We start from the raw sequence: 69,685 nt of genomic DNA, 5'->3' as shown, positions 1-69,685 counted from the left end.
TGAGCAGGCCAAGACAGGAACTGTCCTGCACACAGGGCTCTGTTGTGCATTTCCTTCAGATCCATGCAGATCCCATGGATTCACAGGCAGAATCCAACCAAGGGATCCCTGGGGCTGGAAAAGCCCTCCCAGCCCAAGCTGTGCCCATCCCCACCCTGTCCCCAGCTCTGGGTGCCACCCCCAGGTGCCACCTGCAGGGATGGGCACTGCAACCCTCCCTGGGCACTTCCTGAGCCCCCTTTCCATGGGGAAATTCCTGCTGTGCCCACCCTGAGCTGCCCTGGCCCAGCCTGAGGCCGTTCCCTCTGCTCCTGTCCCTGTGCCCTGGAGCAGAGCCCGACCCCCCCGGCTGTGCCCTCCTGGCAGGAGCTGTGCAGAGCCACAAGGGCCCCTGAGCCTCCTTTGCTCCAGGCCCAGCCCCTGCCCAGCTCCTCAGGGATTCTGCAGCCCCTGCCCAGCTCCCTCAGGGATTCTGCAGCCCCTGCCCGGCTCCCTCAGGGATTCTGCAGCCCCTGCCCGGCTCCCTCAGGGATTCTGCAGCCCCTGCCCGGCTCCCTCAGGGATTCTGCAGCCCCTGCCCGGCTCCCTCAGGGATTCTGCAGCCCCTGCCCGGCTCCCTCAGGGATTCTGCAGCCCCTGCCCGGCTCCCTCAGGGATTCTGCAGCCCCTGCCCGGCTCCCTCAGGGATTCTGCAGCCCCTGCCCAGCTCCCTCAGGGATTCTGCAGCCCCTGCCCAGCTCCCTCAGGGATTCTGCAGCCCCTGCCCGGCTCCCTCAGGGATTCTGCAGCCCCTGCCCGGCTCCCTCAGGGATTCTGCAGCCCCTGCCCGGCTCCCTCAGCCCCTCCCGGGGCTCCAACCCCATCCCAGCACCATGCCCTTCCCTGGACATCCTATGAGGATTTTTTTCTCTGTGCTGTTTAGATTGAGACTAATTTGATAAAATTATTTTTTTAAGTTATATTAAATTTAAAATAATTTTTAAAATTATTTTTGGTGACCCAAGCCAGACCTCCACAGAGGCCCATCTGACTGGTCCATGCTCTTGCTGAGGGAGTTGCAGGCTCCCCACACTGCAAAGGTAACACACCCTGGTACCCACAGACTTGCTGTAGAGCAAGTCTCCATTTCCAGAAGGGAAATAAATAACCAACCAATGCTTCCCAGGGTGAAGGAAGCTCTGAAACCTATCTTCCACAAAATAATATCTACTTTAAATTCAAAATAATCCCACCCCTCACCCCCCAGGCCTGACATCCCTGCAGATGGAAGTCTAGCCAAAGTTTTGCTGAGGATTAGATCGATTCCAGCAGCAGCTGTAACACACACATGTCAAATCCCCACTGACCTGGATTTTTCCTCAAAGATTAATCCTTCCACCGTTGTTGGCTTTAACTCCTTGATGGGTGGATCACGTCCTTTGTGAGCTCTACACTTGCAGCCTCCCCTTGTGTGTGAAGTTTTCCCTGTTTGTGCCACACCCAGGGATGGGAATCCCACCCCCTGGTTCCTCAGCATAAGCCTCACACAGGTTTTTTGGGGTTTGGTTCAGGTGCAAACCATAGGTGGGTGCCAATTATGAAGCTAGTTATGGTTCATAGGGAACACCTGGAGCTGTGCCGGAGGGTTTGGGATGGATTTTGGGGCAAGGTTAATGCCCAGAGGCACTGGGATGAACCAGTGGCACTGCCCGGGGAATGGGCACAGCCCAGAGGCTGCCAGAGCTCCAGGAGCCTTTGGACAGCACTGCCAGGGATGCCCAGGTGGGGTTTTGGGGGGTCTGGACAGGGCCAGGGCTGCACTGGGGGATCCTGTGGGTCCCTGCTCAGTCTCTGAGCACAGCACTGGCAGACACAATTGCTGTAAATCCCAGCAGGTGCATTTTACAGCAGGACACCTGCTTAGTTGTACAGCTCTTAGGGCTAATTTGCAGAAAGAGCAATAATTAATTAAAACAGGTGACTAGGTAGGAAAGCAATTTCTCCTTTTTCTCAGATAATGCCCAATATTTAAGGTACAGAAATCCATTGGAGTTTCTGCAATAAACTCCAATAACACACCCGTGCAAGTCATCTGTTAAACTGCAGCAGTAATTTGGGGAGGGCTATTAGTGAGGAATATATTTCAGACCCAATTCCACGAGTTTAATAGCGTGTCACTGCCTCCTCTTGCTCACAAACAAGCTGTTAGAGCAATGCCATCCCCTCTCCCAAGGAATTCATGCCTGTGTAATTAACTAAATCAACTGTAACACAGATGGCATCGCACGATCCAAAAGCACTTGATGGAAACATTTTAAGCATGTTATTAACATCCCTAAATAACTATTTAATGCTACCTCTCCAACCCTCTTCTGCACCAACACACAACACAGCTGGATTTGAGGATAGAAAAGGCAGTATTTAATTGCTACACTCTTACAAAAGATTTTCAGTTCTTGGATTTATTCAATTTATAAATGAGCTTGAAAAATAACAGACTCAACAGTGGCAACAAAACCACTGTGCTTTGGGTTTCAGAATTAAGGTTAATTTCCAGACTGATTCATCATCATTAAATTCAGCTGTGAGGAACTGGGCAGCAGAACAAGTCACTGATGGGAGTAGGAACCTTTCTTTAGGCTGACCCAGACTATCCAAAAATTACATTTCCATTTGACAGTGTGTTTTACTTCTCAGTAGGTGTGTGCCCGGCTCTAAATCAAGATAAAAACTGACATTTCCCAGCAACAGACAAGAATTTGAATGGAAAGCAGATTAATCTTCCAAATGCAAACAGCTGGGAGATGTCCATCAGGCTCTGGTGAAAAGCTGTTCCTGCAGCCTGGAAAACTGAGGATCAGATTATTTCAAACCTGAGTTTTCATTACTAACTACCCTGGTTTAAATGACCTTTTTGTGAGACTTGCTGGGAGTCTCCCCCCTGGTGCCAGCCCGCCTCTGCCCTGTTAGTGACTCGGCTGAGAAACACCACAGTAAACACAGAGCAACAACACCCTACACAAACACAGACAGTGCTTTAGCAGGAGAGCAGGAGCACCCCAGCGTGGCTGGGGGAGCCATTCCCCTTCTCCAGTCCATCCAGTTCCTGTCCAAAGTCCCTCTCCAGCTCTCCTGGAGCCCCTTTAGGCACTGGCTAAATAAACATTTCCAACTCTACAGAAAAGATCCATTATAAAAAGGATTTTATAACAAAAGCAGCCCCTGGAAGATGACTGAATAAAACCCTAGAAGTAAAATGTCCTGCCAGCTGATGAGCCAGAAACCCTGACCAACCTGGCAGAACAAAGCTCCTGTTTCCAGAGGAGGGACTGAGCAACAGGTGGGAAGGAAAAGGCTGCAGGCCCATGAAAAGAACTCAGAGCAGCGGGAAGCACTGGTGTGGCACGAGCCAAAGCCTGTGCCCATGGGGGTATGGAGGCACAGCCCCCAGGCCCCCAGGCATGGAGGTGACCCCGTGCTGCTGCCCTTGGCCAGGGCAGCGCTGCCAGGAGGGCTCTGCACGCACCCCCTGCACAGGCTGAGGACTTTGCAGCTGACATCTGATTGTCCAAAGCTGATTTGATCTGAATTGCTGCACGGACCTTTGGAGTGAGCTTGCCTGGTGTGCAGATAGCTGTGCCCTGCAGCTTCACTGAACGCACCAGTAGGAGGGAGTGAGGCCTCTTTGCAGCCTGGCAGAGCCAGAGCCCGGGGCAAGAAAAGGCTGCTTCACCCTCACTTGAACAGTTCCAGTCCCAGCACCCAGGGCTGAACAAGCTGCCCAGAGCAGCTGGGGCTGCCCCTGCATCCCTGGCAGTGCCCAAGGCCAGGCTGGACACTGGGGCTGGGAGCACCTGGGACAGTGGGAGGTGTCCCTGCCATGGCAGGGCTGGCACTGGGGGGGATTTGGGGTCCCTTCCAACCCAAACCACTCTGGGATTCTCTGATGGATTTCTCTGGGAAAATCTTATTTTCAACACAAGAACTCTATAGTCCTTCTTTTACCAAGACTAACAAAAAAATTAAAAAAAAAATTTAAAAAGGGGGGGAAAGAGGAACTTCAACAGCTGCCTCTGCTTTCACTCTCCATTGGGTCACCAAAATGACTTCCTGGAGTTCACCTCTGAGGCCAAGAGACTCATTCCCAAGCGGCCTCTCCTGGCTGATGCCTCCTCTTGGGGAACCCTCCCCTGCAGGAACGTCCCCCTCAGATGTGCAGATGATCAGGAAAAGCAGCGGTGTGAAATGTGCTGCATCATGGACCGGGGAAGCATTCGCACCAACAGCTCCCGTTCAGGCTGGGGAAGCTGCAGAGCAGCCCTTTCCTGCACTGGGTCAGTGTGGCAGCTGGCTAATCTGGGATTTGGCTTCTGCAGTCTCCAGTCTCTTAGCCTTCTGCATTTACTCCTTCAGGGAAAGTGATCCTCACCGAGGAAGGGCTGTGCCCATCTGGCTCCTGACCCTGCCGGGTCCCGATCGCTGCTCCGGGAGCGCCGCGCCGGGCTCTGCCCCGCCGGGATGCCCGAGGGGATGCTCCCTGTCCCCCCAGCCCTGAGGGGATGCTCCCTGTCCCCTGCCCTGAGGGGATGCTCCCTGTCCCCAGCCCCGAGGGGATGCTGCAGGGGATGCTCCCTGTCCCCTGCCCCGAGGGGATGCCCGAGGGAATGCTCCCTGCTGGATGTGTCCCCCAGCCCGAGGGGATGCTCCCTGTTCCCCCAGCCCGAGGGGATGCTGCAGGGGATGCTCCCTGTCCCCCCAGCACTGAGGAGATGCTCCCTGTCCCCCAGCCCGAGGGGATGCTCCCTGTCCCCCAGCCCGAGGGGATGCCCGAGGGAATGCTCCCTGCTGGATGTGTTCCCCAGCCTGAGGGGATGCTCCCTGTCCCCCAGCCCGAGGGGATGCCCGAGGGAATGCTCCCTGCTGGATGTGTTCCCCAGCCTGAGGGGATGCTCCCTGTCCCCCAGCCCCGAGGGGATGCTCCCTGTCCCCCAGCCCGAGGGGATGCTCCCTGTCCCCCAGCCCGAGGGGATGCTCCCTGCTGGATGTATCCCCCAGCCTGGGGGGGGCACATCCAGCCTGGCTGTTCTCAGGGCACTGAGGCTCTGCAGAGCTCTGGGCACCCAGAGGGGCAGCATTAGGAGCAGCAGTGGCTGTGGCTGCTCTGCTCCGGGGGAGCCTGGGGGATTTTTAATCAAAATGATGCACATTCCTACAGCTCACTACATCCAGGGGAGAAGTCCATGGCCAGCAAGTCCTGCCCAGGCTGCCAGCAGGCAGAGAGGCTGAGAAACGTGGGCTGTGCTGGGGCAGCAGAGTGACCTCAGTGAGTGCTGGCACCCAAAGGTGATGGGGAGGTGAAATCTGGATCTCAGTTCCACAAGGACACTCCAGGGTCAGACACTGCTGTGATTAACCACCCAAGAGCTGTGGAGTCACAGAATATCCGAGCTGGATGTGGCCCACAGGGACCACTGAGCCCACCCCAATGCCCACCCTGGGCACCCTGTGAGCAGAGTGAGCAGTGGGATCGATGTGGGACAAACTGCAGTCATGGTGGGGACCCAGACACAGGAGCTGCTGCTCCGGGGAGGAGATTCCCAATGTGAGCTCAGAGCAGGGGCTGGCACTGCTGGCTGTGCTGGTGACCTGGTAAAGGGCAGGCCATAAAAACCTGCTGATAACAGAGGATTATGTAGGTCAATCAGGAAAGAGGACAAGGCAGGCAAACGGAAAAAAAAATTAAAACAATAACCTCAAACTAGAAAAAATAGGTAACTTAGCAACACAAAATTCAATCTGTGAAAGTACAAGATAATCTACATTTAAAAATACAACAATTTGACATATCCTGCACACAGAGATTTAGGAGGAAAGATCAAGTCATCACTGAGGACATCTGCTGTGCACACAGCAATGTAAATAAGGTATTACAGAGGCAGGAGATGTGAAATCAGAGGAAAAGCATTTTGATGCTGCAGAAAGCTAAATGGTAGGTGCTCATTAATCCACTCAAACTCTCCTAAATGAAACATAATAGGTGTGACCAGGTAATAGAAGAGTGAGGCTCTGTGATTTTTTGGAAGGACATTGAACAGGAAGTTATTAAATGATTGATACTGTGCAGGTGAAAAGGATGTTGCAGTTAGTTTTCCGTACTAATGCAAGAACAAGAAACCACCCTGTGGGCACTGGCAGGAAATGAAATTATTTTTCCGGTGGCAAGATGAATCTTTGACTTGGGATCACACACACCCTGGGAGCAGCTGTCCATGGTTCTGCTGCTCCTGGGGCCAAACCATCCCTGGGCAGGAAAAGGCAGGAGCTGAGTCCCTGGGGCTGGGACCAGAGCAGCCACCACAGGGCAGGGCAGGGCAGGGCAGGGCAGGTCAGCCCAGCCTTTTCAGCCCAGTCCAGTCCAGCCTTTCCAGCCTTTCCAGCCTTTCCAGCCTTTCCAGCCCAGCCCAGCCCAGCCCAGCCCAGCCCAGCCTTTTCAGCCCAGTCCAGTCCAGCCCAGCCTTTCCAGCCCAGCCCAGCCCAGCCCAGCCCAGCCCAGCCCAGCCCAGCCTTTTCAGCCCAGCCCAGCCCAGCCCAGCCCAGCCCAGCCCAGCCCAGCCCAGCCCAGCCCAGCCCAGCCCAGCCTTTTCAGCCCAGTCCAGTCCAGCCCAGCTCAGTCCAGTTCAGCCCAGCCCAGCCCAGCCCAGCCCAGCCCAGTCCAGCCCAGCCTTTCCAGCCCAGTCCAGCCTTTCCAGCCCAACCCTTCGAGTCCAGCCCAGCCCAGCCCAGCCCAGCCCAGCCCAGCCTTTCCAGCCCAGTCCAGTCCAGCCTTTCCAGCCTTTCCAGCCTTTCCAGCCCAGCCCAGCCCATCATCCCTGCAGCAGGCAGGGCAGGCCAGGACTGGCCCTCCCTGGTGCCTGCACTCTGCCTTTGGGGGAGAGCATTGTCCTCCTCATTTCATTGTTCCTGTGTTGAAATCACAGCTCCTTCTTTGCTCCTGCCTGGTGCAAGGTAGAACAGGACAGATGTCCTGGGGAGAGCCCGGCTGGGCCAGGAGAAGAGGGAAGAGCCCAGAGGCTCAGGAGTGGGGCAAGGGGCTGGGGGAGAGGCCCCAGCTGGATTCCTCAGGATGAGAGCAAGCAGCCTCAAGCTGCACCAGGGGAGGTTCAGGTTGGAGATCAGGGAAAATTTGTACACAGAAAGGGTTTTCCAGTCCTGCCAAGGGCAGCGATGGAGTCACCATCCCTGGAAGTGTTCCAAAAATGCAGATGTGGCACTTAGGGACAAGGTTTAGAGGTGAACATGGTGGTGGTGTGGGTCAATGGCTGGATTTGATGATCACCAAGGGTTTTTCAACCTTATAAATTCTGTGACTCTATGATTCCATGATTCTGCTCCATCCCTCAGGGATGTCAGCTCAGGCCACGGTGACCTGCAGTGCTCAGCAGCTGGAGATGGGCTGATCACCCACGGATCAGCAGCACCACAGCTCCTAAAGATGCTGAGCTTTTAAAAACTTCTAAAAGCTTATTAAAAAGTACAAGGAAAACATGTCTAACAACAATAACAACTTCAGATTTGCTTTAAAAACCAAATCTGCAATTGAAATGACCACAGATACACTGGAAATAGCAGCCTGAGAGCATTTTTCTGTCTAGATAATAATATCTTGGCAGCATTTCAACAGAACTAGAATTACTTTCAAGTGTCAGATACCACGTTTCACTGGTACTCAGGAAATGCTCCTGTGTCCCTGTCCCACCTGCAGGTTCTCTGTAAGGGAACCCTCCTGTCTTTCCTTCAGCCATCCCAGCTCGCTCCTCCCTGAATAAATTCCTCTGGATTTGACACCCAGAGGAATGTGTCAATCTGTTCTGTAGGCTCGAGGAGATAAAAAAGCTACAGGAAACAAACACCTGGGTGTTCTGCAGCCCCGGGACCGGGCATCGGCAGCCCCGGGACCGTGCATCTATAGCCCAGGACCGTGCATCTATAGCCCAGGACTGTGCATCTATAGCCCAGGACTGTGCATCTATAGCCCAGGACCGTGCATCTATAGCCCGGGACCGGGCATCGGCAGCCCGGGACAGTGCATCTATAGCCCGGGACCGTGCATCTATAGCCCGGGACCGTGCATCTATAGCCCGGGACCGGGCATCGGCAGCCCCGGGCCCGGACGGAGCTGTGAGCCCGCAGCACGCAGACGCCGGTGCCAGGCAGGGCTGGAGCAGCCCCGGGCCGTGGCTGCTCGGGGCTTTGTCCGGCGAGGAGAGTCCGGAACGGGAGAGCGGCTCCGGCACAGCCTCGGCACCGGCGCTGCTGCGGGAGGAGCTCCGCCTGCCCCGGCACGGCACGGCACGGCACGGCACGGCACGGCACGGCACGGCAGAGCTGCCCGTGGCACCGGGCACGGCTCTCCGGCCGCTCCGGGAGCTGTCAGCCCGGGACAGGGCTCGGTCCTGCCCGGGACGCGCATCCCGAGCCGCTGGCAGCGCCCGCAGCAGCTCCGTGCCCCGGCCGGGCTGCCCGGGATGTGCGCGAGATGTCCCCGGGATGTGCTCGGGATGTGCCCGGGCTGTCCCCGGGATGTGCCCGGGCTGTCCCCGGGATGTGCCCGGGATGTGCCCGGGATGTGTCCGGGCTGTCCCCGGGATGTGTCCGGGATGTGCCCGGGATGTCCCCGGGCTGTCCCCGGGATGTGCCCGGGCTGTCCCCGGGATGTGCCCGGGCTGTCCCCAGGATGTGCCCGGGATGTGCCCGGGATGTGCCCGGGCTGTCCCCGGGCTGTCCCCGGGATGTGTCCGGGCTGTCCTCGGGATGTGTCCGGGCTGTCCCCGGGATGTGCCCGGGCTGTCCCCGGGCTGTGCCTCGGCACAGCCGTGCCACCCCCACCCTGCGGGCCACCAGGGCCGCCGCACGTTCCCACGGACGCGTTCAACTTACGGAGCCCTTTAATGAGATTTAAAACATCATTTCAGGCCAGAAAAGCACCGGGCGGGATCCCGGAGCCCTCCGCTCACCTCAGCCCAACTCCAGCGGCGGCGGCTCCCGGCTTGTCACGGCTCCAGCTCCGAGGGGCTGTGACTCAGCAAAGGAGCAGCTTTTTATTTTTCAGATGGAACTTACCAAACCGTGCCAGTATTATGGGGAGGATCTGCTTCCTGGATCCACCGCTCTGCCAGCCTCTCCCGAGGTATTTCCACAGAACCCTCCCCATCTGGCCACGTTACGACAACAGGAAACGGTTTCTTGGGGGAAAAAAATCAAATGCAAAGCCTGCCTGGGAACCGGGGCCGAGCGAGCAGGAGAGACTGCCAGGCTCCACCTGCGGCGGAGGGAAAAGCAAAGGTGGCGCCCGTGTCACTGCCAGCCGGGAGCGGGGCTGCTGCGAGCCGGACAGACAGACAGACAGACAGACAGCCCGCAGCTGCGGGTGCCCGCGCCGGGCAGGAACGGGAATGGGAACGGGGATGGGAATGGGAACGGGAACGGGGATGGGAATGGGAATGGGAATGGGGATGGGGATGGGAACGGGGATGGGAACGGGAACGGGAACTGGAATGGGAACGGGGATGGGAATGGGAATGGGAATGGGGATGGGGATGGGGATGGGAACGGGAATGGGAACGGGAACGGGAACTGGAATGGGAACGGGGATGGGGATGGGAATGGGAATGGGAATGGGAATGGGAACGGGAATGGGACGGGAATGGGAATGGGGAATGGGAATGGGGAATGGGGATGGGAATGGGAATGGGGATGGGAATGGGGACGGGAATGGGAATGGGAATGGGAATGGGAATGGGAACGGGGATGGGAACGGGAACGGGAACTGGAATGGGAACGGGAATGGGAACGGGGATGGGGATGGGAATGGGAATGGGAATGGGAACGGGAATGGGATGGGAATGGGAACAGGAATGGGAACGGGAACGGGAATGGGAATGGGGATGGGAACAGGAACGGGAATGGGAGCCCCTGCCCAGGGAGCCCTGCCCCAGGAGCCCAGGGGCATTTGGCAGGGATGCCAAGTGTCCCACGAGTGAGGCTGGCTCGGGAGGATCCCTCTGGCCCTTCCACAGGCTGCAGGATCCCCCTGGATGAGACCAGGCAGGGCAAGAGCTCCTCACCCCAAGCACAGCCCTGAGCCACGGGCCAGAGCCACCACATCCCCGGGCTCTGCACTGCCCACAGAGGGGGGGACAGCCCAGGGGGTCCCTGAGCGGGGTCTCAGGGGAGCTGGGAAGGGCTGGGATCGCCGTCTGCCCCAGGCTGAGCCTGGGCACAACCCATCTGGGTGCCCTGTGTGTGCCTCTGGCCCAGCCTGAGCCCCAGCAGCCCAGCAGCAGCAGCTGGCCCAGCCCATGAACCCCCAGCCCCTGCCAGGGCAGCCCAGCTCTGGCCCCACCCCACACCTGGGCAGGTGTCTGCAGAAGGGCCACAGGAGGCCCAGCAGCCCGGGCCGGACACACGGACACTGTCCTGTCCCTGCTCAGCCCTGCCCTGCCCCTGGCATTTGTGCCCAGAGAAATGCTCAGCCTGCTCCTGTGGAGAGGGAGAGCTGCAAGCTGCTTCCAGAATGATCCAATTCCAACCAGAACTGCTCCAGAGTCCAGCCTGTGACAAATTAGCAAACACGCCCTTTAATTACAGAAAGCTTTTCCCTTCGATTTTTAATTAGAAGCAGGAATGCAGATGCCATTCACATAAAAGGACAGTCTTGTTTTCCTTCCTGTACTGGCACCACCAAACCCCAAACACATCCTGCAAATTTCCATGCATTTAACAAAGTCCTCGAGATTACAAAGCTTCTAACCACCAGGGTTTGAGATACAGGGGGTGCTCCAGCAGCAGCCAAGAGTTGGTGGAGATGACATACAGAAGACATACATGTAGAAGAGATACACAGAGAATTCTGACATCTCTGCAGACATAAATCTGTTCAAACCACTAAAATATTAGTGACCATCAGGTACAGTTTTCAGGTGTGAACCAATGAACAGCATCTTCTTTCAAAAGAGAAATACAAGGTGCAGATGAGAGTTTCAGAATGGATTCAATGAGTGAATGAGTAAGAAAGCAGAAGAATGAAATTTTCATGTCATGCAGGAGACATGAGGTGAACACTTCAATAAAAAAATAATAAAACCAGAAAAGAAAAAATCAATATTAGCCTGAAGCACAAGAGAATCCCAATTTAAAAGAGCCTGCAAAGCCCCAGGAGAGCAGGGCTGGCTGTGCTGCTCACAGCAGCTCTGTGCGCTGGCCTGGCTTCAAAGGGAAGGGGGCACCAGCCCCCCAGGCCAGAACCAGCACACTGCCCCTAATTGCACACCTGTAATTACTGCCCCAGACACAGCAGCCCCGGGGAGGGGAGACAGACCCCAGGAAAGGCTGCAGCCTCTCCATCTCAAACTCAGCCATTTCTTGCAGCAGCCTGACCCTTGTGTTTGTTATATCCTTAAAATCCCAGGTTGGTTTGGGTTGAAAAGGAACTCAAAGCTCCTCTCACTCCACCCCACCATGGCAGGGACACCTTCCACCATCCCAGGCAGAATGTCCAACCTGCCTTTGGACACTTCCAACCCACGCCATGGGCTGGGAACGCTCCAGCAGAGCAGGAAACAAACTGGAGGGGATGGAAGTGAACGGCCCTGTTTGGAGATGATCAGAGGATTTCAGTGCCCCGTTTCCCTGCCCTGCTCCCCTTTAGTGCAGGATATAAACCAGAGGGGATGGAAGTGAACTGCCCTGTTTGGAGATGATCAGAGGATTTCAGTGCCCCGTTTCCCTGCCCTGCTCCCCTTTAGTGCAGGATATAAACCAGAGGGGATGGAAGTGAACTGCCCTGTTTGGAGATGATCAGAGGATTTCAGTGCCCCGTTTCCCTGCCCTGCTCCCCTTTAGTGCAGGATATAAACCAGAGGGGATGGAAGTGAACTGCCCTGTTTGGAGATGATCAGGGGCTTTCAGTGCCCAGAGTCTGCCCTGCCCCGTTCCCCTTTAGTGCAGGATATAAACCAGAGGGGATGGAAGTGAACGGCCCTGTTTGGAGATGAACAGAGGATTTCAGTGCCCAGAGTCTGCCCTGCCCCGTTCCCCTTTAGTGCAGGATATAAACCAGAGGGGATGGAAGTGAACGGCCCTGTTTGGAGGTGAACAGAGGATTTCAGTGCCCAGAGTCTGCCCCGTTCCCCTTTAGTGCAGGATATAAACCAGAGGGGATGGAAGTGAACTGCCCTGTTTGGAGATGATCAGAGTATTTCAGTGCCCAGAGTCTGCCCCGTTCCCCTTTAGTGCAGGATATAAACCAGAGGGGATGGAAGTGAAATGCCCAGTTTGGAGGTGATCAGGGGCTTTCAGTGCCCCGTTTCCCTGCCCTGTGCAGGCAAGGCCTGTCCCCAGCAGCCCCAGTGGGATCCCAGGGCCCTGCTTGGGCCCTCTCCTCACTGCATCACTGAAAACACGACTTTCTTTGCTGTCAAACGGGCTGGTGCCAAGCAGATTTTGAAAACAGCCCATGCTCAGGAGCAGCTTCCCCAGGCATGGCTGGAGCCGCTGCCGTTGCCATGGAGGCCAAACCTGCTGCTCTTCTGTCTTTTCCCTTCCTGTGAAAAAAGGGCAAAAGCTGCTGCAGAGCAGTGACTGAGCTTTCCAGGGAGCCCCACAGGCTGCAGGCACAAGGCACTGTCTGCCACACAGCATCACAGAATCCTTTAGCCTGGAAAAGCCCTCCCGGCCCATGGAGGCCCAGCTGTGCCCACCTTGTCCCCATGCCAGAGCTCTGAGTGCCACCTCCAGGTGACACCTCCAGGGATGGGGACCCCACCACCCCACGCAGCTGCTGGGGCAAACTTTGCTGCCTGGAGCATTTTTTGGTGATGGATTTATTTCTCAATCCTTTTAGTCAAAACATTAAGATGAGAAATTGAGATGCTGTCAAAAATGAAACTGAAATGCTTTAGAATGGCATTTGAATTTTTAGAAGCACTTATGTTTAATTAAAATCAAAAATTTTAAAGTCCTGTTTTGCAACTGGAGCCCCTCTGGAGCCAGGCTGGGACACCTGGGGGGCTCACCTGGACAGGAGCAGCTCCAGGGAGAGCTCAGAGCCCCTGGCAGGGCCTGAGGGGGCTCCAGGAGAGCTGCAGAGGGACTGGGGACAAGGATGGAGGGACAGGAGCCAGGGAATGGCTGCCAGTGCCAGAGGGCAGGGCTGGATGGGAGATTGGGAATTGGGAATTGTTCCCTGGCAGGGTGGGCAGCCCTGGCACAGGTGCCCAGAGCAGCTGGGGCTGCCCCTGGATCCCTGGCAGTGCCCAAGGCCAGGCTGGGCACTGGGGCTGGGAGCCCCTGGGACAGTGGGAGGTGTCCCTGCCATGGCAGGGCTGGCACTGGGGGGGATTTGAGGTCAACTTTGAGGAAAGCTCCTTATTCAGCCAGCAAGGAGGATGGGGTTTTTCTGCTGTTGCCAAAGAGAAGGGAGCTATAAATGTTGTTCTTTCTCCTTTATCATCTCTGATGACTTAGCATCAAATGCTAAAAATAATTTTTATGCTTCATCTTCAAAGTCGATATGTTGCAGTTTTTTTTTTTAAAAAAACCAAAACAAACCCTATATCCCAGCGAGAATATTACCAATATTTCAGGATCCAAATGAGACTTTCTGAAGAAGTGCTGCAGGGCTGCCAAATGTGGCATTTCACACAGAGCTTCCCTCTCTGAGCGCCCTCCCAGCCCTCTGCTCACGAGGAGACAGAGCTGGGACAGTGACACGTTTCTGAGGGCAGGCTGGCTTCCAGAGCTCACTGCACTGAGGCAGGGCCGCGAGGCACGGGCCTGGGGGCTGCAGAGCAAATCACACAGGGCTCTGGTCCCCAGGGGGAAGCTTGGCCCAGCCAGCTCCCCACTCCACATTTCTGACGCTCAGTGCACTTTATTGTCAGCAGTGGGCAGGACACAAGGCACACCCAGCACGGGGCTTGAGCAGGGGAACACAACAGCAGTGAAATGACAACTGGTCTAACAAATGACTCCCACCAGGCTGCACGGCCGATGGCCTCGATTTAGATGTAACAAAACTGATCTGGGTGATAAAGAACATGAAAAAACATCTCCGAAAATGTTACTCTACGTGAGCCAAGCCAGCTTGGAATTCAGGACTCCAGGGGAAGTGGAAGGCCCTGAGTTGGCACGCATGTTACTTTAAATAGATGAGTGTCATTAATATGAAATAAGCAGCCATGGAATGAAGTTCCTGAAGCCACAAGTACAGCACCCCTCAGGGAGAGCACCCTGGTCACAGCCAGGGCTCATCAGGGACTGAAGCACGCAGAGCCTCTGAGTGCTGATGTACAGCAGCACCTCCAAACTCCATCCCAAAGCTGCAGCTGTGGTTTTAACAAGCCCTTGGGTCCCAGACTGGGGATGTGTCACTGTCATATTTTCTGAAAAATCCCTTTGCCAGGATTTCTTCTCCTGGGAAGCTTCAGCTTCTCCATGCTTTGCTCCTCTAGAATGTGATTGGCAGAATTGCTTATCCAGCATGTGAATTGTTTTTAATTAATGAGCAATCACAGCCAGCTGTGTTGGGTTCTCTGAGTCTGTCACGAGTTTTTATTATCATTCTTATTTAGCCTTCTGATGTCTCCTTTCTCTTCCTTTAGCATAGTTTTAGTATGTAATTTAATATAATATAAATATAATTAATATAATATAATATAATATAATATAATATAATATAATATAATATAATTATTAATTTAGTTGTTGATATGATTATTAATATAATATAATATAATATCAACCTTCTGAGAACTTGGAGTCAATTCTCATCTCTCACCTTGTCCTGGAGACGCTCACAACAGCACCACAAAAATTAATAACCACAGGGATGTGTGAGTACATCCCTGCCTGTGCAGACATCCCTGCCTGGAGCTACGTCTGCTCACTGCCACTCCCTGATACCCTGTGCAGACTGAGGGAAACACAAGCAGGAGAGGAAATATTCCTGCCTGGGTAGTGCTCTTCAGTCTCAAGTCAGTTGTTGACTGGCTTATTTTTAAACAACAGCAACGATATTTTCAGCAGAGCATTTATTTCCCGTTGGTCTCCCAGGTTTATGCAGAACACTGAGTTAACCAACAGCTTGTTCCCCCCATGGAACTGTTACTGCTCCTAGAGTAAACCACCCATCCCACCCCGCCCAACCTCCCAAAACACCAAAAACAGCTTTGAGGGGAAAGACCATGTTTGTACTTGTCTGCTCCTGCTCTTGATGCTAACGCTGACACCAGCCTTAGTGACTCTCCCCACCCCTGTGCCCCTGCTTTTCCTGCCTCAGCATCCATTCCCACCTCTTTTTCCTGCAGCACAACTCTAGGAAGGCTTTAAGCATTCCTGGCTTTGCATTCCTCTTCATATCCATGATATGTCCTATTTGCTGCATCCCTTGCTTCTCCACTATGTTTTGTTACACAATTTGTGGTTGTAAAACCTTATCAGGCCAAAGCCATGTCAGTCCTAGGACACACACTGATATTTTAGTAAGAGGGGAATTTAAAAAAAAAAATCCTGACCAAAGAAAGCAAAAAACTGGCCTTTGTTGAGGAAGTGCTGCCTGGCAGAGCTCCCTCAGGCTGGAAGCAGGTCAGGCTGCTGGGCCTGCTGGGTGACTGACTGGTAACAAGGGGCACCCAGCAAGCAGCAGCTCCTTTAGCTCCTGCTACACCTGAGTGTGTCCTAGGGGAATAAAACCTGATGGGATTCCCTTCCACTGCCCAGGGAGGGGGTGCGGGCTGGGCCAGCTGAGCTGGAACCACCAACAGGGACAGCCCAGCCAGGAACACGAGCTGGGGGCATAGCAAAGCCACTTTCCGCAGCTTAAAGTGACTTTTAAAGAGCCCCTGTGGGCACATGACCTTGTCAAGGTCAGTGGCCACGGCAGCAGTGCAATAGCTCCAGCCCCAGGAGCTCTGCTGCATTTGAGGACAGCCAGGGCTCCACACCCTGCTCTGGCTGTGTGTTTGAGGACACCCATTTATCCCCCAGACGTTCTCCCAAGCCCTTCCCAGCTGCCTGTCCTCAGGCAGTGCCTCTGCTCCACAGACGAAATCCATTGAACCCTCATCTGGATTCCACACCAGCAGTGAATAACAAATCCTGGTCACGTGTGCCTGGAAGGAGCTGCGGGGCTGCACAGCAGTGAGGGGATTCTCTAAAATCTGCCACCATGTCATTCCCCCTTAGAGCCACTTCTACAGAGTTCTGTTCAACTCTGAGACCTTTGGGGGTTTGTTTGGGCACAGCACGTTTGGCTGTGGTTGCAGAGGAAAATCAGGAATTTGCTTTGCAGGTGAAGTGACTGCTAGAAATGGATTAGCATTTTGGCACTACAGCAGCCAGCACTCAGTGCTCTGGGAGAAGGAAGCTCTCTTCTCCTCTGCATGCAGGTACCTGCTCCTGGCCCCCTGTGGGCAAATAAAGACAGCATCCCATGAGTGATTTCCTTTGGATTGCTGAAATATTGGCTAGTATTTGTCTGCTTTTCCCATAAAATATACTCATACAAGTGTTCTTATGTGTCTTAAAATTGTTCAGTGCTGTTAGAGTCTCGCTCCCAGAGCAGTGGATGGGTTCAAATCCTACATCCCAGTCAACCAAGATGTGTAAAATTTTTAGGACTTGCTTTTGAAATTATTTTTCCATTTAAGCCAAGCCGCTGTTCCTGATCATACATGAAGAGCTGCAGCACAGAAGGCGACAAGCTGAGAACACATGTTTTAGGGGAAAATGTTAAAGATCATTATTTAAAGGCCTTCACTTGTTAACATGCATTTGCTGATGCTACTTTGAATTCAAGCCATCTGCAATAAAAAGTAATATTTTAGAGATGCATTTTAAGGAAAAAAAAGCAAAGTTTTACTCGTCATGTAAACTGACAGTGCATTGGGAAACTTGGTGAAACTTCACCACGTGGGAGGTGTTGACAACTGAGCATATACCAAGGGAGGGATTTACAGGCACACAGTTCCACAAATACACCCCAGACTGGTATTTGTCAAGACAACCATGAGCCTTCAGCACATTCTTTAAAGCCTTACTCAAGTGGGGTGTTATTTTCCCCATCAGGGCCCTGGTGACAAATGCGCTTTCCTGTGGCCTCGCACTGGTCCCACTGGCCTCTTAATCACCACTGCAAACACCGAAATTCCTACCAGTCTGGCATTTGGAGGTGAAGAACAAGGGGTTATAGGTCAGGAAGCTGCCAAGGGCCAACATAAACCAGGCAGAAATTCCACTGCAAAGTAAAGTAATCTGCCCTGAGAAACTTTCAGTTTTGAGCATGTATTAAGCGCCCAGAGAGCCCTTACACAGAGAGAGGAGCCCAGGTGCAGAGGGGTGGCAGGTTAAGGATGCTGCATGTCTTTCTTGCCAGGAAATTATTATTTTGTACTACACACATTTCTCTGGCTGTATCACAATGTGTGAAATTACAGGCAAAAGTCAACGGGACTCCAATGTGTTTTCTAATCTCTGTCTCCATTTTTAGCAGTGTCAGTAGAGGCACCCCATGAAATGAAAGGAAAGGGAATCTGGATGAGATAAATCACATTTAAAATGACTGAGAGAGGAGGCAGCTGGGAAGAAAAATAAAACAACTTTCTTTTTTTAGGTTAAATAGCACAGAATAGAATCAAAAGCCCAGACTGCTTTGGGTTGTGAGGGCCCTTAAAGCACATCCCAGTCCACCTCTACCATGGACAGGGACACCAATGTCCCACTGTGTCAGGTGCCCCAGGGCCCAACCAGCCTGGCCTCCGGCACTGCCAGGGATGGGGAGCCTGCTCTGCTATGGACAGGAGTGCCATGGGAAGCAGTTTGGGCACTGCCAGGGATGGGGAGCCTGCTCTGCTATGGACAGGAGTGCCATGGGAAGCAGGGATGGGGAGCCTGCTCTGCTATGGACAGAAGTGCCATGGGAAGCAGTTTGGGCACTGCCAGGGATGGAGAGCCTGCTCTCCTATGGGAAGGATTGCCATGGGAAGCAGTTTGGGCACTGCCAGGGATGGGGAGCCTGCTCTCCTATGGACAGGAGTGCCATGGGAAGCAGTTTGGGCACTGCCAGGGATGGAGAGCCTGCTCTCCTATGGACAGGAGTGCCATGGAAGCAGGATGGGGAGCCTGCTCTGCTATGGGAAGGATTGCCATGGGAAGCAGTTTGGGCACTGCCAGGGATGGGGAGCCTGCTCTGCTATGGACAGGAGTGCCATGGAAGCAGGATGGGGAGCCTGCTCTCCTCTGAGCACAGGAGTGCCATGGAAGCAGTTCTGAAAGATGCCGTGCACAGAGTCCAGCTAACAGGAAATGCCCGAATCAGCTCCTGGGCGAGCACAGACTCAGATTATTTGTCACAGCGATTCACCAGGGCATGCATTACCCCAAACACCAACACCTACAGCTGCAGAGGAGGCTCAGCAGCAATCTCTGAGCCTGGCATTTCAACTGCATCACACGGACAGAGACTCCATAAAATGCTGAGGAGCAGACGGAGCAGGAAGGTGCAGCTGGGCCCCAGTGCCAGGCAGAGCCATCCCCTCCTGGCACCCGAGAGCACAGCTTTGCACATCAGAGCCATGGTTATCACAGCTTTGCACATCAGAGCCATGTATCACCCCCCCGGAGGGAGAACGGGAAATAACCTCAGACACAATGCCCAACAGCACACCTGAAAATGGAGCCCGCAAAGCCTTCAGGCAGCAGATGGGTCATGTGCAGCACATCTATCTATTTATCTGTCTGTCTGTCTATCACACTTTATGTCCGTATTTATAGATACATTACACAGGTAAGCACTGATTAATAAGCACAGGCAGGCACTAATTAAGGAGCATAGTTAGGCACTCATTAGCGAGCACAGGTAGATGCTAATTAAGGAGCACAGGCAGGCAGGAACCTCAGTCCCTCATGCTGCACACCGAGGGAGTCTCTGCCTGCAGTGCACTCCAGATAAAACCTGTAGGCTGCTCGAGCAGACATATTTAAAGAGATTTTTACGATTCACACTGCAAAAGGCTAAAAAAAAAAAAAAATCCATCCCTGCTGCAGATGCTTCTATTTTCCCTCTCTGTCCTCTAAACAGTGGGATCAGATGAAGAGTGATGCATCGATTGGTCCAGAGAAGCACCGAGAGGACAGAGAAGGAAAATAAAACAAAAAATGCTAAAAATCCCCCAAGTGTAGAGTAAAATGTGCTCACCAGGTACCCCGAGCGCGGACGCGAGCAGTCGGAGGAGCTAAGGACAGGTTTCCCCGGCAGGCTGCGGGATGCGCTCAGTGCCGGCAGGCTCAGCCATTGCGGAGTCACTGCAGCTCCGGCAGCACGTCAGCAGCGCTGCTGCTCCAGAGCCCTCCCATCCCGGGATCAGCTCCAGAGCCCTCCCATCCCTGCCTGTCGGGATCAGCTCCAGAGCCCTCCCATCCCTGCCTGTCGGGATCAGCTCCAGAGCCCTCCCATCCCGGGATCAGCTCCAGAGCCCTCCCATCCCGGGATCAGCTCCAGAGCCCTCCCATCCCTGCCTTCCCAGATCAGCTCCAGAGCCCTCCCATCCCTGCCTGTCGGGATCAGCTCCAGAGCCCTCCCATCCCGGGATCAGCTCCAGAGCCCTCCCATCCCGAGATCAGCTCCAGAGCCCTCCCATCCCTGCCTGCCGGGATCAGCTCCAGAGCCCTCCCATCCCGGGATCAGCTCTAGAGCCCTCCCATCCCGGGATCAGCTCCAGAGCCCTCCCATCCCTGCCTGTCGGGATCAGCTCCAGAGCCCTCCCATCCCGAGATCAGCTCCAGAGCCCTCCCATCCCTGCCTGTCGGGATCAGCTCCAGAGCCCTCCCATCCCGGGATCAGCTCCAGAGCCCTCCCATCCCGAGATCAGCTCCAGAGCCCTCCCATCCCTGCCTGTCGGGATCAGCTCCAGAGCCCTCCCATCCCGGGATCAGCTCCAGAGCCCTCCATCCCTGCCTTCCCAGATCAGCTCCAGAGCCCTCCCATCCCGGGATCAGCTCCAGAGCCCTCCCATCCCGAGATCAGCACCGCTCCTGCTCCAGAGCCCTCCGTTCCCTCCGCTCTCCCCATTCCGTGGCTGTCCCTTCCCGGCCAGCCGAGGTTGCTGTCCCAAACGTGCTCGGGCCCCGCTCTCTGGCCAGGATCGGCATTCCCAGCTCCAGGAGGAAGCCAAAGCTCTGCATCCAGCACAGCTGGAGCCCTCACGGAGCTGCTCCTCCTGCCTTGCTGAAAAGGGCAGGGGGGGATTGAAGGATATTTGGATTTAAAAACAGCTGCCAGGCTTTGCACTTGCTCCTAGCAATAGAGGTGGGATCAAGTTATAGGATCATGGAATCATGGGCTCTTCTGGGTTGGAAGGGACCTTAAATCCCATCTCATTCCACCACATCCCATGGCAGGGACACCTCCCACTGTCCCAGGTGCTCCCAGCCCCAGTGTCCAGCCTGGCCTTGGGCACTGCCAGGGATGCAGGGGCAGCCCCAGCTGCTCTGGGCACCTGTGCCAGGGCTGCCCACCCTGCCAGGGAACAATTCCCAATTCCCAATCTCCCATCCAGCCCTGCCCTCTGGCACTGGGAGCCATTCCCTGGCTCCTGTCCCTCCATCCTTGTCCCCAGTCCCTCTGCAGCTCTCCTGGAGCCCCTTCAGGCCCTGCCAGGGGCTCTGAGCTCTCCCTGGAGCTGCTCCTGTCCAGGTGAGCCCCCCAGGTGTCCCAGCCTGGCTGCAGAGCAGAGGACTCTGGACTCACTCCCGGAGGTCCATTTTCCGTGGAAGCCCGCGCCCGTGGGAGTGCAGGGCAGGCACTGGGTCTGTATCTCTTACAGGAGTGGCATTCCTGGGTGCCAGCGTGCTCTGCAGGGACCTGGCAGTGCTGGAGAGTGGAAAAGGCAGGCGTTGTTGTAAGGTTTGATTTGAGGACTAAAACACATGGATATAAAGCAGGTCTGGAACCCCCAGGGCACTGCATGCCAGTGCTCCTCACACCTGAGGAAATATCCATTGTCAATACTCACTCACTGAAAATCCCCCTTTCCATCAGGAACTGATCACAAGTAGGCATAAAGGAAATGCATTTGGGTACAAGATACACACCGCCAAGTTCTCTACAAGCAAATAGGATATAGGGCATATTTGTTTGAGTTTGTGTTTTCCTGACATGAGAAATAGTGAAGACTGGGAACTGCTCCCAGCGTATGTCCATGAACTGCTGACAGGAATGACAGAGTGATCTGAGTGCAGGGCTGGGAAGCAGAAACCTATCTTGGAACACAGTTTGAGTTTTAGAAAGAGGGTCTGGGGTTTTTTTCCCCTTAAACAGCAGCTGTGTAGCTGGAACTTTGCATAGAAAATCTTCATTTTCCCTCCATTGAAAGCTCACAACTGCACAGGACAACAAACACATGACTGCTAACCAGATTCCTCAAGTGTGTTCCTATTTTTGTGGATCCCAAACACGCTGTGTTCCCCCTGCCCGGTGGTTTCAATTATCCTTTGCCAAAGGGACATGTAGTGGCACTTGGAGACAACAGGACTGGCTGTGCCTCTGGGAGCTGTGACAACAACGGCTCAGGGACAAATGAAACTGGCTTCTATTTTTAGAGCTGAATTGCAACACTTTGTGGGAGTTTGTAAGCAAAACAAGTCACGTCGCAGGCAGTGGTGTAAGTGACCTACACAAGAGCCCAGCAGTGGTTTGCATCACTCAAAGAATGGGGGTTTGTTTTTCAGCTGGCAAGTGCTCAGGAGAAGCATTCCTCTGGCAGCTTCCATGGGCTGAGCTGCACACAAATGGGAATGGGCTTTAAAAACCTGAAGTTAGTAAGTAAAGAAGAGCTGAAGGCATTTTCATGCTCTGCTTTTCTGATTCACACTAGAAGTGGTCAGAATTTCTTCCATTGTGAGACTGAAAAGCAAACCAGCAGCACTCTGGGTTTGGTTTGAGCCCTGGTTTGTGCCAGCACGGGGTCTGAGCCCCCTGTGACACCGAGCTCAGGGCAGGAAGGATCAATGCCCCTGTGCAGCCACGACAGAACAGCACCAAGTGTGTGGGGATTGCTGAGCAGTGTGACAATGGCCCAGGATGGCACAGAGCGTGTGGGGATTGCTGAGCAGTGTGACAATGGCCCAGGATGGCACAGAGCATTTGGGGATTGCTGAGGAGTGTGACAATGGCCCAGGATGGCACAGAGCGTGTGGGGATTGCTGAGCAGTGTGACAATGGCCTAGGACACAGCACAGAGCGTGTGGGGATTGCTGAGCAGTGTGACAATGGCCCAGGACACAGCACAGAGCGTGTGGGGATTGCTGAGCAGTGTGACAATGGCCTAGGACACAGCACAGAGCATTTGGGGATTGCTGAGCAGTGTGACAATGGCCCAGGATGGCACAAAGCGTGTGGGGATTGCTGAGCAGTGTGACAATGGCCCAGGATGGCACAGAGTGTGTGGGGATGCTGAGCAGTGTGACAATGGCCCAGGATGGCACAGAGCATGTGGGGATTGCTGAGGAGTGTGACAATGGCCTAGGACACAGCACAGAGCGTGTGGGGATTGCTGAGGAGTGTGACAGACATGGCCCAGGATGGCACAGCCCTGCCACGGCAGCAGCCACACCACACACAGGCTTTTATTAACTCTCCAAATGGAATAAAATCAGAGAATCAGCAAATGTCACAAGGGTTTGGGCTGCAGGGGACCTCAAGGCTCATCGTGTTCCAGCCGTGGTGGGCAGGGACACCTTGCACTGTCCCGCATCAGCAGCCTGGGTGAGCAGCAGCAGTGCAGAGAGGACACAAGAGCAGCTGGGTGGTTAATGATGAACCTGGTTCCAAGAAATGCTCAGCATGAAACACACACATGGCTGGATTTCCAGAGGCAGCCAGGGCGGTTAATGGCCAACCCTCGGTGGGATGCAGATGGGGAGTGCTCAGATTTCAGTGGGGTTTGATTGAGCCTGTGTCTGCACAGGAGAGCAACAGTCACAGAATCACTGAATCATTTGGGCTGGAAAATCCCTCCCAGCCCAGGGAGTCCCAGCTGTGCCCATCCCCACCCTGTCCCCAGCTCTGAGTGCCACCCCCAGGTGCCACCTGCAGGGATGGGCACCGCAACCCTCCCTGGGCAGTTCCTGAGCCCCCTTTCCATGGGGAAATTCCTGCTGTGCCCACCCTGAGCTGCCCTGGCCCAGCCTGAGGCCGTTCCCTCTGCTCCTGTCCCTGTGCCCTGGAGCAGAGCCCGACCCCCCGGCTGTGCCCTCCTGGCAGGAGCTGTGAGCCCACTTTCCCAAATCAGTCCTGAAATTTCCACTCTCTCACACTGTACCGCTAGGAAGTGGGTGGATTACTTTGATTTCTGTTAGTAAGAAACCAAAGACACGTCAGCAAACATTATCCATTTCTAAACCAATGCAAGTTTATCACGGGTTTGGGATTACAAACAACTGTGCGATGTGAAATACCTGTCCCTCCCAGCTGGGCTGAGCCTCATGTCAGGCCCAGCCCAGAGGCTGAAAACCAAACACAAAGTTGAAGCTGCCTGAGCAGCAAGTGTGACTCCGTATCCAAATCATTGCCTTTGTTATTCTGTGGAGGAGACAGTCACTGTTTCTGGCTTAAAGGGAATTAATCAATATATGATTGAGTCTGTGACATGCAAGTAAATAAGATTAGAGCGAGTCCCAGCTGTGCAGAGGATCGCAGTGCAACAAATCAATAACCTTTCAAAGACTTCATCCAACAAAAGGAAAATTCACAATTTTTCCTGATGACAGCACACTGCGTCTCTGCCAATTACCCCAAATTTTCTGCCATCAAATTATACATGAAAATAAAAGCATTCACCCAATGACTGATGAAAGAGCAGCTGTGGCTCCCCCTGGATCCCTGGCAGTGCCCAAGGCCAGGTTGGACATTGGGGCTTGGAGCACTCTGGGATGATGGAAGGTGTCCCTGCCATGGCAGGGGTGGCACTGGGTGGGAATTACGGTCCCTCCAACCCAAACCCTCCTGGGGTTCTGTGATTCCATGATCCCCACATCCCTCCTGAGGCAGACAGCCCTTGCTGTGTGACTGCAGTGCTGAGCCCCTGTTCCTCACAGCCGAGGCAGTGCTGGCTGCAGGAGAGGAGCAGATCCCGGAGGCAGAACCTCCTCCCCGAGGAGCAGCTGCTGTACCGGGTGCCCCGTGCCCGAGGCTGCCGTGCCCGGTGCCCGGTGCTGCCGGCAGCAGGGAGCAGCTGCTGTACCCGGTGCCCCGTGCCCGAGGCTGCCGTGCCCGGTGCCCGGTGCTGCCGGCAGCAGGGAGCAGCTGCTGTACCCGGTGCCCCGTGCCCGAGGCTGGCGTGCCCGGTGCCCGGTGCTGCCGGCAGCAGGGAGCAGCAGAGCTCTGCGGAGGAGCGGGAGCGGCAGCGAGCGCAGACACCGGGAACCCGCCCCTCGTTCCCAGCTTCAACCCGGCCTTTGCTCCTGCCACGGACGGCTCTTCCCTACTGGAACGGAACCGTCTCCATTGCCGCTCTTTATCCACCAGTTACACAGAGTGCCGTGCCCACACCCGCAACACCCGGCCTTGTCCTTCTGGGAAGGTTATAAAGCAGTAACTCACAGACAATTACTGATGTATTTCACTTGGGCTTTGTGACTCGGCTGCAGAAAGGCACGGGTGAAAACAATTCCAGACAAGGCAAAAAAGCCTGCATGCTTTAATTAATACTTTGGCTAAATAAAATCAGGTTTTATGCGTCTGTCTTTACAAAGTCCCAGCAGTAAATCAGTATCTGCTTTCAAACAACAACACGAGTTAAGTAGTTCCCGCTGTCGAGGGCCCTGATGGCATCGTGTCAATTAAAGACCAAAACGAGATTTATTTACTATCTATTTATTTATTTATTTGTTATTATTTATTAATTTTCTTGGGGCTGTTTTGTGCAGGGCTAAGAGTCGGACTGGATGACGCTTGTGGGTCCCTTCCAACTATTCTGTGATTATTACCTATTTTAGGGCCATGTATCATTCGCTGTCGGCGCTGGCTTAGCGGCCGCAAGCTGTGACTTTGCAAGCGGACGTGTCTGCTTTGAAACCCCCTCCGTGTATCCCTTGAAACCCCCTCCGTGAATCCTTTGAAATCCCCTCCGTGAATCCTTTGAAACGTCTCCGTGTATCTTTTGAAACCCGCCCGTGTCCGCGTTCCCCGTGTGACTCTGAAGCGCCGTGCGGGAGGCCCGCGGGCCGGCGGGCCGTGCGGAGCGCTCAGCGGGCAGAGAGCGGGAGTCATGAGGGATGATGATGTTCTGAAGGATGATGATGTTCTGAGGGATGATGTCCTGCGGGATGATGATGTCCCACGGGAACCGGTCCCGTTTCCCCGCCCGGCCCTCTCCCTCCCCTCCATCATGGCGGCCCGGGGGGCGCTGAGGGAGGGCGCGCCCCCCCTGCCACGCCCCGTCCCGCCCCGCCGCGCTGGCCAATGGGCGGGCGGCGTGGCGCTGACGTCAGCGGGGCGGTCGCCGTGCGCTGGGGCGGGCGGCGCGCGGTCAGTGCGTGCCCGGCCGCCCGCCAGCCATGTCGCGACAGAGCCCTCAGGAGGAGAACCTGCAGGGTAAGGCCGCGGGCAGCGGCGCGGAGGGCTGGCAGCGCACTGCCCGGGCGCGGAGGGCTGGCAGCGCACTGCCCGGGCGCGGAGGGCTGGGGGCGGACCCGCGCGGGACCCTTCTGTGTCGCGATATTGGGTGATTGCGGTGGCCGATGTGCGCGCCGCAGTGCGTGTCCATCGCCCCGCGTCCCGGGGAGGAGGCCCGGTGCGTGTGCCTGTGAGCAGGGCTGGGGTCAGTCGCGGGGATCGGGTGCTGGATAGCCCGGATTGGCCGGGGAAGGGAAAATCCCCCACACAGTGCGGCTGGCACGGGGGTTGTAGCGATTTAGGGGCCGTCCTCATCGCTCTGTGGAATTCTGCTTCTTAATTCCCAGCGTTGAAAGCTGTATCTTAAGAAAATTACGCTTCCCAGCGCTGATGCCGTGCTTTGCGGTGCTGGTCTGTGCTCGCACATGTGTCCTGGGCTGGGATATCGTGACAGACCCCTCTGTCCCGAGGCCATCCCCGGGACTCGTCTGGCCGGGCTGTTTCGCCTCTCCTGGGCTTCGGTCTGTTTGTGTTTCCAGCTTCATAAAAACACAGCTGCTTTTATCTTTAAATGGTGATATCACAGCCTGTTCCGTGTGCTCCAGCACAGCCCTTCTCTGAGGAGTGTCCGAAAGGAGAAGGAAAGAAAGGGAAAATTGTAAACCCCATCTTCTGTCCCCTTGCTGCTGCAATCCCCATCCTCTCCCTGCTTTATCCTGTATTCCAGTAAGAGTTCAGCAGATAAAGTCTTAATTTGATCTCTAGTGGTTGTGATCGTTCTTTGGTAACAGCTTGAGCTTCCCTAGATTTCGGGGGAAAGGGTAGGGAAGGGTTTGTCTGGCTCTGAACATGCTCCCTGCCACATGCCAGGCACTGTCACGTGGAGGGGAAAATTCCCAAACAAACCCAAACAACAACAAACCAGCTGTGAAGGTAAAGGGGTTTGGAAGAAAAGCATCTCTTCCAAACTCGGCGGCCAGGAATGTTTGTATCCAGCAGGTTTTGTGGTACTTTGGCTGTCCTGATGGAGGTCTGGCTATTTGGGGTGGAGGTACTCGTGTTGTTGATGCACATGAGGCAGTTTGGCTTTGTGCTGTTCCATTTGGCTTTGGAGCCCTCAGTCTCCTCCCAGCCAGGGTATCTGGGCTATCTTTGCTGGTCTGACATTCGTGCTTCATGCTAAAGCCCTGCACTGGCTTCTCCCCACCTGGTTCCTGTGCTGCTGGATGGCTGGGAAGGGACCCTGCAGCTCCAGCTGCTCCTGCTGTGCCTTTGTTCCCTGAGCAGCCCGAGCACCACTGGCCCTGTCTCTCCTTTCCCTGCTGATTCCCTGGACATCCTTGCCCAGAATCCAGGGAATTCCTGCTGCTCTCCTGCTCCTGTCCTCGCTGCTCTGCTCCCTGGGCACTGCTGGGGCTGGGCCACATCTGTTCCACGGTGGGGTTCCTCTGGCATTCGTGTACCTCGGGTATTTTCTGTTCCCTGAGCTCATTCCTGGGGGCCTGGAGGGACAGGACAGCCCAGTGCCAGAGGGCAGGGCTGGATGGGAGATTGGGAATTGGGAATTGTTCCCTGGCAGGGTGGGCAGCCCTGGCACAGGTGCCCAGAGCAGCTGGGGCTGCCCCTGGATCCCTGGCAGTGCCCAAGGCCAGGCTGGACACTGGGGCTGGGAGCACCTGAGACAGTGGGAGGTGTCCCTGCCATGGCAGGGTGGCACTGGGGGGGATTTGGGGTCCCTCCCAGCCAAGGCATTCCAGGATTCCATAGGGAGGGCAGAGCTCCGGGCCTGCAGTGAGCTGTCCCTGCCCAGGAGGGAGCTGTTATTCCCTCCCTTAGGAAAACAGAGCCCATGTGACCGTGTTAAATATACTGCTAGCAGCAAACCCATGACAGCCCTTGCCACACACCCGCAGTTGCTTAACAGCAGCACCTACAAATGGCACTGAAAAAAGGCTGCACTGAACAGTCCCTGGGCTCTGGAGCCCAAAGTCATTTCAACAAACCAACAACTGAACTTTGGCAGCAAAAGTCCTTGAGGCTATTTTGACTGCCACCTATGTTGAACAATAAAAAGTGAACGTACCCTACAAGATCTGTATGTGCAGAGAGAAACACAATGTACTCCTGAGCAGCTGCTTCCCAGGCCTGTGAGCCCTCCCAGCTCAGCTGCCTGCCCTTTGCATTCCGTGCTGTTTATGGGCCGGGCGGCAGGGCTGGCCTGCGTCCCTGCAGGGGCACTGGCAGCCTCAGGCGGCGGGCTCAGCTCTGCTCTCTGCCGCCAGGGTCCTGGGTGGAGCTGCACTTCAGCAATGGCAGTGGCAGCGGCAGCTCCGCGTCCACGGGCAGCCAGGAGCAGGTGCCAGCCTCGCTGTCCATCCACAACGGGGACATGGAGAAGATCCTGCTGGACGCCCAGCACGAGTCGGGCAGGAGCAGCTCCAGGGAGAGCTCCCACTGTGACAGGTGAGCAGGGGCTCTGCCAAGGGCTCCCAGGGATGTCCCAGAGGCACAGACACAAATGCTGCATGGGTGTGTTAGCATGCATGTGCCTGTTCCTATGAACACGCGTGTGCATGTGTGCCTGGAAACCAGAGCAGGTGTCCAGGGCCTCACACAACAGCCCAGCCCCAGGCCAGGTGCTCAGGCAGTGCCATTAATGCATGTGCTGCATTTTGATGGGCTGTGAGCTCTCCAGCCCAAACTGTGTTTGGGAAAGCCCAAACTCCAGGACTCAACCTCCACAGCAGGGCCTGGCCTGGCTGGTGGGGATTCAAGGCAAACCCTGCTGCCACTCCTCGTGTGCTGCCTGTTGTTCTGTGCCAGTGCCAGGGCTCCCCAGCAGCGTGGGCAGAGGCTGGGGGGCAGAGCAGTGGCTGGGGTGGCTGGGCTGTGGCAGCACTGCCCCATGCAGCCCCTGGGGCATGGTGGGGCACTCCTGGGCAGCGTGCCCAGCTCCCAGGTGTCACAGAACACTCACCTCCTCCTTTCCTGGTGCTTCTGTCCTGGTGCAGCCCTCCTCGCTCCCAGACCCCCCAGGACAGCCACAGAGCTCTGGAGATAGAGAGCCACAGCAGTGGGGAGAAGAACAGCTTCCAGGTAAGATCCTCACCGTGCAGGGGGACAGGGGAGCTCTGAGCTTTGGGCAGGAACAGCAGAAGCTGCTGAAGCAGAGCTTGCACAACTCACAGCAGCCCTGGCAGATCCAGCCTGGCTGTGTTTGCTCCTGCACATGGGGATGTTTTGCTTGGGTCTTTCCAATCTGTGACTGAGGTTTTTCAGAAGGATTTGCCCTCTACCTTTGGCTGCTGATGGGGTGCATTTCCTACATCCCCACCAATGCTGAAATGCACCTCCACTAATTCAGTAGGAATTTTAAAAGATATTTTGACAACATCAAGAATTTCTAGAATCACTTAAATATGGCAGCCAAAAATACACAATTTCCAAGCCCTGCCATAGCTTTGATTCCAGGTATTTTAACAATTAATACCAAACCTGAATATCTACTGCTTTGGTAAACTCCCTGTTCATTTTGATTTCACTTTGTAGGTTTGTTTACCTGCAAGGAAAATGAATAAACACATTTGCAACAAGAGTGGGGGAAATAATGTGCATTGACCATATTTAATCAATACAGGGCTTATTGCAGGATGACAGGCTGAAATCTGAAGTCTCCAGTGTAATAAATTAGCTTTTAATATTAAAAAAATGACTCACAAAGCATTTTGAGGAAGGAAGTATTTCAAGGAAGTGAATTTTTCTGCGTCATTTCTACAACTCCTGCCAGACTCCAAGGATTCAGCTTTAGGTTAGCTAAATGTGGTACTGCAAGTTAATTATTACTGGAAATTATTATTTTATATTGTCAGAAACACCCTTCAGCTGTTTAAAGATCATTATTTAGACTTTGAGAACAAATAACCCCAAGTCAGAAAGCCATCAGAATTCCAGCTGCCTGGACAGTTTTATTTCCATGCTGTGTGTGTTTGCATCCAGAGCTGTTGGAATTCTGGGAGCAGGATCTATTTTTATCCCAAGGCCTGGGCTGTGTGGAATGGAGCCGAGCTGAGCCAGGAGCTCTGCCCTGACTCAGCATTTGTGCTGTAACTGCACCAGAGCTGGGGCTGGGGGGCTTGTTCTGGGAGCACACACCTGGCCAGGCTCACCTGCCTCCCAGGAGGGCCAGGGACTGGAACGGGTCCCTGCCAGGAGCTGGGCCAGGACTGCCAGTGACACCTGCCAGCTCTGAGCCTGGCCAGCAGTCCCTGTGCCAGTGCCCATCAGGGCTGGGAGCTGGGGTAGGGCAGGGATCCCTGTGCCAGTGCCCATCAGGGCTGGGATAGGGCAGGGATCCCTGTGCCAGTGCCCATCAGGGCTGGGAGCTGGGATAGGGCAGGGATCCCTGTGCCAGTGCCCATCAGGGCTGGGATAGGGCAGGGATCCCTGTGCCAGTGCCCATCAGGGCTGGGAGCTGGGATAGGGCAGGGATCCCTGTGCCAGTGCCCATCAGGGCTGGGGTAGGGCAGGGATCCCTGTGCCAGTGCCCATCAGGGCTGGGATAGGGCAGGGATCCCTGTGCCAGTGCCCATCAGGGCTGGGGTAGGGCAGGGATCCCTGTGCCAGTGGCCATCAGGGCTGGGAGCTGGGATAGGGCAGGGATCCCTGTGCCAGTGCCCATCAGGGCTGGGGTAGGGCAGGGATCCCTGTGCCAGTGCCCATCAGGGCTGGGGTAGGGCAGGGATCCCTGTGCCAGTGGCCATCAGGGCTGGGAGCTGGGATAGGGCAGGGATCCCTGTGCCAGTGCCCATCAGGGCTGGGATAGGGCAGGGATCCCTGTGCCAGTGCCCATCAGGGCTGGGAGCTGGGGTAGGGCAGGGATCCCTGTGCCAGTGCCCATCAGGGCTGGGATAGGGCAGGGATCCCTGTGCCAGTGCCCATCAGGGCTGGGATAGGGCAGGGATCCCTGTGCCAGTGCCCATCAGGGCTGGGATAGGGCAGGGATCCCTGTGCCAGTGCCCATCAGGGCTGGGATAGGGCAGGGATCCCTGTGCCAGTGCCCATCAGGGCTGGGATAGGGCAGGGATCCCTGTGCCAGTGCCCATCAGGGCTGGGAGCTGGGATAGGGCAGGGATCCCTGTGCCAGTGCCCATCAGGGCTGGGAGCTGGGATAGGGCAGGGATCCCTGTGCCAGTGCCCATCAGGGCTGGGAGCTGGGATAGGGCAGGGATCCCTGTGCCAGTGCCCATCAGGGCTGGGATAGGGCAGGGATCCCTGTGCCAGTGCCCATCAGGGCTGGGAGCTGGGATAGGGCAGGGATCCCTGTGCCAGTGCCCATCAGGGCTGGGAGCTGGGGATATTTTGGGACTGTGCATAAGGATGAAATGCTTGGCTCTGGGATTTCACTGCCAGGGCAGTCTTGTCTTGGGCACATATGGGATATTGGATATGGGATATGGTCTTTGGCATTCTCACCCCACTGTGAGTGAGGATGGCTCTCCCTGCTCCCGCTGTTGATCTGGGATGTGAACACTCCCTGGAAGGGGCTGGGAGGGCGGGTGTCAGTGCTGGGCACTGGTGCTGGCTGCAGGCAGGGCTCCGGCAGCCCCCAGCTGCCCTGCTCGGTGTCAGTGCTGGGCACTGGTGCTGGCTGCAGGCAGGGCTCCGGCAGACCCCAGCTGCCCTGCTCGGTGCCAGGGCAGGCCTGGCAGTGGTGCTGGCTGCAGGCAGGGCTCTGGCAGCCCCCAGCTGCCCTGCTCAGTGCTGGTGGCTCTCGGTTGCAGTCCGAGGAGGATTTCCTGGAGAGGAGGAGGGAGGTGGAGCGGCTGCTGAGGAAGAACGCGGATTGGATCTGGGACTGGTCCAGCCGGCCCGAGAACATCCCGCCCAAGTGAGTGCTGCCACAGCTGCTGGGAGAGCTCCTGCAGCTTCTCCTCCTCCTGCCTGAGCGCACAGCTCACCTTCCTTCCCCAAATGCAGGGAATTCCTCTTCAAGCACCCCCGGCGCACAGCCACGCTCAGCATGAGGAACACCAGTGTCATGAAGAAAGGGGGGATATTCTCTGCAGAATTCCTGAAGGTTTTCCTCCCATCCCTGCTGCTCTCTCACCTGCTGGCCATTGGACTAGGGTAAGGTTCAATTGAAAAAAAAAAAAAAGAGATTTTTTTACCTGCTTTCTTTGAGGCCTGATTCTGATTCCCAATTCCCTCTTTGTCCAAGATGGTTATTCAGGAAGTGCTTCCTGCCCGTGGTATTGCTGTATGGTTGAAGTTTTCTGATTTTCTCCATTTGGGAATTTCTCAGAACAATTAAGGGGCAGGGAAATGAGGAATTCTGTACACTGAAACTGTAGTCACACAACACTTGGCTCCACTGGAGATGAGACTCTTAATCTCACAACTAGGACATCAGCAAAGCAAAAATCTAATATTGAATAGATTTTAAAGTTCCACTGACATAGATTTAAAAATATTTAATATTATTTTAAATTACTCAGTAGATATTTAATGGGGGATGTTTCCTTTCCACATCAGCGTGGGGCAGGTGCTGGGCCCTGGAGCTGGGGAGGGGCACCAGACCAGGGGCAGTCACTGGGGCTGGGCTCCGGAGCAGTTCTGTTCCTGCTGCCTGGTTACAGCTGCCAGGGAGGGCATTCCCAGCACTGCACCACAGCCGGGCTGCCCGTGTGCTCTGACCCCGCTGCAGGATTTACATCGGGAGGCGCCTGACCACCACGGCTTCCAGCAGCACCTTTTAGAGGCACCGGGGGTGGAGCCGAGCAGCCGCAGCTGGAGCGCAGGAGGTGCAGAGGAGGGGAGCTGGTCGTGGCCGTCGTGTGTGTGTCCTGTCCGTGTCCTGTTTTAGTTTAGTCTAAAAATGGGAAGGGAGACGCTGGAGCTCCCGTGTCACATAGAGCCTTCTGGATCAATCCCCGCTGGATAACCCCACGAGCACGTGCAGATGCTGTAATGTCCCTTAGTGCTTTGTAGTGAAGTACCTGAGCATTAGAGCAGCTCCGTGTTTGAATCAGTCCCAGCTTTCAGCAGCCCTTGTGCTGGGCCGTGTCCATGCCGCCCCTCCTGTGCCTGCGGTGGGAATGTTGTCCCTGCTCCTGCAGCCCCCACAGGCAGGGAGAGCCCAGACTGGAGTGGCCTTACAGATGATCCGGAATTCCCAGGGGCTCTCACTGCCCCGGGCAGCCTTTCCTCGGGTAGGTGTGGCTTAGTTCACTTCGGTGGGAGGTGTAAGGTGTTGAGACACAGTGGGAGGAGATGAGCATGTGGGTAAAATCCATCAGTTTGTCCATGTTCAGAGGTAGAATTTGGATTTAGTGCCTACTAAAAGCTGCTTTTGCCAGGACATTCATTTAACCCCAGCAGTTACTCCAGGCTCTCTGCTGTACTTACCGCAGGCTGTCGCTTACAGGCTTTTCCTGTCCCACATCAATGTGCACCTGACCCCAGCCCTGGGCACATGAACCACAGGGTGGCTTCTCCTTGGTTTTTACTGATGCAATGCCTTTCCCTTCCGTGATTTTACCTTATTTAATGAGAAAATGAATGTTTGCCAAAATACCATGTTTTATATATTTAAATAAAAAGGTTCCTGGTGAACTCAGTTGCCTCATTCCTTTTCCTGCAGGGGCTGATGAGGCTCTTGGCCTCTGCCTGCCCCTATCCCACTGGTCACTTGCTGACATGGAATGCAGGTGTTTCCATGGAAACAGCATCAAGCAAACCTCAGCAGGCCCTGGGTAACCTGCACTCACTGCACACACAGGGTGTGATGCTCCTGAGGAGCTGCAAACCATGGAATTGTTGAGGCTGGAAAAGCCCTGTGAGCCCATGGAGTCCCACCATTCCCAGCTCTGTCCATGTCCTCAGGTGCCACAGCCACAGGGCTGTGAGATCCCCCCAGGGATGGGCACTGCAGCCCTTCCCAGGAAGGAATTTTTCCTACCCCAAGAGCAAAGGTGGGATCAGAACCCTTGAATGCTCCGGTGCCGCTTCCATTGCCGGTGTGACTGGGAGCAGCAGATCCCTGCTGAGCACACGCCTGGGCTCTGGCTGGAGAGCGGAGGGGGTTAAACCCCGGGGTCCCCTTTTCACTGCCATTGTCCCCCAGCTCCTTCCCCCCAGAGGTGACACCCTGGGCAGTGCTGGCTGCTCGGGCACAGTGAGGTACTGCAATGTTCGTGCTCACCCGCTCCTCACTGCTGGGACGTCAATCCCAGTTTCATGGCACGACAGCACCAGGGGCTGAGCCCACGGCCTTGGCCTGCAGGGGCTGGGTGAAGCTCCCTCTGCTGCTTCCCCGTGGGCCTGCCCAAAGCCCTGGGGCAGGAGCAGTCCCAGAAGGGTTGGGGTTGGGAGGGAGCTGAAAGCCCACCCAGCACTGCCCCATCCAGTCCCACCCCTTGCCATGATGGTAAAACCTTGCACTAGACCGGGGTGCTCCACTAGGCAGCAGTTTTACCAAACTTGACACTAAAATCTGGTTTTAGATAAAAGGATAAAAATTCCATGAGAATAGTCAGAAGCTAATTGTAAGTGGTACGAGCAAACAGGGCTGTAGAAAAGGAGACTCCACCACATCCTTTTTATGGAAATTCCACTTGTATTTGCTGAAAAAGCAGATCCACAACCAGCAGCCCTGGCTACTCCAACCAATCCCAACTGGAAACACCCACCCTGGGCTGGCCCATCCAGCCAATTCCCTCCCACACAGAAGGAAACGTTGCAAAACACAGGGAGCACGGCCAGGTAAACATTTAAAATTTATTAAACTTTTTGGTCAAAAGAACTGAACAATTATGTACAACCCCACGGATCGGCTCGAGCAGGCGTTGGGAACGCGGCTGGATCAACGCTTCAGCGACCCCCCAGTTCCACATCTCCAGAGTTCCAAAGTGTCACAACCAACTACAGGACAGGACTGGCTGGACCGAGCCTTTCCCGGGAGAACCTCAGGCTTTGTCCTTCCCACCTTCCTGGGACCCAGCGGCTCGGGGGCGGTGCCGGGAGGGGCGGGACGGCCACGGTTTGCTCTTGGGACTGGAACAAGCCCTTGTTCCAGGGAAAACGGAGTGTAACCACACTTGGGGCTGGCTGGGGGAAAGCTTGGGGCTCTGGGAAGGAGTTCCCAGGCTGCAGGCACCTGGCAGAGCGCAGCCTCTGGCTGCTGGGGGCTGCTGGACACGGCCCCGGGCTCATCCGGGGGAGGGGGATGTCATTTAGGCCTCTTTGGAAGAAAAAAAGAACAAAGAAAGAAACAGTACCTAAGGCTTAAAACAAGTGAGCAAGAGAGCTCCAGCAGCTGCTGTCCCGCCAGCTGGGGCTCACCCTGGGCAGCCCAGCCCGGCCCTGCTGCAGCACAGCCCGGAGTGGCTCTGGAACTGCAGTGGGAAATGCAAGATTTTACGCCAAATACTTAAAATAAACTGTTCCCTTTGTGACAAATACTAAAAAGGTTAAAAACCATTAACGCACGTCAGGTCTGTCTCTGGCTGAGGGTGAGATGCACCAGGAAGCTGCACGTTTATCCTCAGAGCAGAGAAGGTGTCGATGTTTTGGTTCCCTCCGTGCAAGGCCGACACTTGGTTAAGGCTGTGGATGTTTCTAGGACCCTTTCCATCTCCTACTTGGCACACACAGAGCCTCTGACAACAAATCCAGTGCAACTCCAACTCTATGACAATGCCATGGAAACTCTAAATTCAGAATCTGAAATACTACACAAAAAAGTTTGTATTAGTCTGCCAAAAACTCGGTGTTTTGGGGCAAACCCTGTCAGAGGTGCCACCAGAACTGTTCTGCACCAGCTCAGGACATGCAATACAAAAAGAAGACTGAATACATCCCTCCAGCTCTAAGAACATGTTTGATAGGCTGTTATTTATTAAGTGGTTTCCACCAGAAGGTGTGGTTATAGGTACAGTTGGTGAGTAAATAGCCATGGACACCTGCCTAGACCCCAGCTCAAGCCCTGCCACTGTGCTCTGAGGTCAGGCCCCGGCCCGGGCCCGAGGAGGAATGGACAGGCATCAAGCACGAGAAATGTTCTGAAAGGCCCAAATATTACAGCAGAGAGCGAGAGAGAGAAATTACACTTTTATGACAACCTTTTCTTCTCAGGTGTTAAATTTTTTGGTCTATAAACTGGAAAGGAAGGCTCAGACATCAATAAATACATTTGTTTTGAGTGTTGGCCTCATTGAGCACTGTCCACCAATTCTGCCTCGGAGGGTCCTCCCCGAAAGGCGCGTGGATGCTCCCACCCCACCGAAGGCAGAAGCACGCCAGGAACTCAAAGCCAGGCCAGATGCTCTCCGATAGCTCAAGGGAAGTAAGTGCATCAATGTTCCTCACTGATAGGACAACAAGGCCTTCTGTTACAGATAAACAACTGAGCTGAACTATGTGAGACGAGACTCTGTCCGCGGGCAGCCATCCTTAGTTAACCTTTTCCTGGAATAAATACAAGTTATTGGTGGCAGCTACAGCGATGATGTTCTCCGTGGGGTGCCATGCTGTGTGCAGAATCTTCTTGTTGAAGTCCAGACTGTCAACGGTAATTTCGTCCTTCTTCCTCTTGCCAGTGGTGCACACTTTGCGCGGCTTTAGGATGGCACGAGGCTTGCTGCTCTCCCGGGAGGCCTCCAGGGTGGTGTCCCGGAGCGTGCTCCGCTCAAACGTCCGGAAGAAGTTGTTGTAAGATCCAGTCATGATTGTACTGGTTCAAGGAAAAGGAAGGCACATCTTGTAAGAAATAAAATCCACCCCCTCCTCTCAGTCCTACACGTGACTGTCAGGCCATGCTCATCACCAGGCCATGGCATTCCATTGCTCTCCTCTCCACTGGACATCTGCTCCGTTCCTCTGGGGCTTGGGCACTGCTTCCAGTGCACCACTTCACTTTCAGCACGTGCTCCCTGCTGTCCCCTCCTGCCATTGGCACTCAGCTGCAGTGACACTTTTTTTCAGCTGCACGTGAGCAAAGCAGGTTTTCCTGGTGCTCCTCTATCCCTTTGTCCCTTGTCAACAGAAGTCAGGTCTGGATTGGAAGGGACCCCAAATGCCACCCAGTGCCACCCCTGCCATGGCAGGGACACCTCCCACTGTCCCAGGTGCTCCCAGCCCCAGTGTCCAACCTGCCAGGGATGCAGGGGCAGCCCCAGCTGCTCTGGGCACCTGTGCCAGGGCTGCCCACCCTGCCAGGGAACAATTCCCAATTCCCAATCTCCCATCCAGCCCTGCCCTCTGGCAGGGGGAGCCATTCCCTGTGTCCCAGCACTCCAGGCCCCTGTAAATACTCTCCAGTTTCTTGGCTCCTTCAGGTAGTGTGAGGCCACCCTGGAGCTTCTCCTCTCCAGGTGAACAGCCTTTCAGGAAGAGCCTGAATAGCCTCTCCCTGCCCTTCCTGCCAGCAGAGCTGCTCCATCCTCTGATCATTTAGTGCCTCCTCTGGATTCTCTCCAGCAGCTGCAGGTCCCTCGTGTGCTGGTGCCTCTGCTGGGCTCAGCTGGGCACAGGGCAGGAACAGCCCTGGCAATGCTGTTGGTGTGCCCTGCCCACTGCAGGGCTTTGTGCCCTCCCCCTGGTGACCAGGAGCCGTTGGCAGCCCTGGCCCTGGCCAGGCCGAGCCCCTCGCCCCTCACCTGTCGGAGCCGTTCCAGCAGCACTCGAACTTGTCGAAGATGCAGTCGTTCTCGTAGAGGGAGCACAGCTTGCTGCGCAGGTACTCGTGCACCTGGGGAAGGGACACGCGTTGGACACGGGCACGGGGACGGGAGGGACAGCTCGGCACGCGGGGTGCTCTACCTGGTAGGTCTCCACGGGCCTGTTCTCCATGTTGAGGTCCCACACCTTGACAGACAGGTAGTCTCTTGTCATCATGTATCGCCCGCTGTGGCTGAATTTCACATCAGATATCGAGGATATTATTTCTGAAAAAAATGATCTGCTGCTAGGATCTTCAGGTTCCTCAAAAACTGCAGAGAGAACACACAGTTCCACGTGAAACCAACGCCGGCTCTTACACGGCCTCCATGTTTTCAGTACTGGAGAATTTTAAATCGGTGACTAGTTTCTTTATGAAGAAAGTTGCTGTTAGACACTTCTCAGAAATAATCTCTTTTTTAGCTTTTTAGCACTGTTGTGCTCTAGGTCACCAGAGTGCCAGATGTCCATCTCCAACATTCAATCAGAGCACAGCACCAGCAAACCACAACTCACAGGTCTTGGGGACCAACCAGAGCAGCAAACTGCAGTGGGTACTGTAACCATCACACCTGATCTACACATCAGCCACAACAGCAGCAGGTGGGAACAGCAGGGACCCCAACACCAGGAGACCACTGGACCATGTACTTTTCCTTAGCTCTGAACCACAGCTGTACTAAACAAACCCTGAAATGTGAGCAGCTACATTTGCAACACAGTTTGTGTGACTTTAGGGAGCAGATCAACACATGTGCTGTTTAAATCCACAAGTCAACCTCTGAAATCAGAGATTCCTGACCCAGGCTAGCCAGATCTCACTCATTTTTGAAAGACCCCTTGTTGCAGGATGTGATTCAGTCACAAGCAGTTAAAAATGAAGTGCTTTTAAGTGATTTAATGCAACACTGAACCAGATCAGTGGGGTGGCCTTGCATTAGTCACTTCCCATTGCACAAGTATTTCCTTCTAGCGCCAGGAAAGCCCTCTCTGCACTGCAGGAAGCTGGCCTGAAGTGTCTGTGTGGCAGGCACCCCCAGGGCTGGGCAATGCTAGAGCTCAGCTCTGCCAGCAGGGAACAGGAACACGTGGCTGCGTGCAAGGCCCAGGCAGGATCCCCATGGCTCCCACAGCAAAGCTTTCTTTCCTCCCCTGCTCGTGCTTTGGTGGCTCAGCAGCCAGGGGAGCAGCCACCCTGCATCCCTGGAAACTTCCAGGACATATTCCTAGGGATTCAGCCTATCCTATCCTACCCTAGCAGCTGCACTGGTCACAGGGGACAGGGATTCTGGCAGCAGCAGCCCAGTTTGCAATGCACAGAGGTGCAAGAGCTGCCCTGAACTGGCATGGGGAGAGCAGATACCTCGAGGCAGCCAGCCTGAGTGTGGCCAGCAGACAGGCCTCACTGTGCCCAAAGCACTCGTCCCCATCAGTTTATGAGGCACAAACGGGCAAACAGCAGCCAGGTAGGTGGTGCCTCACGCTACACCTGTGCCCAGGGGTGGCTACAACAAGGCAACTGGGACTGCCCAGCACTGCCCAGCACTGCTGCCCTGGAGCTCCCCAGGGAGGTCGGGTACCCCGTGGCTGGAGAAGAGGAAGGTGGGAGGGAGGGAAGGAAGGGAGGGAAGGCGGGCGGGCAGGAAGGAAAGAAGGGAGGAAGGAGAGCGGGCAGGCAGGAAGGAAGGAAGGCAGGCAGGCAGGAAGGCAGGCAGGCAGGCAGGAAGGCAGGCAGGAAGGCGGGCAGGCAGGAAGGCAGGCAGGAAGGCAGGCAGGAAGGAAGGCAGGAAGGCAGGCAGGCAGGAAGGCAGGCAGGAAGGAAGGCAGGAAGGCAGGCGGGCAGGAAGGCGGGCAGGAAGGCGGGCAGGAAGGCAGGCAGGCAGGAAGGCAGGAAGGAAGGCAGGAAGGAAGGCAGGAAGGCAGGCAGGCGGGCAGGAAGGCAGGCAGGCAGGCAGGCAGGCAGGAAGGCAGGCAGGAAGGAAGGCAGGCGGGCAGGAAGGCAGGAAGGCAGGCGGGCAGGAAGGCAGGAAGGCAGGCGGGCAGGAAGGCGGGCAGGAAGGCAGGAAGGAAGGCAGGAAGGAAGGCAGGAAGGAAGGCAGGAACGCAGGCAGGCGGGCAGGAAGGCAGGCAGGCAGGCAGGCAGGCAGGAAGGCAGGCAGGAAGGCAGGCAGGAAGGAAGGAAGGCAGGCAGGAAGGAAGGCAGGCGGGCAGGAAGGCAGGCGGGCAGGAAGGCAGGAAGGCAGGCGGGCAGGAAGGCGGGCAGGAAGGCAGGCAGGCAGGCAGGAAGGCAGGAAGGCAGGCAGGCAGGCAGGAAGGCAGGAAGGAAGGCAGGCAGGCAGGCAGGCAGGCAGGCAGGCAGGAAGGCAGGCAGGAAGGCAGGAAGGCAGGCAGGCAGGCAGGAAGGCAGGAAGGCAGGAAGGCAGGCAGGCAGGCAGGAAGGCAGGAAGGAAGGCAGGCAGGCAGGCAGGCAGGCAGGAAGGCAGGAAGGCAGGCAGGAAGGCAGGCAGGCAGGAAGGCAGGAAGGCAGGAAGGCAGGAAGGCAGGAAGGCAGGCAGGCAGGCAGGCAGGCAGGCAGGCAGGCAGGAAGGCAGGCGGGCAGGAAGGCAGGCAGGCAGGCAGGAAGGCAGGAAGGCAGGAAGGCAGGAAGGCAGGCAGGCAGGCAGGCAGGAAGGCAGGCGGGCAGGAAGGAAGGAAGGCAGGCGGGCAGGAAGGCAGGAAGGAAGGCAGGCAGGAAGGAGGGCAGGAAGGCAGGCAGGAAGGCAGGCAGGCAGGAGGGCGGGCACTCACACTTGGAGTGCTGGTCGCACAGCGCCGAGGAGCGCATGTCGCACAGGCGGATGGTGCCCTTGCTGCTGCTGTACACGAACACGTTGCAGTGGTGCGGGTGGAACTCGGCCGCCGTGATCACCTCCGTCAGCTCCTCCATGTTGGCTGGCTTGATGTCCACGATGTCTGCCACAGCTGGTCAAGGCCTGCAACGCTTCACACCGAGCCCCTCCCTCCGGCAGCTCATCAGTGACGGAGCTTAACAACCTTTCCACCCTGGGTAAGGTACAAGAGTGGGGGACAGCCTGCAGAACTCTGGATTTGACAGGTCACAGTCATCCCAGAATGCTCTGGGTTGGGAGGGACCAGATTGCTCCCAGCCCCAGTGTCCAGCCTGGCCTCGGGCACTGCCAGGGATGCAGGGGCAGCCCCAGCTGCTCTGGGCACCTGTGCCAGGGCTGCCCACCCTGCCAGGGAACAATTCCTGCCCAACATCCCATCTAACCCTGCCTCTGGGGAGCCAATCCCCTTTGGTCTGTCATTACATGCTCTTTTAAAAAGTGCTTCTCCAGCTTTCTTATCTCAAATCCACAGATGCTGGGCAGTTTCAGACTCCTGGAATGAAAGAATATCTCACAAGAATCAAAGTCCAGCAAGCCTCCCTAAACCTCCTTCTTAATGCTTCCTATTCCACAGCAAATAAGCCTCATCTCTTTACCTAAAGCATTGGAAAATCTGACCTAAAACTTTAGAAACTGACCTGTACTCCTGCAACTTTTATTTTACTGCAGGTTTGTCAATGTAAAGCACTCTGTTAGTTTTAGTTGCATAGGTTTGCAGAAAGATCTGAAAATTACTTCTGCAGTTAATGGTATCATTTGACATGAAACAATATTGAGATTTGGTTTCAAGAGAAGTGTCACTTGGTTAAGAGACCACAAGCTTTGAAAGAAGTATCCACAGTAACAAAGGATCTTCTGTTCATATCCAACAACTCTTATTTAAGCTGACTGAACTCCACAAGTTAGGGATGCTCCCACAATTCCTGAATTTCTCCTTAGAAATCAAACCCTCTCTGATGTTTCTACTGACAGTTTTCCACTGGAGGCATGCTTGCCCTCAGCAAAGACTGAGCATCCCGAAGCCTGCTTTCACTGCATTACACCTCCAGACTTCAGAAATTCTCTTTTAAGCCCTGGCTTCAAACACCCACTCTAATTAGTACCAGTGAAGTGATTCTCTTAAATACAGGCAGCTGAGCTGCACCTGCTGTGCAGAGGGCACCGAAGGATACTGAAGCTCCTGTTGGTGACCTCCAGGTGCCAGAGGTTGATGCGCAGGTCGTCGGCAGACAGGTACGTGGCGTAGTCGCTGTTGACAGAGATGGAGTTGATGTGGTAGGTGTGGGCATTGGCGAAGGTCCTGCGTGGGCTGGCCTCCACCATCAGGTCCATGGGCTTCAGCGTTGGCACCTGAGCGGGCACAGAGCACAGGGGCTGGGCACAGAGTGACTGCTGACCCCCACAGAGTGACTGCTGACCCCTACACATTACCCAGCACAGAGTCACTGCTGACCCCCACAGAGTGACTGCTGACCCCCACTCATCACCCAGCACAGAGTGACTGCTGACCCCCACAGAGTGACTGCTGACCCCCACACATCACCCAGCACAGAGTGACTGCTGACCCCCACTCATCACCCAGCACAGAGTGACTGCTGACCCCTACACATCACCCAGCACAGAGTGACTGCTGACCCCCACTCATCACCCAGCACAGAGTGACTGCTGACCCCCACACATCACCCAGCACAGGGTCACTATCCTAGGAAAGACCCTCTGGATTGTGTCCATTCCCCCAGCACTGCTGAGGCCACCACCATCCCCTGTCCCCAAGTGCCACAGAGAGCTGTGAAACCTCTCCAGGTATGGGGACTCTACCCCTCTGGCCTGGCCCATGAATCCAGCCTGTCCAGTTTCCCCTGCAGAGCTTCCTGCCCTCCAGCAGATGCACATCCCACTCATCAATGTTCCATCCTCTTGTCAACTCAGCGGCTGCCCTCCATCTCCTCGGCCAGATCATCAATAAAGACCTTAAACAGAACTGGCGCCAACACTGAGCCCTGAACCCCACAGCTTGTTTGATGGCAATTCATTAATTGCACTGCACAGATTTCTGTATTGATTCGGTGACTAAACACTTCTGAAATCCACTGAGCACAAAAAATACAGAGAGAGCACATGGATGCTGACTTTGGACACTGCCAACAGGAAACCTCCCAGTCAAAGCCAGCCCTTGGTGCCTCACCCAACACACATGGGCTGTGCTTGTAAACAAACCCTTAGAAATGTCCCCAGACCTTGGAGGGGTGCTCAGGAAACTGGCCAGAACAGTCTCCAAGAAAATTCCCAATTTGCTCATCAACAGTCAGCAGGAATTCAGGCACACCTGGATGCTCTGCTCCCACAGCCAGCTGAGCTCAGGGGTGCCTAAGGTAACCTGTCTTCCTGGAACAAGGACTGACCCAGCCCAGAGCTGCCTACCTGCCTTGCCTTCCTGGTTAGTATCTCCCAGCCTGTTTACACCAGCTAACGACTACAATTAATCCATTAATTTTTATCAGGCCACTGTCCTATCTCAGCAGAGTGCTCTCACCCTGGCTGTGACAGCACAGGTGCACTAATAGGAAAGATCAGGAACGGGACTTGGGAATGCCATGGTCTCTGTGTAAAGTGCTGCTTCTCCTCCATGGACACGTCCCCATGACCATGGGCACTGTGTTTCTGTAACAAAACCTGCCAAGGGAGCCCCAGAGCTCCTGGTACACTCTGGCTCTCCAAACCCTGAGCATTTTAACACATGAAGGTACCCCCAGGTGAGGTTTTTCCTCCAGCCAGCTCTTGTTCAGATTTGGCTCACCCATCAGCCCTTCTCCCAGGCTGCAGTGCCTGCAAGGGCTGCAGCCCAGAGCAGCAGCAGGTGCAGGGACTGACAGGAGAGGTGCTGCTGCTGCTGCTCCCCCCATGCAGGACAGAGCCTTAAGGCCCCCAAAGTGCCCCTCCAGAGCCCCAGCTGGTGCCTGCTCCAGCAGGGCAAGGCTACAGAACCCAAAACTCCACTAGGACCTCCTCCTACCACTGGATCCTAAGGGATGTAGCTGCTCTCATGGAACACTCAATCCAACCCTGGCTTGCACACACTGAGGCAGTGGAAATCTTTTCCCAATGCATTTTGTACACCCAAAGCTTCTGCTCAACATTCAGCTTTGGCAAAAGCAAGACAAACCCCAAGAAATGCCTCCAGCTGAAGTCTCTACCATGGAGGGGGGCTTTGAGAGCATCGAGAGCCTCAGTTCTGCTCCTGCTGATGGTGGAACAACATGAAACCCCAGGAAAAACCCCAACCCCACCTTTCATTTCTAAGGCTCCTGCTCCAAATGATCCCAAGTTTGGAGCACTAACCTTACCACTACAGCACATCCAAGACTATTGCAGTGCACATTAGGTTACACAAATGCCTGGAACTTGCTTTAACAAACACAGAAACATTCATCCAGCCACAGAATATCAGAATATCCTATTCCAATTTTTGAGTCATCCTCTTAGAAATACAGTATAATAATGATGAAAGTTTTCCCCAAGTTTCCCAGAGGAACTTTTTTTTAATAGTTTTTATATATAAGAATAATATGAAGTGTCTCCATTTTTTTCTGAAGGTTTCAGTGAGCCTGACACAAACACCATTTTTGATTTGCACATTTCAGTTTGGTAGCACAGAGAGAGAGAGGAGCATGCAGAGAGATACATGAAGTCAAAGAGCAGACGTACCCGTAGTTCTGTGACTCGGCAAGGCTCCCTAAGTCTTCCATCTTCATCTTTTAAATTATAACCTTCAGCTCGTTTATCCCTTTCACTTATTTTCCATAGTTTAATAGTTTTATCTAAAACCAGAAAATTCACATGCTTGAGAATGGATGGAATACAAAATGAAATCAGTAAATATGGACTCAGCAGAGTGGACATGAGTGACCTGTCTGCATTTCCCCTGCCTGCAGCAGAGCGACCCTGGCCGAGTTCTTTACCCACAAGGTGAGGTGCAGTTTGAGTAAGATCCCAATTTGTGTCTGAGCAGTAAGGCCCTGTGCCTCCCACTCACCCAAAGGCCACTGCCTGGGGAGAGTTTCACAAACCAATTACCCAAATTCTCCACTAAGCCTGGATGATTTGCTGAATTACATTAGGAGACCACTGCTAGGGACCAAACCCAACAAACACATGAAGCCCTCATACTACCAGTCCTAAAGGAAACCAGGTTTGTCCCAGGCACCTGCTCAGAGCCAGCCAAAGGCAGAGATCAGGGTTTGCCCCAGTGTCTCCTAAGGAATGCACTTCCAGGTGTTCCCAGAGAAGTGCTCCAAGTGCAGGCAGTGAGTGCACACTTGTCTCACCCAATGGTGAGAGCCTTGGCTAACTGGAGCCAAACCTCTCCTCCCCAAACTCCTGGAGAGCATTTCAGATGACATCGTTTAAAGAATGCTTTATTAACACTTCTATCAGAGGAAATTGTTTTAATTGCACAGACCAGCAGACAGAAGTCACTCCTGCTTTTAGAATTTCACCACAACCTCACAAAGTGATCTAAACTGTTAAAACAATGTATTCCTCTGATAATAAGAGCAAGGTTTTTCCACAGAATAGTTTAGGTTGGAAAATACCTTTAAGACATGAGTGTAACTGTTCCCACTAACCCATGTACCCAGTTCTACAATTTCATTTACAGATGCTCCATGATGCACCAAAATTAAACAGACCCAATATTCACAGAGCCAACATTACAATCAAGACATATTTTGCATGTAATTAGAGAAGACATTAAAACAACCCCAAAATATGTCAGAAAAAAACCCCAAGTGTATGACAGGTGAGACAATATTCCAAAGACAAAGTTCTTTGTGCAAAATAAAGGGCCCTTACCATTTGTAGACAGCAGGAAGTGAGCAGCATTCTGTTGTGGTAACCACCTAATTTTATTAATTTTTTCCTCAATTTCTAGACTTTTCAAGTAGTCAAACTCAGGCTCATGACTCTGGAAGGTACTGTAAACATTGTATTCTCCCCGAGAGAGAGGACGGCTTTTAGTCTGCAAGAAAAAGAGCATTTCTTGAGGCTGGTGGCACTGGGTCCCTCAGAAATGGCCTGCACAAAACAACCACTAGAAACTGTCAATCAGAACGTCAGCTTTTACAACAGCTCTTGGATTCTGAATCTTCAGTCTGTGATATTGTACCCAGTTTAGCATCAATACAGTGCACACAGCCCTTCCTCTTTAGAAATGCAGGTTTGTGTAGAAACATCTGTGCACCCTTCAGGCTTTGCTATTCTCATGTGGTGGGTGTGGGAGCAAGGAACAGAGAGCAAGGTTCCCCAGATTTGCATGATCAGATTTGAGGCAGCCTGTTATCAGGCTTTGTGAGTAAGTTGGTGTCAGTGGTTGGTGGTGCAGAACAGCCCCAGGGGTGCAGTTTGCCCTGCAGTGTCTCACAGCTGTGGAGTTTCCACACTCTCACTGAACTCTCAGACTTTACATGATTTTACTCCCTACACGTCATTGACTTGTAAGAATTGTGGGCAGGCTCCTCTCACCTGCCCCCATCCAGAAGTTCCCTGCACTCAGGGTGAGCTGCCTTGGCACTGGTGCTTTCCCTCTCTACTCACACGTTTGGCTGCAGTAATTGCTGCTTGCAAGTGAAGTCAAGTCCTATGAGCCCAGGGCATGCTGCAGAGCATTCCAGGGTGCCTTCCCAAATCCCAAGTGTCTGGGGAACTGTATAACCACCATAAACTGTCACTGACCTAGTGAACTGCATCTTAAATCCAAACTGGGTAAAAAATATGGTAATTATTTTAAGGTTCCAACATTATACACTTATTTTAGATTCCTTCCTGCAGTTTTGCACACGACAAAAGAAACGTCCCTCATTCCCAACTCTTGCCTCAGTTTCCATGTGTGTTTCCATGTGTTCCCAAGGAGACAGCTGAATACTCCTGTGTGAACAGTGTGACCTGGGGTTTGTTTTTCCCCTCTCTGAGGAAGTGCCGTGACAGGCAGGTTTTGCCTTACAGAACAACTGAGAGCCAGCCCATAATAGTCCCCTCCAGATCAGGCAAGTCCAAGATCCTGAGAAGTTCAGGATGTGCCTGAGGCACCTGTGACCTTATCTCTGGCCACCCCAGTAAATGATGGATGAGCCCAGAGCCGTGTGGGTGCAGGCAGGTAACACTGCAGCACTGCTGGCACCTCACTGCTCCAGAGCCTCCCAGAGCAGCCACACGGGCACCTGTGGGACAGGCTGGCACCAGCAGCACAGGGAGCACAAATGCAAAACACTGGCCAGGTGCTCATTAATAGAGCATCATCTCAGCCCCACAAGGAGAACAGAGGGGTTCTGCTGGACAAATCCCACAGCACCCAAAGATCTGTAATATTCATGTACAGACAAGCTGAATTAAAATTCCATTATTAATTCTGGTATTTCTGACCCAGGAGAATGCTCAAACCCTCAAGTTCCCTCCAACTCCTCAAAGGACAGAATATGGAGACACTTTGGTGAGAACTGCCATGTGGAATACTGACTTTTTAAAGAACACAATCCCAGATTCCTCCCAGACATGACAAATACTTTTCAGCACTTGGTGGACGTTCCCCATCCCCACTGCTGCTCGGGATATCCCAGCTCAGGATGAACACACAAGGACATTACAGCACTGTCATACAGCTGAACTCATGAAGAGGAGCTGTGGAAGTGCAGGAGTGACAGTGCTCCCACTCTCTGATGGGAAATGCTCAAGTGTTTCTGGAGAAGTGGCTGTTTCCACTGGTTTTAAATCCTCAAACAATTTTTAACTACCTTATCCTGTAGTTCTTGCAGCTTATTTCCTGAACTTCTTTCACATTCTCTCCCAAAGCATTGTGATTTATCTCGGGTCAGCTTGACCCAGTGGAAAAATTCAGGAGAAAGTCCAAATTCTGCAAAGCGACACTGAGGACACCAGGTACAGATAAAGAGCTCACTTGGATTTTGGGGACTTTTTTTTTGCAAGGAGGGAGGGGAACCCTCATGAATCCAACTTACCAAGTACAGCACAGGGCAGATACTTACAAACGTGTCTAACTTGGGGTTTTCTGAGAAAACTCTCCATTTAAATATCGGGGCATGAACAGATGAAGTGAGACTGTGCAACACAAGAACAGTGTAGTAACAACACTTTTGTTTTTTGAGTCACTGACCTCTTGTTCCCTTTGAAATATAACCACTCTGCCACCTTTGTCTCCTGTTGCAAGAAGATCACCAGTGTAATTAAATTCAACTGTTGAAATTATATCAGCTGTAAAGAGAACAGAAATAAACCAGCACTGTAATGTGGAAAGCAATCAAGGAGTTCCAAGACTTGAGCATAAAAAAAGCATTACAACTTATATTAATGCAATGACAAAATTCTTCATTTACATCCCCAAATGCAGCCACGTTTCAAAGCCTGACACACTTTTACTGACAAGCCAAAACACTTACTCATTCCTCAGTGCAGACCTTTAGTCACCAGAAGTACGCTGGCTTAGGAACCCAAGGTGTATGTGCTGCCTGTGGGCAGTGTCCATGGGGATATCCCTGCCCTGAGCTTTATCCAGAGCTTTATCCATGGGGATATCCCTGCCTTGGGCTCCCCAAGGTGTGTGTGCTGCCCCTGAGCTTTGTCCATGGGGATATCCCTGCCCTGGGCAGTGTCCATGGGGATATCCCTGCCCTGAGCTTTATCCATGGGGATATCCCTGCCCTGGGCAGTATCCATGGGGATATCCCTGCCCTGGGCAGTGTCCATGGGAATATCCCTGCCCTGGGCAGTGTCCATGGGGATATCCCTGCCCTGGGCAGTACCACTGCAGTGTCCCTGGGGATATCCCTGCCCTGAGCTCCCCACCCCAGGGATCCCACCCCAGGGTGTGCATCCTGCCAGGTGTGTACATCCTGCTCCCACCTGCAGCGTGCCCTGATCCAGGTGAGGCTGAGGCACTCCTGCCTTCCCAAGCCAAGCACTCAGGGAGTTCATTCCTTTAAGAGCCTGGAACAGGCAGCTCTGCTCGGCCAAAGGTGCAAAATAGAAACAAAATTCTTCAGTTGAGCTTCCTGAAGCAGCTCCCTGCAGAAGCATCAGCGAGGACACGTGGAAGCAGGAGAGCAAAGGAAAAGCCCTCAGGAGCTGCAGTGCCCTGGGGCTGGAGAAAGGCCAGTGCTTACCCCCAGAGCAGCCCCAGCCCCTCTGGGAGGTGGCAATAAAGAAATGATTGCCACTGAACAACCCCAGCCAAGGGGAGAGGAGATAAGGAGCTGGAAATGTCTGTCCCGGGGCTGGGGCAGATGGTAACAAACCCGACAAAGCACTCAGCAAACACTGCTCCTGCTCACATCAAATATTGCATTTATGATGCAGATAGCAAAATTCTGAGGTTTGAAGTGTATCATATCAATTAGTTCCAGAGTGTGCAATTGGAGACTCCCTGGAAACTCCTTTCCTGTATTGATCTTGATGTGCTATCTTTGAAATTCCTTTCAATAATGCCCCACTCTCATGAGGAAGGAGATTAGAAACACTAACCAGTTTTCTCAACATAAATTCATTTTTCATATTTTATCAATGATGCCCTTTAAAGTTTTTGCCTAGTATGGAGAGATAATGATTTACCTTCTGGATTAAAAATATTTAGAACAACTAAAGAAATGAGTAAATATAATCTTTCCACACATTATATGCCAGATTTATGCCAGTCTTCAATATCACATTACTAACCAGCTTTTGGACACATCCAGTTTTATAGTCACCTTTCTTTAAAGGGAATTACTAGTCAATTATCAGTTATTATTAATTATACACAGGGATTTTAGAAGACACCCTGGAGAAGCAGGAAACCAAGGAAAAAAAAACAAACTGAGAAGGTAAGCAATCAGTGAAGTGACTTCACTGAGAATTTTATGACATTTTCAGTACTCAGATAGGAAGAAGACCTTGAGTTATGGCAGTTTATTAGTAGCAAAACTAATATTCCACTACTACCCCCACCTGCAAGCCCTTCTAGCAAGGATCCCTTTTACCCTTGGAGACTCAGGAACAACAGCAGGAATAAATTCCTCCTTAGCACATATAATTCTTTCAAAGTCACAAAAGCTACTTTTCCATTTTATTTTAGAAAAAGAAGAAGTTATTATTAGCTTATCCCATTTTCTACTGGAGTATTCACACAATTATTTGCTCAAAATAATCCGTGTACCATTTTTGTTTCTCAAAAATGCCCAAGCCAGCTGCTGACACAGCCATTATGTCCCAGCAGTGCTACCCAGACAAGCAGAATCCTGGGTGGAAACGCACCAAAACACAGACACTACCCAAACTCCATGGCTTGAGACAAGAAATGCAGGGAGAGGAGGGGAAAGAAGATGCACTGAAATAGTCTGTCACCAACATGCTCTAGGGAACAGGGAACTGGGGGGCACAGCAGGACAAAAATAGAGACGCTTCCTTCAAATATTTTCTAAGTTACAAAATTTGGAATATGAGCAAATACCTGCTTTAATAGTCCTGTACTTGTTTTATCCATAAATGTATGAATTATAAAGTTTTCCCTACAGGCACGTTTAATTGAAGCAGATCAATCCCCCAAATCATTCCACCCACTATCCTCAGCACTCTACCACCTCTAAGCAGGTGAAAGAAAAAAAAAAATATTCCAAGACTCCAAGTAAAGCACAGAATGAATTCCAAACCATTCCTGCTCTGCTCAACACTTCACCCACCTACATTTGCTCTTCACTTCCAAGTCACCTTAAAACTTTTAGAAAAGAACAAAGCAAACCTCTGCAGGCTCTTCATCACTGCACTAACTCTGGGATTTCTAGGATTTTTTATTAGAGGTCATAACTGCTTCTCAGGTATCCAAGGCCCAGTCTTATCCCCCGCCTTACTTTCAGCCTCTTCTCCATGCCAGTGGAGTAAGTCCCAATGGAATGTGGGGAAGGGTGAGCAAAGCCAAACCAGTCTGATATTTGCTCATGGACAGCACCCCAAGGCTCTTCTCAGGTACTGCTTTTTTAGAAACAGAGGTTTGTCCAGCTGTCCCTCCAGTTCTGTCCCTGTGGGGCTGGGACTTGCACCCATGCAAATCCTCCTCCTGTAGCCAGGGAGGGCAGCAATCCCTGGGACTTCACAGTAACATACAAGGCTAGCAATATTTCTTTCCAGACAAGAAAAATTCATGTTTAGCCTCATTTCTGGAAATGAGTTCCAACTTGGTTACACTGCATCCAGAGGAGAAACTCTGAGCTGTTTTCACAGCTGGTGTGTTAAAAGGATTGCTGGCAACTACACTGTGATTCTGTACCCCCAAATTTAGGAGCACTGATCACTTCCATGGGTAGGAAACACCATCCCAACACATCAGAGGCCACAAATCAAGCACTGCAGTAATGTGGTGGAGCCCAGTGCCTGCCTCAGGAGAGCCCTGTAAGCCCTGAGAGATGTGCCAAAGCTCAGTTGGAGTGCTCTGAGCCCTTCACCATCTCTGCTGAGTGCAAAGCTCCCTACAAACAACTCCTGCCAGAATTCTGGGAAGTTTACAGCCCGCAGAGCCTCCTGGGCAAGCTCTGCTGGGAGTGAAGGGAGCCGGGGTGGCAGAGAGCAGCTTTTGTTAGGATCTGGAGATGACAGCAAGCTTATACCTGCAAACTAACTTAATCCCCCCAGGATTCATCCCGGGTATTTCTGACACCGGTATCAGCGCCCGGCCTCTCAGCTGAGGTAATGGAGAATGCAAAGAGATCCACAACATCTACAGCAGGTGCCTAAAATTAGCTCCTGTGAACTTTTCCTCTCTAAGCTGCCTGTGCATTGCTGCTCTGGTGAAAACCCAAACCTGAAAACATGGAATTATCTGATGGCTCACTCAGGAGAGAAGGAATTTGCAGCTGCAGCTTGCATTCAGGACCAACACTAATGAGACAAGGTCAGCACCAGTGCCTCTCATCCTCCTGAGCTGCTCAGAGCCTTTGGTCACAAACCCACTCCTCAGACACGGAGTGAAATGGAACCAAACACTCACAGCTCTCTAACAGCACCTAAAAAGGAGGCTGTTCCAGCTTCCAGGGCATTTTAACCTAGAATTTTCCAAATATGTAATGGACAATATACCACTTCAGCACAGAGCCTGAACAATGCCTGCCTGCAAACCTGGCTCCTGTCCTGCTCCCTGGAAAGGAGTCTGAATGCACAGCTCCATTTGCCACGGCCCATCCTGGGACCAAAGCAGGAACTTCTGTAAGGCCCAGGGAAACCTCTGCAGAGGCTCCTGCTTTGAGAGGAAATGGCTGCAGGCAGATGGTTGGCATGGACTGTCAGGGGACAGAGAGAACATTTCTGTGGCTGTGATCAGGCTCAGAGGTGACACACCTTTCCCTCCAACACTGCTACCCTACAAAGCTGGAGTTCTCCTGTGGCTGGACAAGGCTGTGGAGGCACTGTGTGGTCTCCCACAGCACATGGGAACCAAGCAGAGTGCAGAAGGGATCAGCACAGGTGATGTGCTCCTACATCAACTCAGAGAGCAGACACTGGGATCCCCCTGGAACGCTGTGCTGAACTGCGTGACACGACATCAGAAGGAACACAACTCTCTTTGCAGCAGACAGGGACAACAGACCATTCTGAGGGAGCACAGGTGACAAACACGGGCAGTGAGAACAGCAAGGAGCCATCGCTTCAGAGCAACTCAGGAAAGACTCCTCAAATAAAAGATATAATAGGAGCAAATAAGATCAGTCAAAAAAAGAGAGCCCCTTTAGAGGGAAGAGATTATCAAAGAAAATGAAGCAATTTAGAGACCAGCACCTGCTAAAGAGCAAATCATAGAAAAAATGTTTAAAAACCAAAATCCTACTGGAGCTTAACAAGTTCCAGACAACAGGGCCTCAGAACTGCTTGTCAGTGATGTGCAGTACCTGCACTTCCCAAACACTCCCGTGGCTATGCAGCTGCACTGAGGGCTCTGGGGCGAGCAGAGGGAAGCAGGGTGTGAAGTCAGACCGCTCTCCAGCTGGGATGGCTGCTGCAGCACCCTGCTCCACCCTGCTGGGGCTGGGCAGGCACTGCTGCCATTGCAGCCACCTCTGCCCCTCAGCCTCTCCCTCCTCCCTGCCCATGTCACTGACTCGATTCCAGGGGAAGGAGGGCTGTCCCCTGCAGCTGCCAGCACGGCCAGTGCAGCAGAGGGGCCACCCTGCAGTGGGGAGGGACCGACAGCACTGCTCTGCTGTCAGTGCTCCTCAAGTGCTGTTTCCTAACAGCTGATAGAAATCACAACCCTACTGAAACATGAGCCAAGCTTTACAGCTGCCAATAACCACCTGACGATTTACATACACATCCAAGTTACTCAGATCACCTATTTTTCAGAATACGCCTCCTTACATACTCAATTTGTACACTTCCACTTGCAGGGTTTCTTTGAAGAGTTACCACAGGGGTGAGGTGTACCAGAAATCAGGAGAATAAGCCAAAGGGGTATAGTTTTGCTCAGACCAAAATTCCCTCAGCTTACACCGCTAAACACTCTGCCAACCTGAAGTATTTGTAAGGACTAACTATTTTTTTATGCCCTAATACTCGACTCACTTGTGAAATTGGCTTGAATTGCCTTTAGGCACCTGGCAGTGCTCAACTTAGTCCAAAATAACTCTGCTTTTGGGACTGATTGAAATCCTTGAACAGATTTAAGGTAAAGCAAGAGCAGAAGCTCTTTGAGGTCAGTGCTGCTGCTGACAGGCCATGGCAGACTCCAAACATCTTGTTTGGAGCCGTGTGGGAAAGCCTGCCAGCTCCTGGGTGTCCTGGATGCCTGGAGCTGAGCCACCTGGCTCCTGGAGGGGCACGCAGGCTGCTCTGCCGGGAGCGCAGCGCGGACGGACAGACAGACAGACAGACAGAGAGACAGGCAGCAGCACCCTGCTCAGGGGCTGCCAGCACCCCCAGGGATGGCACAGCACCCCCAGGGATGGCACAGCACCCCCAGGGATGGCACAGCACCCCCAGGGATGGCACAGCACCCCCAGGGAGGGCACAGCACCCCCAGGGAGGGCACAGCACCCCCAGGGAGGGCACAGCACCCCCAGGGAGGGCACAGCACCCCCAGGGAGGGCACAGCACCCCAGAGCTCCGGCTCATGGCAGACCTGAGTGCCATCCCCTCCTGCAGCTCCGTCTGTGTTTCCTATCAATGGAACCAGACCGTGACCTGACCCTGGCAGCCCAGTCTCTGAAAGCCACCCCAAAAAAGCCGCATTCTGAGTTTGGGGTGCACAGAGCTGGCTGTGCCAGTGCAGGGAGAGCCAGACCAGCACGGCACGACAAGGAGCAGCAAAGCCAGAGCTCAGTTACACAGATGTGCTCCTCTCCTGCCTGCAGAGCTTGCCCTGCCTTCCCCACAAGCCATGAGAAATTCTGGAGGCTGTTTCTCAGATTCGTGACATAATCCAGTACTCTTTGTGCAAATCTACTGCCTTGGTATTATTTTTTAACCTTTGGAAGACTAATTCCAGTAAGCCTTCTCCTACTAGAAGTGTATTTAATTAATTCATGCTATTGTTAGTTTTTTCTAAGTAGCTCATTGTGATGGTTTTGGGTGTACTTCTATCAGGAGTTCATAAAAGTCTTAACATGATAAGAAAATCACATTTTTCTTTCAGTTGAAGTTTTCAGACCTTCCATCCTTTAAAAAAATAGCGGGTTTTGTCATTTTTCATTAGGCTTTTCCCTCTGCACACAGCCTGCCCATCTGCAGGGACCAATCCAGCAGCTCCCACTGCTCACACAGGAAGACTTGCACCAAGTCCTGTATTCCCACTACCCAAATTGCTTTGCTGTGCATTCCCACTTACAACTCTGCAGTTGATATTCACTGCTTATTCCAACTCTTCACCATTCACAAGCTCTGTCTTACCAAAGCTTCCTATTTCATCAAAATATAATGATGGAATCCCAGCCTGGTGTGGGCTGGAAGGGACCCCAAAGCCCACCCGGTGCCACCCCTGCCTTTGCAGGGACACCTTCCCCTGTCCCAGGTGCTCCAACCTGGCCTTGGACACTTCCAGGGATCCAAGGGCAGCCACAGCTGCTCTGGGTAACCCTGAGGCTTCAGGGAGGGCAAAGAGGCATCTGAGGTCCTGCTCCTGCCTAAGCACTGGCTTTCAAGGAGAAACCCAGCCCAAGGCCAGCTTACAGCCCACCTTCTGCCCCTCTGCAGCACAAGTGTCACCTCCAGGCATGACCAGTGACTTGGGGTGACAGCAAACAGCACGTGGCTCTGTAGTCACTAGTCTTACACAAAAAAGACAATATTAAAGCTTGCAAGCAATTCTGCACCTCCCTTCATGCAACTGAACCAGACATCTCAGAGCTGCACCCCTACTGCAAGAGTTTTTTTTGAAGCACAAAACCATGCCTGAATTTCTTTTAAGAACAGGAGAAGAGCCAAAGTGAATTCCTGAACCACACATGAGAACGTTTTAAACCACTGATTTGTAACAGCAATTTCTAAAGCACATTTCTAAATCACTTGTAGCTGCACTCAGGATTACAGACTAATATATTTTTATCAGATGGTGGCTGTCTTTGCTCCTTGTGTTCTACTTCCTGGCAAACTGCTGAGGTGTCTGACCCAGCCCCTAGCAGGCAGCAAAAGCAGAAGGAGAGTTGGCTGAAGTGATGGTAACAAGGGATGCCTCAGTTTGGCAGGACAGTCAATCGATACCAGTCACTATCTGGAGAATTTAAAAAAAAAAAAAAATTATTTCTTGGATCATTAACTGGAGATACAGCACTGCATCCACAAGTGGTCATGGATTAGATGCACAACATCTGGCACGTGGGAATTTGGGCATATCTGTACATTATTTAATAAACAAATGTACATTTTACTTGCCCCCCCAAAAAAGAACCTCCCAAAATGGACAATTTTGAACATGCAAAACAAATTCAACACAAAAATCATGGAAGTGATAAAGTCTCTGGCAGCATTTGTATTCTCTATTTAGAAAGGTCTTTCTACAAAAAAAGCAGCCCAAGAATTACAAGTTCTATGGGCAATCAGTGCAAGTTCTGGAGTCACGTGGTTAACAAAATCACAGCAAAATTACAACACAATCTTTAACAGCCTTTGCTTTCAAATTGTGATTGTTGCCATCCCTAATATTAAATCTTTTACTCAATCTGTTTTATCCTCCAGTCCTCTTCCCTGAATCCAACTAAACTTTTCCGTTCTAGAAAAGTCCCATCCAAGCCTTTACAAAATCCATATTCAATAAGTGATGGATTACCCTGGTCTTTCAGAAACGGTCAGACTGAACAGTGCCCTTCTCTTTCCTGACACAGAGCCTGAACAGAGGTCAGGGATTAGTCACCGAGGAAGGCAAGGCACAGACAAGACAAAGAGGAGACAGTGATTTTCTGTATTAATGCCCCAGTTAGGAAAATCCAGCTGCCAGTCTGATACAGGCACTTTTCCCAGTGTTTGTGATGAAGCCAGACACCTGAGAAACAACTATGGAGTATAAAATAGATGTTAGAAGTGCACGGTAAAAGAAAGTATGTTCTGGTACAGCTGCCTGGCTGAGCAGTTTCAGCTCCTGAATAAACCTCGAAGAAAATCCAGCACAACACTTTGCATGGAATAGGCTGGCCAGCCACTCATGGTGTCCTCCTCCTCCTCTAGAGAGCTGATTTTTCACAAAATAGACCAAAAATTGACAGCAGTAGCAAGTTTTCACCGTCACAAAAATTTCTGTGCAATTCAAAGGCTATGTCAAGGCAACAGCTGTCCATCAAACAGGTTTAGATGTGCAGGTTGGTAAGAGAGGATTTAAAAGATGGTAATGAGTAAATATGTCCCTAGCTGAAGCCCAAAATCTAGCCATGTATTTGTATTCTTACTAGGAAATTAAATTTGGGCAGTTATTAGCAAATAAATAGTGCATTTTTTATATTTAATTGCAATTTCAAGGCAAAATGTTAGAGGAGGGGAAAGACCATGAATCAAAACAAAAAATCAAGAAGTCACAAAGCCTGTAAATAGTTCTAGTATTCCCACAGGAAAACGAAACTTTAGTGGTAGTTTTGCAAAACCAGGTGCTGAATGATTCCTGGAGCTTTCCTGCTTGTGCAAATCCAGGCTGCTCAGGAGTTACCTGGGAAGCAAGATGTGCCCAGGAATATATCCTTCACTCATGGAGAACTGACTTTTAGTCACACAGGTGACAGGTCCGAGAAAAAAGAAATATTTAAAAAACATACAAGCTACTTATATACATTTCTACAAGACTTCTGGGAACTTCAGAGCAAGCTACAAACATACAGAGGGAAGAAAAAGGAAGAAAACAACGAGTGAGCCCAGTTTCTAGAGCAGTTTCCAGTCTATCCCTCCAATGGCCATTATTTTAAATGGAATGCCAAACAAGTGGCGTGAAAATGAAAACACTGTCAGCACAATTTCCCCGTAGCAGGCAGCAAGGAAAAATATTTACTGCATCCAGTAACAAAAATAAAATCCCAAACCCAAGCTGAGCACACATGGCCCTGCAAGTTAATTCACACTTTAGAAAGGAGCACTGCCAGGCTGGGCAGTTAGAACACAGAAAATTTAGGGGCAAAAAAAGAACTTTCTCATCAGAGTCAAGCAAAACTCCACCCAGCTTCTGCACTCCACAGAAAACACTTTTCCCAGTTAAAACATTTCTTGTTTTCTACTCTGTCCAAAACATGAAGCGCCTGGAAAGTTTCAGAGAAATGTGAAGGTGTGCCCTTTTTCCCTGCTTAATATCCCTATTTATAGCTCTCAAACGTTAACAAGTGGGAATCAAATCTCTCCACAGCTGCAGGAACCCTTTAAACTGCACTTTTCAATGCAGCACAAATGACAGAGCTGCACTCTCTGTGCGTCACAGCGAAACTTGACAAGCCTGACAGACTCCACTGGTGTTTCTTTTTTTCCTCTCCCTGTATCGTATCACTGTTGTTACCTTTTATCCTAAGCCTAGAACTGTGCCCAGTTCTGGGCTCCTCAGGACAGGAAAGCCAAGGAGCTCCTGGAGAGGGTCCAGCGGAGGCCACAGGGGTCATTTTGGGATGGAGCATCTCTGAGATGAGGAGAGACTCTGGGAGCTGGGCCCGGCCAGGCTGGGAAGGGAAGGCTGAGAGGGGACCCCATCAACCCCTCCAAACCTGCCCGGGGCTGTCAGAGGCCGGTGCCAGGACAAGGAGCACTGGCAGGAGCTGAACCACAGCAAGTTCCACCCCAACATGGGGAAGAACTTCTTTCCCTGGAGGGGCAGAGCCCTGGAGCAGCTGCCCAGGGAGGGGCTGGGGTCTCCCTCTGCAGAGCCATTGCAAACCCTGCTGGCCGCGTTCCTGTGTCCCTGCTGCAGGTGGCCCTGCCTGGGCAGGGGTTGGGCTGGGTGATCTCCAGAGATCCCCTCCAACCCCAACTACCCAGGGATTCACACTAAAGACCCGGAGGAAGGCGCCGTGACTGCTCCGAGATGCTCTACGGGTGGGAGCTCGCTTAGTCATGGCACACACCCCCCGGCACGGCCGGGGATGCTGCGGCGCTGCCCCGCGGCCGCCCGGGAGGGCTCAGCGCGCAGGGGCTCCCCTCACCTTCCGCCACGTCCTCGTCGATCGCCCCCTTCACCTGCAAGAAGCACCACTGCACCTCGTTGTTGCTGCTGCCGCCGCCGTCGCCTCCAGCTCTCGCCACTACTGCGGAGGGAGAAAGGGCGGTGAGAGAGGAGGGAAGAGAGGAGACCCGGCGCCGAGCCCGGCCCGGAGCCCTCGGGGCCGCCGCGCTCGCGCATCACCCGCCGCTGCCGCCCGGCGCGGCCCGGCCTGCGGCCGGCTCCCACGGCCACACGGAGCCGACCCGCGGCCCATCCCGGCGCGAACGCGGAGCCGAGCGCGGGGCGCGGACACAGACCTGCCATGGCGGGGGGAGCCGCGGGAGCGGGGCCGGGAGCGGGGCCGGGAGCGGGACGGAGCCGCCCGGAGCCGCGGGAGGGTTCGCGGTTTCAAAATGGCGCCCATTGCCGGGCGGCCCGGCCGTGACGTCACCGCCGGCTCCCCTCAGGGAGGGCGGGCCGGGCAGCGAGCGGGGCGGTGATCGCGGCACGGCCGCTGCCGGTACCGGTACCAACCCTAACCCCACTACCGGTACCGGTACCGGCCGCGGCACCGGCCCGGCGGAGCGAGCTGGGCGGCGGAGCGAGAGGATGAGCAGCAGGAGGAGGAGGAAGAAGTGGTCTTGGTGCTGTGGAGGCGCTCCCCAGGCGGCAGCGGGGGCTCCACGCGCGCTGCTCCAAACGCGGCTTTACGTGAAGGGACGGGGCGGGACCGCCACGGCGGGGAAATAACGCTGTGCCTCCCGATTTATTTCTGCTCGCTCCCTGAAGGGTTAATTGTGATGAGGGAAAAAAACAACACAACAAAAGCAATAAAAAACCCCAAACGTGCCTCTGACTCGTTTCCGCCTTCAGCGAGCGCCAGAGCCGGGTGAGGGGAGGGAGGGTAGCAGGGGCTCAGGGGGTCAGCGCTGCTCCGGGGTTTATCACAGATTTATCACAGAATCCCGGAGCCACTGAGGCTGCAAAAGCCCTCCAGGATCAGCTGGAGTCCCAGCTGTGCCCCATTGTCCCCAGCCCAGACCTCCAGGAATTCCCTGGACACCTCCAGGGATGGGCACTCCAAACCTCCCTGGGCAGCGCCTGCCAAGGCCTGAGCACCCTCTCAGTGACAGCATTTCCTAAACCCGGCTCAGCTCTGGTGTCTTTGACAACATTTCCTAAGCCTGGCTCGGCTCTGGTGTCTCTGACAGCATTTCCTAAGCCTGGCTCTGCTCTGGTGTCTCTGACAACATTTCCTAAGCCCGGCTCAGCTCTGGTGTCTCAGTGACAGCATTTCCTAAACCCGGCTCAGCTCTGGTGTCTCAGTGACAGCATTTCCTAAACCCGGCTCAGCTCTGGTGTCTCAGTGACAGCATTTCCTAAGCCCGGCTCAGCTCTGGTGTCTTAGTGACAGCATTTCCTAAACCCGGCTCAGCTCTGGTGTCTCTGTGACAGCATTGCCTAAGCCTGGCTCTGCTCTGGTGTCTCAGTGACAGCATTTCCTAAACCCGGCTCATCTCTGGTGTCTCAGTGACAGCATTTCCTAAGCCTGGCTTTGCTCTGGTGTCTCTGACAGCATTTCCTAAGCCTGGCTCGGCTCTGGTGTCTCTGACAGCATTTCCTAAGCCTGGCTCTGCTTCTTTTCCAAGCACAGATACTGGAAGTTGTGAAGATGCAATTTCTGCCCCCAAGTCCGAGAGAGCAGAAAGAAATGAAAGTGAATTCTCTGTTTGCCCCAAAACCCCTCTGTTAATGTATTCCTGGTCTCTAAGTCCCATGGAAAGTGGTACAACTTAAAGAACTTTAAATCCCAGCTACTTCTAGGGGACAGCTAGGTGCTTGGAAAGGTGACAGGTCTGCATTGTTGTGTCTTAGTCTGAGGTGGTTTCCTAAATCCTCTTGGTTGCAGGAAACAAAGGAAAGTGGTTGGTAAATAGACATGGTTAATTGTGATCTTGAACCCAGATGAGTGAAGAACATCCTCTTACAGAGTAAGAGTCTTGTTAGGGACAATCTCTCTGATGGGAGTCTTTATCTTACTGAATGAAATTTTACCTGGAGGTTCTTTGGGATTTTCCTGTGGAAGGACTAAAGTCTAGCACTTGCCTGAGTTCAGAATGGCTCCTCTCAGAGACATTTCTGCTCTGGGCTTGCAGGCTGTTCTTGGTAATTTGGATACAGAAATGCGTTTGACTCAAGATTTAATTTCTTGCTATGACATCTGTGCGCATTTATAAATTCATTACTTGATTTGTGTTTATTCCTTATGCAGTGTGTTGTGTATCAAGTGCTTAAATAAAATAATTTTTTACTTAGTCTCTTGGCGGTCTCCTCTGTAGCTGTAGGAAAGTCATCCTGAAGGGCAAAGAATGCCTTTAAACCTTGCCCTTTGGCAGTGGGAAGTCCATCCTTTCCCGTGTCCTGGCCCTCCAGACCCTTGTAAATCATCTCTCTCTGGTTTCTTGTTGGCTCCTTCAGGTGCTGTGAGGCCACTCTGAGGTCACCCCAACCTTTCCCTGTCCAGGTGAGCCCCCTCAGGTGTCCCAGCCTGGCTCCAGAGGGGCTCCAGCCCTTGGAGGATCTCTGTGACCTCCTCTGGATTTGCTGCAGCTGCTCCAGGTGGCTTCTCCTGTGGCTCCTTCAGGTGCTGTGAGGCCACTCTGAGCTCACCCCAACCTTCCCCTGTCCAGGTGAGCCCCCCAGGTGTCCCAGCAGAGCTGCTCCATCCTCTGAGCATTTGGTGCCTCCTCTGGATGCCCCAGCAGCTCCAGGTCCCCCCTGGGCTGGGCTCTGCAGGTGGGGCTCACCTGGGCACAGGGGCACAATTCCCCTTTCCTGCTGCCCACGCTGGACAAGGGGTGGTTCTGGGGAGGGAGTGCTGGGAAAGCTGTCCCTGCTCAGCTCGGGGAGTGTGTGGGGCCTGGGCAGAGGTGTTGCACAAGCCGGGGCCAGGGCTGGGTCTGGTGCTTTTGCAGAATTCCCAGAACCAAGGCACAGGGTGTCAGCAGCGGCTGTTCCCAGTCACTGGGTCACTGCTGTGTACTCAGGGCTTGTACTCACAGGAAGGTGACATTCTGCCCTGGCCTCTCTGTGCAAGAAAAGCTCCTGAGAGCAAAGTTTCCAAATGTGCTCTGCAAATAGATCCTGCTGGCCAGCTGCTCCGTGCCCCCACGTGTGCCATGGGAGGTGCTGCCAGCGCTGCAGCCCTGTCCCTCAGCCCGTTTTCCATCCTCTGGGTAGCACTAACAGAGCCCTGAGCTCTGCCAGGGGGCTCTCACTGCTACTGCTCTGAAAACAGAGGCTGCTGCAAGGGTAATTTCAAAAAACACGGGGCAAGCCATGGAAAGGGTGGTGTTTATCCTAAAGGGAAGTACAGCTGGTGGGCACACGGAGTCAGATTTCATTAACAGATAGAAACCACACGAACATCATGTGCTCATTGACAGCAAAACACCTGATTATTCTTAGGTGAGAAGCGCAACAGATTTTTTTCCCATGGAAGTTTTGTCAGCCTTCCAAACTTCGGAGCAAAGCTGTGGTTTGGCAGCCGGTGGGTTGCCTTATGAGCCCTGTGTTTAGTAATTTTAGCTGTGTTTTTTACACTGTATTTACCCCTATGGTACATGAAGATCCCCTTCAGTCCTTGTTAACCTCTGGTGGCTCCTGCCCAGGTTCCTGCTCCCACAGCTGAGCACAGACCCTGCTGTCCCTGAAATGCTGGCGTTGTGTGGGGTGTGCATGGCATTCAGACTTTTCCTGCTCCAAAGAGCCTGTGACCGTGTTCACAGGGGTTCCAGGATGAGGGAAGAGACCAGGATCTGACTCCATGTTTCAGAAGGCTGATTTATTATTTTATGATATATATTACATTAAAACTATACTAAAAGAATAGAAGAAAGGATTTCATCAGAAGGTTAGCTAAGAATAGAATAGGAAGGAATGATAACAAAGTTTTGTGGCTCGGCTCTCTGTCCGAGCCAGCTGGGCTGTGATTTGCCATTAATTACAAACATCCAACATGAGCCCAATCCCAGCTGCACCTGTTGCATCCCACAGCAGCAGATAACCATTGGGTACATTTTGTTCCTGAGGCCTCTCAGCTTCTCAGGAGGAGCAATCCTAAGGAAAGGATTTTCCATGAAAGATGTCTGCGACAAGAGCCCTTGTGTCCAAGCCCCTCAGGACAGTCCCCTGTGAGCCACGGTTCCGTCCTGCCCACCCTCAGGGAGCGTTCCCAGGTGTTCCACAGGGCTGCCAGAGAGGCCGGAGTGTGAGGAGAAGAGAGGGATCTCAGAGCCCTTCTCAGCTGCTGACAGCCCTGAAGAGCCCTGGCAACGTCAGCTTTAGACATCTGAAAGCAGTGATGGGTTTTTTCCCCAAAATAGAAACAAAAGAACCTCTTTGATAGCTGAATCACCTCCTGACTGAAGAAAGTCTGTTCTATTGTGTTCTTCGTGCCGTGATCCAGTAATTGCTCTCTGGCTTTATAAGGAAAGATCTAGAGCTAACCCAACGCTTCAGGCAGCTTCTCCGCACTCTGGGAGCACTTCTGCAGGAACCACTTTTGGAGAAGTGTCAGAAATGTTGCTGCTGCAGACGCTCCTGGGAATGGGTGCTCCGTGCCCCGGGCTGAGGAGCCACAGTGGCACTGGTGTGAATTGGGCAAAGGCTTTGCCTGTTACTGGGGCCCCAGCCAGGGTCCACATCTCGTTTGGTGCCTGGCTCACTGTTCCATGGAGCAGAGCTGGGAGCAGCTGAGGGTCACTTTGGAGATCACCCCCTGGTTATTTGCCTGAGAGCTGGGAATTCCATCCTGTTTGCAGTCAGATTCATGGCAGCCAGCCTTTCAGGTTATCACTGCCTTTGACACAAGTGGTTGCTTGCTCTTCCAGTCCCTGCCCGTTTGCTTCAGGGCTGGGTCACAGCATTGCAGAGGTCCCGGGCACTTCTTCCCAATGGGAATTGCTGTTGGAAGGAGCCAGGTGTGCCACTGTAGTCCTTCAGGTTAAATTGGGAGCCAAGTGTTTGTCATCTTGTTACTGTAATGAAAACCAAATAAATCTCTGCCTTGCCACGTGCTGCGTTGTCTGATGTTGGTCTCTCCCAATGTCTCCCAGCTTCCCCCACCACAAAGTGTCTCTTCCCTGGGCAGGCTTTGCTCTGGGGACATCGGTGTTGCTTCTCTGTGCCGTGCTGTCCATCCAGAGAGGGCCCTTGGTGCTGCTTTCACACCTCAGCAGCAATGAACTGTGAACGTCCTCCCAAAATATCCATTTCCAAGTTACCTTTGAAGGGAGCTTGTATTATAAATAAATGGAATTGCTCATCCCTCTGCTTCTCTCAGATTAAAGTGAAATTATCTTGATCTCAGGAGTCGGAGAAGACACCTGTCAGGCACAGCAGTGGGTGAATCATATCTGTGACAGCAAGATTTCTCTCAGTGACACTTCCTTAAATGTCAAAATCTCATTCCCATTCCGCTGTAGCTGCTCCGCTCTCCGGCTTCAATCAAAAACTTCGGAATAATTCCAAACATTTATGGGTTTGTCCAGCCTCACCCAGATTTTAATTGCTACCTGTGCGTTTTCCTCGGAGAAGAGAAGTTGTGAACGTGTCCCAGCGGAGCCGTGAGTCACTGCCTGGCAAGGTGTGGCTGCAGTCCTGCACTCTGGGCTCTCAGTCCTTCCCCACGGGGCACTGCCAGCACAGACAGCATCACTCCTCAAGCTTTTCTTCCTGCGTGGTATCTAGTGGGGATGCTTAAGGCAGGGTGAAAGGAAAAGCACTCCACTTTGAAAAGAAAATGTTTGAATTTCACTGTGAACGCTCCTGTTGGGGAAACACCCATTTATTTCATAGAATCAGGGAATATCCTGAGCTGGGACCCAAGGATCATTGAGTCCAGCCCCTGTCCCTGCACAGACACCCCGAAATCCTACCTGGGCATCCCTGGGAGTGCTGTCCAAGCTCTCCTGGAGCTCTGGCAGCCTCGGGGCCGTGCCCATTCCCTGCCCTGGCCCAGCTCCAGCCCTTCCCCGGGCCCTGTCCCTGTCCCAGGGAGCAGAGATTGGAGCTGCCCCTCAGGAGGAGCTGCAGACCCTAATGAGTCTCCCTCACTTTGGGTCAGCTGTAAGAAGAAGCCCCCAGACCACTAATGTGGGATGACATAAATGTAGGAAATGGCATTTTTCCTGGATGCAGCTTCTCTAGTTTGAGATGCTGAAGGCTTGGATGAAGACTCCTTTTCCCCTCTTATCTTGCTGATGGCAGGCTGTGATTTCAGGAGGGTCAAAGGATCAAAGGGCCATATGGGCCAAACTCAGGAGCTGCAAATGAACAGGATTAGCAAGCCCTTCTACGTTCCTTGTTGGCTGCTGCAGGAAATGCACATCCCAGCAGCACTGCCTCAGAAAACCCTTGGGGTGCTTTGCTTGCCAGGCTTTGGCATGAAAAAGTGTTCAGCAAAACTCTTAAAAAATGAGGGGGTTTTTAAGGGAGGTGGGACTGAACAGGTGCTCCCTCCACTCTGTCCAACAAGGTGATGGTAAGTTTGGTTGGCTTCCGGACCCATTATCCTCTTAAACTGGTTTGGCTTTTTTTCAGTTTTTCAGTTATTTTTTCCTTTATTCATTTTATTCAGAATAACAGAAGAGTGGCTTAGCTGTAGTGAAATACTGGAGAAAATTCAGTGCTGAAGCAAGTAGCACTGACATATGGTGGAGCTAAATTGGGTTGGAAGTCTCAGGAAGAATCCTTGAGGAGTTGGTGGATGTTGGTAACAGAATATGTTACTATGGGCTCCACAGAGTGAAATTGTTAAAACTCCTCTGTCTCCAGCCTGTGTGCCCTGTGCACCTTGTAGTGACAACGGAGTGTGAGGGGGAGGGAGCTCCAAACCAGGGACAGTGGTTTTGGGTACTTTTATTGCCCCAGGAGAGCCGTGGAGACAGGGCCCTTCTCTGTGTGACCCCCAGAGCTGTGGCACTGAGGGTGCTTTGTGCTCCAGCCCTGGGGACAGAGGGACAGCCACGTGTGCCCAGGAGCTGCTGTCCCTGAGTCCAGCTGTGCCCCGCAGGCTGGGGCCATGGGGGCTCCAGGGCGTGGGGACCAGTGGATAGTGGGGCTTGTAGGGACGACAACACCGTGATCAACTTCTAGTAGGTGGAAGTGTCCTAAGGGTGGCTCTGCTGTGGGGATTAGGTAGGAGTCGAGTGTTAGGTCGTTGAGATCAGTGTGTTGGTGGGTTCAGTATCATTGGTGAGCGACAGCTTTTAGGGTCAGATGGGGTTCGTTGATTTCGTCTGTTGTGTAGAGGATTTGTAAGGACGGTAGGGCGAGCATGACCAGCACTATGGCTGGGAGAATCGTTCAGATGAGTTCCATTTCTTGTGCATCAACTGTGCTTGATTTCAGTTTTTCTGTAAGTATGTGGGTTAATAGGTAGAGGACTAGGCTGCAGATTGCCAGTGCAACCATTAGGGCGTGGTCGTGGAATCCTATCAGTTCTTCTATGATGGGCGAGGAAGCATCTTGGAAGTTAAGTTGTGAGTGGTTGGCCATGCTTAGGTAGAGATGTGCTGGGTTTTCACCTGCAATTTAGTCTTGACAAGGCTATGCAATTGTTTCACTAACATCTCTTTATGAGAAAGAAGCATAAGTGGTCTATGCGATTGGCTTGAAACCAACATATGGGGGTTTGACTCCTTCCTTTCTTGGACTTGGACGATGGCTGTGCACCCTCCCAGAGCCCCCAGCGGCCCCTCTTGTCCCCAGTCCTGGTGCCAGCCAGGCAGCAGTGTGCTGAGAGCACCACAATGTCAGACGTGGCTCTGTAAAGAAGAGAACAGGAACGCTGTTGCTTGGGACAGCTACAACTGGAGCTGTAAAACACGGCAGGATGTAGACCCAGAGCCTTCAGCCGTGTCCTGGGCTCTCAGTGCTCTGCTCCCGGGCTGCTGTGGCTCCCCAGTGTCCCTGGGTGTGGAGTGTGGTGCTGTGCTCGGGCACATGCACAGGGACGGGAGCACTGGTTACCCCAGCCTGGGACACCGCAGCCTGTCACAGTCCCGAGCTGCACCGAGGAGCCCCAGAATGTTCCTGTGCCAGCACGTGCGGTGCCACAGACGCTCACAGGGCTGGAGCAGTCCCTGTGGCGCTGCTGTCCTGCTGCCCTGCCCCTGCTCAGCTGAGGAAAGGTCCCTGGCTGTGTCCTGGAGCTGTGTGCTCGGGGAAGGGCACAAGCTGTGCCACACAGCTGGCACCGGGCCCGGAGCAGGGCGAACAGCACCCACACAGCGTGTGAGCCGCGCAGCTCAGCCCCTGCCAGATCCCTGCAGGGATTTGGGCTGCCCTGTTTGCTCACCGCAGCCTTGGGAAGTGTTTGCAGCCACTTGGGAAGCGGAATGTCCTACTCAGAAGGAATGCAAATTCTATTAGCAGTGCAACTTGTCTCAACTATTGAACTCTTTAAAGTCTTAATTCCGAAGTGAAGCCTTTTCCATTGATTCATTTCCATCTCAATGCCATAGAAGTTACCGACGGGCCACACCTATAAAAACACCCATGAGGCTGGTTGTTGAGCTGTATTACAAGCCCTGGCTGGTTACCTGGGCATGTACTGTCAGGGAGCTTGGCTGCGGCTGGACTTGCTGGGCTCCAGTTCCTCTCTCTTTGCTGGTTTGCTTTGCTGTCACCCAGTTAGTTACACTCCAGATGGGGGGTACATTTTAGCTGTACCTCCAGCTCATTCCAGTGTTGCAGCACATGTCATTTTGTGCTGTACTGATTTTTGCTCAGTGTTTCCAAGGTTGAACCTTTCCTCTTTATCCTCACACCAGTATTTTTGTCAACATTCTCTTGTGTCTGTCCTATTGGAGCTTCCCGTTGGTGGTGAGCAGGGCCAGAAAACACCCCAGGTTTCAGGTTCTGAGGGGGATGTGGGGCTGGTTTGGTGCTGTGAGGCACCATCAGTGTGAGGGGATGAGCTGTGCCCATGTCAAAGCCCCTGTCCTGCTCTCTGACAAAGGTGTGCAGGTGCCTGCACAGGCTCTCTGCACTCAGCACACCTAAACCAGGCACTGCACTCCCCATTTTACAGATTTCTGTGTTCAAACCTTTTGTCTGAGGCGTGTTATACACATGACTTCTTGAATGATCTCAGGCAAACCCAAATCCCTCTGGAGGGCTCCAGCACAGCCACAGGGAGCAGGGAGCCCTGGGTTCCCCAGATGTGAGTGATGAACAGTGAAATCCTGTCTCTAGAAGGAGAACACCTTCCCCTGGAGAGCTGGAAGCCCTGCCCTGAGCCGTGCTGCTGAGGGCTGTGTGTCAGCCCAGTTTAATTTGGAGTGCTCTCTGCTTTCACTCCATTCTGCACAAACCTCTGCATTACTTGCATGCACAAGTACCACGTCCCCGTCCCAAATTCAGTGTTGGGTTTCAGGCACTCTGATATAAACTGAAAGAGAAGATGTTTTCCCCTCTAATCAAAGCAAAGCTGTTCTCTCCAGGGATCCCAAAGACGTGGGAAGCAGTGGGGGAGAGTTGAGCTTACTAATGAGCCCTACACCAAAGGCTCTTCTATGGCAGAGGGGTTTTTATTAGGAAGTTGAGCTGCTTAAAGTCAAAGAAAGGGAACTTATTTTGAAGAAGGAAGCCATGTAGTGCATTTCAGGCTGGGTGCTGATCTGGGGAAGGTGTGAAACAACTGCACCAACGAGAGGGTTTTCTCCAGAAACCCAGAAGTGCCCTTCTGCCTGTGAAATCAGAAGGGAATTGCTGTTTCTGCTGAGAGGAGAGCTGGCAGGGTTGGAAAAGCTGCTGTGTCTGAGGAACTGGGTGAGTTTGATGTCTCTTTGAGCAGCCTCCTCCTCCTGGCACTGCCTGAGCAGCTCCGTGCAGGGGCTGCCCCAGCTCCTCCCCAGCCCGAGGCGTTTTCTGCTGAGTGCCAGCACGAGTGGGCCGGGCTGTGGAGATGTGGAGCTGGGGAGCAGAGCATGTGCCAGGGCTCCAGCAGGGTGAGAGTCCTGGGTGACAGGAGTGGCTGAGGCAGGGCAGCAGGGCCAGGTGCGCCAGGGAGCCCAGGACTGGACCCTGCAGTGGTGGGGTGAGCTCTCAGAGGGCTGGGCTGCCAGGAGCTGTGTCCCTGCAGGTGTGCTGCTGCTGGTGAGGGAGGCTGGGGCTCTGCAGCTGCTGCTCGGGAGGCTCACCTTGTCCCTGCACCTGTCCCTGCACCTGTCCCACCCTGCTGCTGGCACTCGACTGCCCCAGCTCTCGGGTTCTGCTCATGGAGGTTAATGCTGCTCCTTGCCTGGAGCCCTGGTGGTGATGCTCAGACTGCTGTGTAAAGTGCCAGGAGCACGGGTGGGTGCTGCATCCCGACCCTGCTGTGCAGTCAGACAGAAAATGCTGCTGGCTGCTGGGAATGAGGCTGTAACCCACAGATCCCTGCTCCTTTGGGCCCTTGTTTGGGCACTTCATAGCAGCTTAATGCTGCCTGGGCTACCTGAGTTCTGGGCAGCACCTTCTCAGTGTTATCCCCCTCTGCCCAGGGGCAGGAGCCCTGTCAGTGGCAGTGATGGGTCACACTGTGGTGGCTGCATGGGCAGAGGCCAGCAGGTGAGGGTCAGCAGGGCCGAGTGCCAGGTCCTGCCCATGGTGACACCATGAACCCTCCAGGCTGGGACAGAGGGGCTGGACAGATGGGAAAGGCCCTGGTGGGGCAGGGGCAGCTCTGGAGAGCCCTGGAGGGGCTGGAGCAGGGAAGGCAATGGAGCTGGGCAGGGGCTGGAGAATCCCTGAGGAGCTGGGAAGGGGCTGCAGAATCCCTGAGGAGCCAGGCAGGGGCTGCAGAATCCCTGAGGAGCCGGGCAGGGGCTGCAGAATCCCTGAGGGAGCTGGGCAGGGGCTGCAGAATCCCTGAGGAGCCGGGCAGGGGCTGCAGAATCCCTGAGGGAGCTGGGCAGGGGCTGCAGAATCCCTGAGGGAGCCGGGCAGGGGCTGCAGAATCCCTGAGGAGCTGGGCAGGGGCTGCAGAATCCCTGAGGGAGCCGGGCAGGGGCTGCAGAATCCCTGAGGAGCTGGGCAGGGGCTGCAGAATCCCTGAGGAGCTGGGCAGGGGCTGCAGAATCCCTGAGGAGCTGGGCAGGGGCTGCAGAATCCCTGAGGAGCTGGGCAGGGGCTCAGCCTGGAGCAAAGGAGGCTCAGGGGCCCTTGTGGCTCTGCACAGCTCCTGCCAGGAGGGCACAGCCGGGGGGGTCGGGCTCTGCTCCAGGGCACAGGGACAGGAGCAGAGGGAACGGCCTCAGGCTGGGCCAGGGCAGCTCAGGGTGGGCACAGCAGGAATTTCCCCATGGAAAGGGGGCTCAGGAAGTGCCCAGGGAGGGTTGCAGTGCCCATCCCTGGGGGGTTTCACAGCCCTGTGGATGTGGCACTGGGGACATGGTCAGTGGTGGCCTGGGCAGGGCTGGGAATGGACTCAATGTGCTCAGAGGAGTTTTCCAGCCTGAACAAGTCTGTGATTTTCTGGCTCTCAGGTTCTGTGTTTGCACAGATAAGGAGATCTGGCTGCCCCTGGGTTTGGGAAGGTGGCACAAGGTGCTGTCTTCAGCTGTGAGCAGGGAGTTTTCAGTATTGATAGAAGTTATGAGGATTGTATTTTGATTTCTTGTGAACTGGTGAGCACTCTGCAGTTAGAGACTCACACCAATGTGCTGTTACCCATACAGCAAACTTAACAGTAGTACTTTAAAAACTTTTGGGATTTTTTCTTTTCTTTTTCTGCTGTATTTTAATTTACAAGTTGCTGACTGT

At 53.5% G+C, this 69,685-nt stretch overlaps 2 protein-coding genes across 3 annotated transcripts; one reads left to right on the top strand and one right to left on the bottom strand.

Moving 5' to 3' along the window:
* Positions 1-25,517: 25,517 nt before the first annotated feature.
* Positions 25,518-33,259, top strand: BNIP3 (BCL2 interacting protein 3). The gene is made up of 6 exons (XM_036385919.1): positions 25,518-25,627; positions 27,931-28,111; positions 28,660-28,744; positions 31,429-31,535; positions 31,625-31,774; positions 32,352-33,259. The coding sequence occupies exons 1-6, from the start codon at positions 25,591-25,593 to the stop codon at positions 32,401-32,403; spliced, it is 612 nt and encodes a 203-aa protein (XP_036241812.1). The 5' UTR covers positions 25,518-25,590; the 3' UTR covers positions 32,404-33,259.
* Positions 33,260-34,409: 1,150 nt separating this feature from the next.
* PPP2R2D (protein phosphatase 2 regulatory subunit Bdelta) lies at positions 34,410-58,325 on the bottom strand. Of its 2 annotated transcripts, none has more exons than XM_036385773.2 (10): positions 58,192-58,325; positions 57,876-57,977; positions 47,417-47,514; positions 45,103-45,268; positions 43,957-44,069; positions 41,424-41,601; positions 40,151-40,315; positions 37,466-37,635; positions 37,303-37,394; positions 34,410-36,377 (listed from the first exon to the last, which is right to left on the bottom strand). In XM_036385773.2, exons 1-10 carry the CDS (start codon positions 58,196-58,198, stop codon positions 36,098-36,100), a joined length of 1,371 nt encoding a protein of 456 aa, XP_036241666.1. In that variant the 5' UTR covers positions 58,199-58,325; the 3' UTR covers positions 34,410-36,097. The 2 variants fall into 2 exon arrangements, with proteins under 2 accessions (XP_036241666.1, XP_036241667.1); XM_036385774.2 differs by having other exon boundaries at positions 57,876-57,974; positions 58,192-58,313.
* Positions 58,326-69,685: the final 11,360 nt, after the last annotated feature.

This window comes from Molothrus ater, chromosome 8 (assembly GCF_012460135.2).
Source record: "Molothrus ater isolate BHLD 08-10-18 breed brown headed cowbird chromosome 8, BPBGC_Mater_1.1, whole genome shotgun sequence".
Taxonomy (NCBI): domain Eukaryota; kingdom Metazoa; phylum Chordata; class Aves; order Passeriformes; family Icteridae; genus Molothrus; species Molothrus ater.
Note: the sequence above shows the minus strand (reverse complement) of the source record. Positions and strands in the feature narration are given on the sequence as shown.

Coding starts and splice junctions, on each gene's coding strand:
- PPP2R2D (XM_036385773.2), bottom strand. Junction 45,269..47,416: donor TATTTCAAAGGGAACAAGAG/GTCAGTGACTCA, acceptor TTTTTCTTGCAG/ACTAAAAGCCGTCCTCTCTC. Junction 44,070..45,102: donor CTTCCTGCTGTCTACAAATG/GTAAGGGCCCTT, acceptor TTCTGGTTTTAG/ATAAAACTATTAAACTATGG.
- BNIP3 (XM_036385919.1), top strand. CDS start 25,591: ATGTCGCGACAGAGCCCTCAGGAGGAGAACCTGCAGG. Junction 25,628..27,930: donor TCAGGAGGAGAACCTGCAGG/GTAAGGCCGCGG, acceptor CTCTGCCGCCAG/GGTCCTGGGTGGAGCTGCAC. Junction 28,745..31,428: donor GGGAGAAGAACAGCTTCCAG/GTAAGATCCTCA, acceptor TCTCGGTTGCAG/TCCGAGGAGGATTTCCTGGA.